Genomic DNA, 65,733 nt, shown 5'->3' on the forward strand with positions numbered 1-65,733 from the left:
TTTCGCTGGTTTTGTTGGTGTATGATGCTGATAAATATGATTGAATTATACTTAAATGCTCATGGTTACTACAAAATGATCATAAGTTAACGCCTTCTTAAAAATGGCGTAAGCTCATGAACGGGTATCCGGTGTTCCAGTTTAACTGATGGTCATGTTATCTGGTGATATTTGTTTACATATTCCACTTCCTGTGCTCCAAATGTCTCATTTTCACCACAGGCCTACCTGTGGGTCTGTGAAGTGCGGCAAGATATTGGAGACCTCGCTGAAATAAAACTAAACATCACCCAATTAATGTATATGCTGGTCAATATCAGTCTACAGACAATAATATCAAAGTTGCTCGCCAAAAATAAATACATAAATTAAGCCCTGCGACAGGATTCAAAGTACTGTGTTGCAGCGATTTATAAAGTGGCCATCTTCCTCAATACACCAGATTTTCTCAAGTACAATCTGTTTTACTCAGATACATGTTGTTTACTCTGTCAGATGTTAAACACCTGTTTATGGTTCAGCTGAAATGTCCATGTTAATGGTGATAGTCATAACAGACAAATGCTGCCAAAGCAAGCCTCAAAATAACAAAACCCAGGTGTTACGAAGAATACAAGGATGACCAACTCAAAGGAAATTGCTTTTGTTTGTTTTTTAAAAATCTTTCACATAAAGCGAAATGCCTAAACTGAACAGATTATCTGAGAATCCTCGACTGGAAACATGATTGTGTGGGTGTTTAGTAAGATCAGAGCTCAGCTTAAGGATACACAGACCTACTGTGTAACTGAGCTGTGGACCCAAATTGTCAATTGTTATCCAGCAAGTGTCATGTGAAAAAAATAAAAAGACTTGTGTTTATCTGTTCCAGATTATGGTGACATCCAGTACATGGATGTATCAGACTCACTCCCACGTTAGCTTGATCCTGTCTCCGTTTTATTTTGACAGTCATCATACCAAGGAAGATTCATATATAGTGTACCTTTTCATTTTTAAAGCCATTCTCGGTAAACTCCCTATCTGCTTCTGTAAAATGCCTTCTCCGGTTTCAGACAGTTACCAGATCCTCTAGGTAGATCATTTTCAGAACACCCAGAGTCTGCTGTGAATTTAGCAAAACTGTGTTTTTATACTACACACCCTGGACTTGTAATAATAATTCATTTGGAAGCATTACCTTTATGTCAGGCATTCAATCTCAACATTTAAAACATGTTTTATGAAGAATTTATCTGTTGTAAATTGTCCCACTCCCTCCTTCTTCCTATATTAGTGCTATACTGTATGTGAATGCTGTAAATTATTTATGTAACTCGTATAATCTACTCCAGGCTGCCATTTTGGCCAGGTCTCTCTTGTAAAAGAGATTATGTATCTCAAGAGACTTTCTGGTTAAATAAAGATTTAACTGCTGCTAAGGTCCTCCCTTTGACATGACAAACAAGACAGTGAGAAAAAACCTTGATGTTTCTGAAAGCATCAATAATGAGTGGGTTTTATAGTGTCATGATAGAACACAATATAAGGAGATTGTGTTAGCTTAGAAACTAAAGTTTCTGTTTGAGGAAAAGAGAAAATTGTTTGGAAATGATTGATAAGAGTCTTGAAACAGCAAAATGTGGTAAACAATCATATTTACTCAGGGTATTTCAAATTTGGTTGATGAGAATTAAAGCATAGATAATTACTGAGTAAATGCAAAAACATTTAGAACAAAAAAAGGAACATTTAAAAAACACAGCATGATTCCTGCAAGAATGTTCAACATGTTACCTCTTTGTTTACTCTGAGTTGGGTTCTTTTTTTCCCCTTTTTTTTGCTATATGCCATGACACCAGGGGGTAAGCTGTAAATTTGAATAGTCAGTGGAAGTAAATGGAAAGGTGTGAAGGAAAGCAGAAGACACGACGTCGTTAAAATCAAGAGTAGCTCTGTGGTTATGGTAGACAACTGAAATCAAATCTGCACCCTGTTATTATACCGCATCTTTTCACCAGAGATGGATGTGAGGAGAAGTGAACACAAACTTTTCTACTCAAAGAAACACAAAATGATCTTAGACAAAATATTTCTCTGAATTATTCAACTGTTTGGATTACAATGAGAAGTACTTGGAAAGTTGAACTTAACTGTTGCTATAAAAAAATAAAAAACAGAGACTGTCCTCCTGTGAAAAACAAGCAGACAGGTCGTTTGTGCAGCAGCTTATGACACATGGTTACGTTTTGTTGTTAGGCGACATCTAGAGGCCATAGTAATTATGACAGGAACGAAGGGAAAAATGTGGTGACGTAGTATAAAGAGCGACAAAGTTCGCGTTAGGAGGAGGTTAGGGTGGATGGGTCAACAAAACACAGGAATATGACACAGGAGGTCGGTGTTTGATTACCATGTGAAAGTAGTAGTTTATATTGTGTCTATTATCCATGACTGCTCGTTATTGTAACCATGACAACAAAGACTGTCTGATGTTGAGGAAGTACTTATTTTAACCCAAATCATGATCTTTTCCTAAACCTAACAAAGTAGTTTTTGTGCCTAAACCTAACCAAGCCATTACCGTTATTATAGTAACTGTGGCAACATTCTGTACGCTGCTCTCGGTACAGTTGTGTCTTTATTATAGTAGCCATGACAACTGAGGTCCGGTATGCATGCCGCCTTAGGCGTAATATTTATATGGGTCGTATTTGAGGGTAGGAACAGATGGCCACCATACTCGTGTGGATCTGAAGATGTATATGGTTGTTTAGGTTGGTGGTGCCAGTATATGAAGAAAAATCTAATCTTTTTATGATTAAAAACTTTATTTTAACACCCATGCAGATAATTTTTTTATTATTTAATCATTATATTAAAAAGACAGCATTGGGCTGAGACTGGGGTCTCCTCCTTAGAGGTAAAATGTAACTGTTAAGTATTTGGCAGAGAATAATCAAGTCAGATAACTAACTCACTAATGTGTTTTATACAGCAATGCTTATTACCAGCCATGACAGCAAGGCTGGTATTGTTTTCACCTTGTAAGTCTGTCTGTGTGTTTGTGTCATCATGGCAAAAGGTGGTCCAGACATCTATTGTAGTGGGAACTACCAAAGAGGTGGTTTCAAGTTCTTTGGCGGGTGTGTGGTTGAGATCAAAATGAAGATGGGTGTGGTGTACTCATGTAATAATGATTGTAGCGGAGTACAAAGTACAATATTTTCCCCTGAAATGCAGTGGAGTAGCATAAAATGAAACTAATGTACACAAGTAAATGTACTTATATACATTTCACCACAGCAACAGACACAGTCTTGTCTCAGCTCAGATAATCTCAGTGTTGTCTGATAGCATTTTAACTTTACTTTGAGTTTTGAGCGAGGTGGTTTTTCTACTTCTATGGCTGTCATTCGGTTGATCCACATTTAGTGAGGGCTGTGTTGTGTACCGTCTCTCCCTCCAGCAGCACCAGCTCAGCAGTATAGTTACCTGGGATGCAGGGCCTTGTGAGTGAGTAATGTTGCTGAAACAAAAGCCCTGACAGCAGAAGTGTGGAGAGAGTGATGAGACCCCCTGCTGGTGTGTTAGCTAGCCTGGCCTCGGGGGCTCTTCTCTGGCTTTCGCTTTTAGACTCCTGCCCCTGAGACCGCGGAGCCCTGGAGACACCAGGACCCTGCGGAGGCCCGGGGTCCTGGTTCACCACTTCTCGTGCAAATGTTTTAGCCAACTTAAGCTCAAATCATTTTCCAATTCAGTATTCAGTATTTTTAAACAGTATTCAGTATGCAGGCAGTTTGAAGGCTGCTGTGGAGCTTCAACATTAAGAGCTTGCCCTTGTTTTCAGGGGGTGAAGCAAAGTACATTTACACAAGTACTATACTGTATACTTTTACTCCACTACATTTCAAAGTCCACTACAATAATCATATTTGACCGCTATAGTTACTAGTTGCTCTTTACAGATTGAGATTTTACATGCAAAACAATAATGATCATCTTGTTATAAACTACCCAGAAGTAAATAAAATACTTAGAATTAGCTCCACCTCATCCAGCAACAGCATCATCCTGCTCTTTACATGTTAATGTATCAATAAGAATATTAATAACCCATTTACAGAAAATATATAATGATATAACACTCTCAAAGGGACCATTCCACATAACAAGCACTTTGATATTCCAAGTATATTTTGCTGCTGATGTGATAGTGATAAATACTGTGTTGCCAGTGTGTGGACTCTTTCATTTTATGCTCTTTGCCTGCGCATAGATTACTTTGATGAGAAAACATGTTTTTAGACTCACAAAGAAACAAAGAAACACTTATTAACCTCCCTCAAAAACAGAACCTTAGTGACAATGTGTCCAAAAATAACTTTGGTTAGTGTTTGGATGCTTCATACAGGAGACCCGGCCTTCAACCCTGTTTCTGTTAAAACACTATGGCTACGACATGATGTGACCCAACACCACCAACTTCTCCTGCTTCCCCCGTCTTTGCAAGCCTTGTGTGGTTGCCAAGGTAAGAAACGTCATGGCGACCATGGGATCGGCTGCAGGCTCGGAGGGATGCCCAGCTGTGATGGGGCGCGTGACATGATACTCAACGCTGAGACACCATGACAACCTGGCAACAATGCTGTTGATTCAGCAACCCGACCAAACTGTATGAGGAGTTGGAGAGCGGGACAATAAACATGTTGCTGCTGAGTGGAGGCAACACAGTGAGGTGTTAGGATCAAAGGCTTGTGCTGGATGAGGCTGTATTTCAATACCTGCAGAAGAGAAACAGGTGAAAAATAACATCCCAAAGTAAGTTCAGGTCTTCCTGTCTTTTTCTATTTTGGCATCTGACAAGTTACAGTTTATAAGTTCTGAGCACTTCCGCAATGACCTGTACTCTAAACTTCTCAGATGGTTTCATTTAACCTATCCAAAATTTCACAACAAAAGCAAAGCCTAGAGAAAAGTCCAAAATCAATTTAAGTTTGTGTGTAGAACTTAGTTTTTTGTCTTCCTTTCCGCCCTATTAATTATCTCACAAATCCTCAGATTCATCTTGTGACCCTTTGGAAAGGTTGACCCCGACATTACCCAACTACATTACCTATAATTATAAATAAAAAAGAAGTACTCCCAAGCACATGTAACAGTAAAATGCTTCTTACACTTTGTTGTATACACTCTCCTCTCACACACACAATCATACACACGCTTAGTTCTGCTCTGTTAATGTGAAGAACACAAGGTATGAGGTACATAATATTAGATCACTGATTTCCAAGATAACTGAAAATAACATAGCAGGTCTTTTAAATAGAAGAGAGGTCATGGTTTATCACTTACTGTTTGTGAATATCAGTCAATATAAATGAGATATTACAGTAATAATGCTGATATTTAGCAAACTTTACATCAAAAATTTAATTCAAGATATATTTTCTAATTGATAGCTGAAATCTTTTTAAAAAGGTGTGTATTGGGATGGAAACTCAAATGTTAATATTTATCTATCAGAATACATCCATTGTGTAAAAGTAGGCCTACTATTACTATTTCAGTTGATTCCCGTTTTTGTAAGGCAAGACGATGTTATTTGTGCAGCATCTTTCAAACATTAAGGCTTTTCAAAGTGCTTTACACACGATAAGGCAAAGAAAAAAATAATTAAAAAGGAAAATAAAACTAATTAAAATGCAATAAAATCAGGTTTTAAAAGAAAAATACAAAGACAAAATGATAATAGACCAGAAATACAATTAGTTTTTTGTGTGCAGTAATAAGTTGCCCCAAAAGAAAATAAAAGTCCAGTTTCAGTGTCAAAATAAATGATTTGATCATAGACGCAGGAGGAGAGCAAAGCTTTTAACTTAAATTTGAAAGTTGGAGCACATTAAAAATCACCACGAGGTTCAATCTGTGTGCAGCATTGTAGCTAAAAGCACCTTCACCATGTTTGGTTCTGACTTGAAGCACCTCAAACTGACTGCGTCCTAAAGATATAAATGAACCTATTGGGTGTATATATGTCCCAGCAAACCAGCATCACCACTAAAATGTATCATATAGGTGGAAGCCAGTGTAAAAGTTCAAGAACAGCAGTCATGTGTGTCTTGTTAAAACTCTGGTAGCAGCGTTGTGAATGAGGTGTTGTGGTCTAATGGTCTTCTTGAGGAGATCAGACAAGAGACAGTATCAATAGTCCACTTTGCAGGAGATGAAGGAATGAATGATTTTCTCTAAATCTTGTCTGGACATAAGATCTCTAATTCCTTCCATGTGTGTGAGATAATAAAATGCTGATTTAGTTATTGAACTGATGTTGCTGCTGAGGCTCAAACCTGAGTCTAAATGTCTGTTCAAAAGAAAAGACACAAAACTTTCTCACAAGATACACCTTTTTAGGCCCAGATGAAGTGAAATTTCAAAAAACACACACACACACACACACACACACACACACACACACACACACACAAGTATAAATGTGCCAGATTCATCAAATAGTCACACACTTGAAGAATGATAATTGTCTATACCCTCTACTGGCTGTGAACTCTGTCTACTGGGTGTTTAATCCTTCTCTTAATTCAAACTGAATGGCTGCAAAAATTCAACCAGGCCTACACTGCCACCATGTGGAAGCAACGGCAACGTTTTAAATGGCTTTAGATTTCTGCCCTCTGCAATCTCCTCGACATGTTGCATCCAATAAAAGAAGATGGATATTGTCTTACGTATATAATATTGAGATGTTCCATTTGTGTTATTGTATTACATCAATGGAAAAAGTAAGCTTGTTTGGCTGCTGAGTTTGGTCTATTTTGGTCCAAAAATAAAATCTAATTTCAAGGGAATTCTGGCCATCACAAATTTAATATTGATGTGAAAAAAAAGTGACAGTTACTTTTCCTGCCAACACTCCCCACTAAAACATTAGCAAAGTAAAATCTGAAAAATTACAGCATAATGAATGTAAAATGAGTGCAATGTGAACAAATGTCAGTAACCTTAGCTGCTAAATTGGCCATTATAAAACCTGGATAAAATATATTTTCAATAACATTAGCTGCTAACTTTGGCCACAACAAACCTAAATATTATATAAAATTAAATATGTCACTAACATCAGCTGGTAATTTAGTCATCAAGAAGATCAAGCAGACCAGAAGATCAGATGAAACACACTATGTTACATTAGCTGCAAAGTTTGGCCATTAGACATAAATGTTCTAAGAAAATTGAAACTTTTCAATTACTTTAGCTGCTACGTTTGGTCTCAGAAAGTTCAATTTACAGGGTAAAGAAAAAGGTGACAGTAATATTAGCTATTAATTCTGACAATCACAAATTTAATATTGATGTGAAATGAAACAGTCAAACAAAACAAATAAAAAAAATCCAATGACTTAAACTGTTAACTTTGAGTGTCTCAAAGTTAAAGTCAAGGTAAAGCAAAAGTAGTGATGTTACATGAGACGTCGAGGCTTCGAGGTGTGTGTCGAGTACTGCTCTTTTGAAGCGTGTACCGATGCGTGTATCATTTTAAAAGTATGACATAACTGATGACATGAGAAGCCTTACTTCTCATCTGTACCACGTGACTGCGTTTGGTTCGAATAATGGAGCAACTGCGCCATAAGACCCCAGAGCAATGATATTTAATAGTTTTAGGTTTATAACATTGACTGGTTGTATTTGACTTCTCCAGTTTGACAAACTTTGATCTTATTTCTTCCGAGAAAGCACAAGCATAATAGTGTAAATTTATTATAGATGCTTTATGTTTATTGAAATATATTTTTTCAAGCACATATGTTGATTTGCTTTTACAATAATTAGCGTACTACAAAGGTATGCTTCGAAGAAAGCTACAATCCCATATACTGATGCTTTGTAATATACAAACATTTGTATTTGCCTATTTCACATTCTGGCCAGTAGATGTCAGTGTGTTAACATGAAGCATCGAGAAATTAACCTTTTTTCTAACCACTTTGCTGGAATGGTTCAGAGCTTTATGAGGCTTCATCTCACCGTCACTAGACATTATATAAACACCATAAAGCTCTCACCTGAACAGACGTCCTTCTTGATGAGCTTCTTCGTCATCATCTTTATTGGCGGTTGGCAAACCAGCTTGTAGGTGCATTACTACCACCAATTGGACTGGAGTGTGCATCAGGCAGGGGTGGATCTAGAGAAAAAATCATGGGGTGGCATGGAGATTTTAAACAAATCACATATATCAGTATTTGATTGAAAAAGCCCCCAAATTAAGATATTCTAAGATTTTTAAGTCATACATATTTTTGTACTTGCCACAAAATCTATGCAAAAAACGCAATAATTAAGCTAAACCAAAAGCAAGTCTCATTTGTACTGTCATGCAATTGCAGAAATAATACGAGTCATTTCCATTCAGCTCTCAATTATGAGCCCAACAAGTGCAATAACCATGTGATGAAGTGTGGCCGTGCTAAACACTGCAAATGGTGCTCTGATGAAGAATCTTCTGCCTCATCTTTATCCAACGTCGCTAAACATGACTGACAGTGGAGGTGTTGGCTGTGATTGCTTTTTCTCCTGTCATGAACAGAGTGTATGCTATCACATTTTCAAAATAAAAGAAAACTAATTCCTCTGACTAAAAGCTCTGCTTCAAAGTAAGAGTACTTCATAGAAATGTAGTGGAGTCAAAAGTACAATATTTGACTTTTAAATGTAGTGAGGTAAAAGTCATAAGTTTAGTAAGTAAGTTATAAATACAAATAGCCTACTTAAGTACAGTACTCAAGTAAATTTACTTGTGAGTGAGTGATTATGACGGTAAAAGGCTTTTGTATGTTGCACTTTTATGACTGATCTGAAATTTGGACACGTTTGTTTGCCCAATGAGCAGCCTCGGTCTCTATGGGTGTAGGTGGGACACTGCGACAGGTTTGTTGAGTTTACCGTCAGATCTCCTGGCCCGTTTATTTTAGTTTTTTATACAAAAAACAAATTGCAAGTTATGTTACCCAATTATGTTGTTTTGTATCCTTGGTCATTTTTAAATGATTATACGGACATTGTGGAGCTTTCTTAGTGGGTATACCTGCACTTAGATTACACCACTGCCCACATATCCCGCCTAATTTCTCACATAGTGGTCTAGGCTATGTTAATTGGCTTGCTTGTTACCTACCCAAAGTGAACATATTCGAGCATGAATCAAGCAAACACGGTATACGGATTCGACTGACTTGCACTTTACAAATGTTCTAATGTATTTTAAATGAACTGAAATTCTCACCTCCTTCCTTGGATGTACGGCCTAGTAACTGGTAGTCGCGGCTCCTGTTGGGGGGTTGCAACCCGTAGAACCTAGGGGTCTATGGGGACCGTCTTCTCATGCTGCATTCCATTGCACTCGGACATCGGAGTTTCACTCTTGTAAACCTCCGACCGGCCACAACCTTTTATTTTGAGATTTTTGAATTAAAACTGGTACATCCGCCCCTGGCATCAGGAGATTATGAAGTAAAATATCTTTTTTTGGCTAAACCAGTTTCGTTTATAAATTTAATAATAACACCATATAACTTTCTTACAGAATTCCCCAAGAGCTCTGACAACAACAACAAAAAAGCATTGTGTCTCTCTCAGCTGAGAAGGATAAACTGATTAAATAGTCCCTTTCTCTACTGAACAATTAACCTGGGCTGAACCAAACTTCATTCAGGGGTCTAAGTCTATCTCATTTAAATTGATTAATAGACAATAAGTTACTTTTATCAGCAAACATCAACAATACAAAGCAGACATACATTATCATTTTGTTATCAAACTGTGTAAATCCCCCAAACCCACAAATACTTATTATCACAATTTATTAAATTAACGATCTCCCCACAGTCATGGTATAACCCATGACATCATTGATGACATCAGCAACAGCATAAAAGAAGGAAGTGTTTGGCTGCCTCCCCCTTGGAACTCCTGGAATACATGGTGAGTATTGAGGGTTAAGGTGCTCACATTAAATCAGTGAAGTATAGTAGAACTGTATCTATATAACCAAAAATTACTGCTGCATCGTCACTGTAAGAAAAAAACAATGCTAACAAACACACACTTCTATACATACATGTATGTATAGAAGTGCAAGTGACATTAGCTACTAACTTTTGGACATTACAATTTTAACTCTTCCTAAGCTATGAATGTAACATGGCTAGCATGAAGCTACAGTGTTAACAGTGTCAGTAACATCAGATGCTAACGTTTGTCTTCAGAAATGTAAGGGTAAGATAAAAATGAACATGTCAGTAGCATTAACTGCTAACATAGAAAACAAGGCTAGCAAGCTAAACAGTGCAGGGTCACTAACATGAATCAGACATTATAAGGTTAGCATTAACTAGCATTAGCTGCTACTTGCTAGCTAGCTAACCTTTGAACTTTAGGTTGGTATAAGATGCTATCATGTTGACCTTTACAATTACAAAGCTAGCTTTAGCTCCTCCTAACCTGAATATTACAAGGCTATCTTTAGCCTGTAAATCTTGGACAATGGCTAGCATTAAGCTGTATTACACAGTGGGTAAGGGTAGCATTAGCTGCTAACCTATGAACATTAGAAGGCTAGCATGAGCTGTTTACATTTGGGCATTTCAAGGTGTGCTAATATACTTATCCACTTTGTTATCTTGTGATTTGATTTTAATGTGGTATGGAAAATTCAGGCCACAACTAAAAAAAAAAAGACAGAATATTGAATAACATTAATTTAACATATGATGTTCATTTAATCAGAAGTAAATGCATACATAAAAATGAAAAAACATGCAGGCTAACATGTATGATATCTAACTTTATTTCACGTTTTTGGCCATTTGGTGTATTTCACTATTTTCTTGGAGCTTTTCTTTATTTTTAAAGCTGAAACCCAAAAAGAGTTTAAAAAGAGAATGGATTATTTGATTCACATTATAAAAATTTCTTTACAAAATATGTACATGATTTCACAGGCAGGTGAACAAACAGAAACTCTTCAGTACACCCTACACACCTTTGTCACAGCTGTAACAACTACAACACCCAGCAGTGTCTGGCTCTGCACAGACTCAGGTACAGCCTGGAGATGATGTCCGTCAGAAAGCAGAAGTATGTTGAAAGTTTTACTTATAATTTTTTTTCTGTTTCATCTCCTCTTGTATTTTCGCATTATAAACGCAGAGGAAAAACGTTTCAGAGGAATCCCAGATGAGACGGTGAATCTTCAGTGGGTAAACATAACACAACGGTTTGCCTTAGTACTGAGAAATTTGTAGCTGGAATTGGACTGTAGTTGAACCTTTTTTGGACACCAGTATCCTCACGGCTTTCTCCTCTGCTTCCCCCTGCCTCTCCTTGCTCTGTTTACCTCCATCTCTCATCTCATTCAGCATCAAAGATGTTACTGAAGTTATTGATGGCTAAATTGGTCTGTTTTATCTACAGTCTTTCTAATGAGCACAAGTGATGTTCATCATGTCCTGTGTTCGAATAGTAGCTTCCAAACAATGTCATGTATTCACTAAACACTATGCCTGTAAGATCTGGTGTGTGAACAATAGTTGTGCGGGTTTAAGTGTTTTTAATGTTAGCGACAATACCAACATTAAAGTAATATTAACACTAATAAAATTGTTTATCCAAAGTATTTCAAAATATTTTTTTCACAAAGACTGAGTTTAAATATAAATTTAATTTTGCAATCAGTGGATTTTGGTGATCCTACTTGTTTCTTGCATTTTGATAATTTGACAAAATAAACTTGATTGTGTTTGCGCTTCTTTTTCTCTCTTCAGGAAATGCATTTTATGTTGTAGGCACTAGAGGGAGCATTCCACTCAGTCTCCACAATTTCCTGAGCTCAGGTGCATGTACAGTATATGTAAAGTCCATCTAAACTGACTGCCACACCAAGGCCAAGGGACTGGTGTGAAATATGACATGACTTTTGATGGGAGGGAAAAAAGCACAAAACAGGAGAAAGGGGAATAATTCCTCAACAAAGGCTCTGGGAGAAAAAAAATAAACTCCTGGACAGCTCCTCCATACCATCCAGACACACACATACTGTACATACATACAGTCCACACATCTGGAGTCCAGTACTGGTCTGGGCGGTTCTGTCACTGTGTTCTGACCCTCTCTCTAAATTTATCTGGCCTTGTCATCACGTGTGTCTCTCATATTTCTGCCGGCCGGCGGGACCGGCTAAGAATAGAAGAGCACTGACACAGATTAACACGCTGGTCTCTCTCTCCGTCACTCTCTTGAAAAACCAATTATATTCCATCTGTCAATCTAACAACCGTGAACCACCTCCTTCTCTGTGTGTCTCTTGACCTTTTCCTATGTTTGACTATGTTGACCTCATCCATTATAGTGTATGGACGAAGGGGGAGAGCAGAGAGGAGCTCACTGAGGAACCTGCAGTCCAAGTACATCGTTAGGACCACGATAATGAATGTAGGCTTTGATCTTTATTTGAAATATATTTGCTAAGCATTAAAGTGGTTGTGGTGGCAGCAAAATAACCGTTTTCTCTGTGTTTTTTTTTTTTTTAAGCAGTCAAAAGGGGTCGACACTGGGTTGCTGTATCCTCTTTACCCTCTCAATCTGGACCCCTGGACCCAGATTCTGTTGTCTTAGTTTCCCAGCAAGGCTTTCAAATACAGTTTACAACAACCTGCAAAAGACCCAAGTTTACAACCCGGAAATGTCCTTGCTATGAAACTTTATCTAAATCTATGAATGTGTACCAGTACAGATAAGAGTCCTTCAGTGACTCCTAAATGTCACATCTAAGTCCGGGAATCTCCTGGATATGTGGGGTTGTCCCTGAGAGAGAGTGTTGATCCAGCACTCTACAGCCGCCCAATCACAGATAGCTGACTGAAACTTGATTGGCTCATCTGCAGGGTTATTTAGGACAAGCATTGAAAGCATCCATTTACTTTTCCTCCATCTCTGTCTTCTTAGCTGTATGTAAATGTAAACTGACCGTGCTGATGTGTGCATGTTTTTGTCTTCAGGTCATATCAGTAAAAGTTTAGGTTTGGAAAAGTATGAGTATATCCTTGATTGCTGTCTTTAAAAAGCAACTTAGGTAACACAACTTGGATGAGTATTTAGATTAGCTAAATGCCAATGTAAACACACCTCACTGCTGCAGCTAACGCAAACAGACAAAACCAAGGCTACAGGCTAAAACACACCTGCTGAAGTTGAATAATTTAATCAGCTACTTGGCAAAAGCATCTGTATCACATGATCATCCTCAGCAGATGGAGTTTGCTCAGCTGTCAATGAAGATATTCAAGCTTAAAATTTTCTGAGCACGTTCAAGACTACAGAGATACCAAGTGGGGTTGTTTACTTTCTTCATTATTGCACTTATTGCATTGTTTGGAAAAAGGGTTACATGAGGGTACAGGGTTGGACATGAAAAACAGAAATAAACCAAAGCGACCACATCCTTCATTGTCACATTTGATATTGTAAAGCATATTCATTGGTTTTAGACCCACATCCTCCAAACCACTAAACCAAAGGCCTGGCCTCCCCAGCCAGGTGGAATTTCACATAGGATTACATGGCCTGAAGAAAAGCTGCCTCCCTATTTATGCATCTGTGTCAGCAGACAGTCTCTCCGTAATGTCAGTACATAATGCTGGATGTGAACAGCTGGGTAAACACAGGACGCTAGTGTGTCCACTGAAGTCAAGAGGTTTCATGACTTTTTGTTTAGCAGTCATTACCAAGAGCAGTTAAACACCATAAAGGTAGTAAGTGGAGAACAACATATCTCTACTGCATCATAGATATCTGGCTAAACACAGGAGATAGGTGTTATCTTTATTGTGGGCAGTCAGCCTGTCAAAGCAAAATTAACCTTCATCAAGGTGGTAAGTACACAGAGGGAGGGAGTGTGGTTCAGTGTGCACACATTATACTATGGCTGCTAGTGGAGTTGGATTCGTTAACAGTGAGTGGATACATGAATTTCTGTCTTTAGTCATGCCAGCAGCACTGTGAGCAGTGTTTTGAGCTAAAGGCTAATATCAGCATGCTTGATGATTAGCAGATATAATGTTTACCTTGTTAACCATGTAGTTTAGTATTAGCTGAGGGTGTTGAGAATGTCATAGTCCATGCAATAGTTGGACCAAGTCACAATGCTAGCATGGCTAAAAAATAACAATACATGTTTTGTTTTTTAAACACTTTAAATTTGATCTAAAATGCAAAACACCATTAAGTATTTATTACTCCTTATTTAAAGATATTTAAGTTATTTAGTTTAGTTTAGTTATTTATCTATTTATTGCTTGTTTTCTAAGATTATTATGCACACTACGACTTTATACTGCATGTTGTTATCAGCCTCTCTCGCCCCTCTTTTGCAGCCTCTTGCTATTAGTGAGATTTCTGTATTTTTGTGTTTTCTTTATGTTTGTCTCACATCAGTTGTTTGAAGTGGATGGGCTCTGGTGGAAAAATATAATTTATTTTCACACACCAAACAGAATTAAAAAAATAAATAATCAATAAAAAGATAATCATGAGATGAGAAGACATGACATGAGAATGTGATGATAGTCACACTGTTTGCTTTTGTTGTTTGTGTTGCCAAGGGAGATGCAAGTATCACTGAAATCAGAATGAAACACACCCAGACTGTCATGACGGTGACACAGGTTAAGAGTTTTTCAATGTCTGTGACTAATTTATGACTAAAGAGTTTTTTTTCTAACTATATCTTATAAAAGATTGATGTTAATGTAAAAATTGAAGTTTTCACACACTATTAAACAAAAAAATACTTTCATATTCTCTTTGTTCTGCACTTCATTGAGGGTTGAGTTTATGTTGAAAAGCAACCATGGTTTACACGGTGGAAAATCAAGTATGCCAAATTACCTATTAACAGTACCTTTTGATGATGTACCATTAAATCTACTGACAACTATCACTGAATTACTGTGATATTGTTGAAATCTTAAAGACCTAATGGTTCTCAGTTAAGTTCTGCAGCACTCAAATCCCTAGCCCAAGTGATCTACATTATCCTGTGTAGTTCTTGTGTACAGTAAAGAAATATATATTTGCTAAAATTTCCACATTTCTAAAAAACAATAGCCTGTTGAGGACATGACCTTGGTTCCTTGCCCAGGGCAATATTCTTGCTGGGGTGCAGAATTCTTTGTTACGCTCCTGTGTTCAGGCTACAGAAAGTAATTGTAAACTTATGTAACGGTAGTATACTTAAAAGAATATGTGCATTTGAAAACATGAAAATAAATGTTGTGAAATTAAAAAATAGTTTGCATGCTTGTGCAGTTGACCCAGCTGCGGCAGCCTCGGGCAGTATGAACTCCAGCGTGAGAAGAAAGAAGCTTCTTTGACGTCAGCCACGTTAGATTTCAGTAGTCCAAGATGGCGGAGGTGAGCGGGTTGAGGAGCAGAAATCACTTCGAGTCCAGCCGCAAAAGCCGAGTCGTTGACGAAGGTAAACCGCTGTTGATTTTGTCAAGTAGTGTGTATGAGAGTGAGTCGAAAAGGAGTACGAAGGTGAGGGGAGGGGAGTTAAAATGTAAAGTGTTTTTGTTTCTGTCGTCTTTGTCTTCGGCAAACTCTCGCTTTTCCGTTAGCCAGTGTTGTGTTGTCAGTTGGAGACCCGTGGTGTCCTGCCAAATGTGGTACCCCCGCTGGAACATGCCTCCTCTAATTCGTAATAATAGCGTAAACACAGCCCAAACTGTTTTAAGAATTAGCTAAATGGAGATACGTTTTTTTCAGTCTGCGCTTTCCCCGTGTGGAAACATGTTTTCTCTTCGGTACTCGGGCTGTAAACTGATTCTGACCCGGATATAAAATTCAAACGCGACACCTGTCGGCTCAGTTGTCCCGGCCGTCACTTTCACCTGGCCCACAGAGGACCAGCAGCTTGTCCGTAGTTTCTTGTTTCTGGATCCGTATTGCCTGTAGTTGGACAGTCACCCTGAATTGCCTTCAACTGCACAGTTTCTGAACTTTGAAACAGCTTACACCAGTTTCCTCTAACGGGTTTTCACATACGTTAATCTTCTCATCCCACTAATGACTCGGATATTTTTAAATGCCCTATTATTAGTCTGCTCAGTTTGCCAGAAGACTTATCCACGTAATTGCAAGGCTAATTATGTCCTCAACTACATACAAGTAGATATATTACTGTGTAGTATTTTAATATCAAATGACAAGTACTTATTCAAGGATAAGGTCACAATTTTACAAGTCTGTCTTTAAACACTAGTCAGGTGCCCATACTCTCACTGAAACAGGTTTTATTTGCTCTGGTCGTTGCTCCTGTTCCTACTGGCCATTAAAAGATCCCTTCCTATTTCACTTTCAATCTAAGTGATGGGGATAAAATCCACCACCTATCTGAAGCCAGTGTAAGGATTCAGCAGTCTGGGTGCGTAGGGTGTGTATGTAGGGCAGGGTATGCTAAAGAGGTGCAACAATAGTCAATTAATAGATTAGTCAATCAACACAAGATTTATTGGATTGTTATTTTAATCTTTTTTTAAGCAACAAATGTCAATAATATCCTCAAATATGAGGAAATATACTTTTCCTTGTCACACATGATAGTGAAACTAAAATGTGTGTTGTTTTTTTTTTGCTTTTGGTCAGACAAAAATGACATTTGAAGATGCCATCTCAATCTGGAACAAATTATTACAGGCACTTCACCATTTACTGTAATTTTATTGCTCAGCTTGACTATCTCAGACTGCTGAAGCCTTAAAATAATCATTGGCATACGTTTGTGCTCAGATTGAGGACTGTGAACCACTTGTATTGAAATGGGAACCTGACTACTGTTTTAAGACAGACTTGAATAATTGTGAACCTGTCATTTAATCACAACAAATGAACACATCACTCCTGATGCTGGCTTTTCTTGCATATGCACTTTGCAGTGTTGGTATGGTGTCTAACTAAACTTAATATTGAATATCACATGATAGATCTAGGTTTGTTAAAAATGTGGATATGATTAATTTCTGTTTTCCCAAGCTTTTCAAAGTAAATGTGATAACTAGTTCTTTGACTGGGCTTCTTAAATTTCAGTTTTAAGGTTGCTTTTAAGTATAAGGGTCAAAGTTTTCATTCAGAAACCACCAAATAAACAGTATATGTTGAGATCCATCTCCCCATCACAGTGCTGTCCTTGAACAGGATTTAAAGCATAGCAAAGCACATTGTAGAACCAAATAATTGGATTAATCAATTAGTCAACTGACAAAATTAATTGGCAACTACTTTGGTAATTCATTACTTGTTTAAGTTATTTTTCAAGCAAATATGCCTTAAAATTAGCTTGTTTTCCTGCTTCTAAATTGTGTGGCTTATCTTTTATCTTATGTGATAAACTGTTTACTCTTGAGTTTGGGACCTTGGGTAATACAAATTTGAAGATGTCAGCTTGTCCTGTTTCTTTTCTTTTTTCCTTTTTTTTAATCAACAGAACAATCTGCAGATTAAGCAATAAAGAGAATAATTGTCAGTTGCAGCTCCAGTGTGTTGTGATAACTCCTTTGGCAAATGGAGGAATGAAGGCCACTGCCAGTAACTATGTTTTACTATGGTATAAGAGAAAAACCATCCCTCTCCCCTGCCTTTATGTCAGGAAAGGGGAATAGAAATGGTGAAAAGAAATGTACTCTTGCACACTCTCTGCTTTAGTCTGTTCTTGTTACAGTTCTCTGAACCTTGTCAAGTCTGGTAAGCAAAGAGTGAATAATCATTCTCCAAGGCTCATCACTGATGTATGGAGTCCCTTATCATGATAACCCTTATGCCTACTTTCATACCAGTCAGCTGACTCTGTGGCAACAGCATTTACTAACCTCGTCTGCTCTTAATCTTGACTTTGTCCTCACAGACTCCCGATTGGCCTGCTTGCTGCAACTGAACATTTGCCCTCTTTGACTCGTGTCCAAAGAGGCCAAGTCAGGTTGTCTTTTGGTGTTGGTGTGCAGGGAAGTCAGTGTACCTGCATCTTAATAAGCTACAGTCGATCGCTCGCTCTCTTTCATAAACTCAGTCTCTGCAGTCTTGTTTTCTTCACATTGAATGAACAAATAAAGCCTGATCACAGGAAATTATTTTTTTCCAAATTATTTAAAATGCATAGCCTGGATGTCACAAGGCTAGAGGAGTATGTTGAAACCCTGCTTGAGAAGTTCTGGCATTAATGATCAGTGTTGCAACAGTAGAGAGGAGATTTTTGCATAAATTGTGCCTGCTTTCTAAACACTTAAAGTGCCAGTGCCAGCTCTCCCTTAAGAGCCAAATACTAACAGGGAATCAGCAAATATTTTACATAATCTTGCTTCCAGAGTATTTCTTTGTATGATGCAACTTTATTCCTAAAGGGTTGTTAATTTCGTAATTCCTACACTAAATCTCTTGAAAAAGCCAGGGAAATTGCCTCTAGAAGTGTGAAACCTCCCATATTTATACAGCTGCTCAAGTGAACCAAGGCCGTATCAAAGTCTACGTCAGGTGTAGTGCAGGAGTCCAGGGAAGGGAGATCTGATTTGGGACGCAGAGCTGAGATATAGGGTAGCTTGCATAGACGTACACTATTCTTGCCATGCATAGTTAAAGATAGACGGCCATCTGAAATAAGAGGGGATTTGTGCGCGTTGTACTCCACAGACTCATCTCATCCCTTGGTAACATTAAGTGTGGAGTGTATGGGCAGGAAAACATGTAGGCCAGTTAACATCTACTCAGTCCCTCCATAAGATTGAAAAATAAGGTGGCTAATTTTAGTTCCGCCCTCATTTTCTACAAGCTGAGTAGGACAGTGCATCATCCACTTTATGATGAAGTGTGAGTGTATTAGTGAGTGCACATATCAGCAAAGCTAATGGTTTTTCACAGGCTGTTATGCTTCCTAGCATGCTTATTGTGTTTTTTTTTTCTCTCACACATTCTGCTGCAACACAGACTCCTTGCAGTCCAGGCAGAATAGTGTCTTTGTGTGGGTCTCTTCTATGGCTGCAGTCTGTGCCACTTCATCCTGCTGAGTGCTGCTCTGGGTTTGATGGGAACCTGCACTGCCACAGATTGAGGGAACGTGCAGGGCTAATTTGTGTGCTGAGCAGATTACTGTAACTGCCCAGTTCTTACAGCAGCATAGCACTGCTGCTGCCCTTTGGGAGTTTGCAGCACCTCCAGGTTGATTTGTGAATGTCCACTTTTAAAGTTGTCCCTTTGAGAATGAATATCAATTATTTTTTACTATTAATCATTTAGTCTATAAAATGTTTAAAATTTTGAAGTAAAGAAAAAAAAGCAATTTGATGGCTTTAATCTGGAACCACAAGAACTTGTTAGTCATTTTAAAATCCAAACGACTAAATGAGAAAATAACCTTCAGATTAGATGATAACCAAACATTCTTTAGTCCCACCTGTATGGATGGTGTGTGGATACACATGACCTTTTTAGTATTGTCTGAAAGTGTGTTCGTGGCAGGTGGTGCTTAATGTATGTTGTCTTGATGTGCTATCCAAATTTGTTTGTTCACAAGTGTTTTTATGTCCTTGCCAAATTTTATTTCTTACTACTGTTGGATACAGGTGGTGTATCCAAGGTGTTTTTAAGTAACAATAACAGCTCATAGCAATCTGTTGCACTGGTTTCTTTAGCTTTGTAAATTTGCCAAATGTTTGGATTTTCTATTGACATTAGTGACTTAAGGTACAGGCCCTGTGCTTATCAAAGATGGCAACCAAATTGGAAGGCATCATTCCTGCTGCTTTGCCGAAACCTAATTTGTATGTGGTGGTGCCACAACCTAGTACAGCTGAATGACTAATCATTTAAGTATTTGAATGAGCAATGTGTAATACTTGTTGTCCTACCTGTTCAGTAGACTCTGTCAGGTATGTGGCCACTTCAGTCATTTTCATCTGCACCAGTGGTTTCTTTAGCTGTAAAGGATGTGAACAAATGTTTTCCTTCAGTACAGAAAGCAGGGAACTTGGGTAAACAGTGATAATCTTTCAGGCAAAACAGCATTTTTTTCAAGCGGCTTTGTGTTAATAATGTAGAATGATGTAGAACTGCATCGCTTAATCGAGCAACAGAAATTAATCTGCAAGTATTTTTGATAATCAATTAGTCATACTTCAAGCAAAAAACCAAAAATGTATTTTATTTTTTGTTCCAGGTTCTCAATTGTGAGCTGCTTCTTTTTATCTCATGTGATATTAAACTGAGTACCTTTTGGGTCTTGGACTGTTGGCTGGACAAAACAAGACATTTGAAGATGCCATGCTGGGCTTTAGGGAAAGAAATTTTATAAACCAAACAATTAATTGCTTGATCAAGAAAATAATCATCAGATTCATTAATTATTAAAATAGTTAGATTAATGAATGAATTGTGATTGACAGTTTCACCGTTTTATGGACCAAACAATTACTCGATTAAATGATCTGCAATCTGATAGAAAAATAATCATTAGTTGAAGCCCTAAAACTAATGCCACCAAGACGAGCTCCTCATCTGCATCCATTACAGTTTGTGGTTCAGCGTACTCACTTATACTGCTGCTGTGGCACTGTGACAGGGACGGAGGATGACACTTAATGTGCCGTAGATTTAAGGGAAAGACCTTCACAAACACAGCAGAAAAACAGGGAACAAAAATGTGAAAATGCTGTCCTTGTAGCTTCCTTTTCTTGTGTCCTTTTTCAGTACAAGGCTATTTTCAAGCTTGACCTAGATGGGTAGACCAGAGTGGATAAAAGTATTTAGCCCAGCACAGTATGCTGGAAAGATTCCTGTCCACAATTTGACCCATGTAGGGCATTACACTTTCTCTTTAACTCAAAACAATAGTCTGTCTCTCACATAACCAAACTTATTACAATGAAACGCATTCCTTAGAAAAGCAATTTTTGGTCTTGCCACATAAACCTGGCTCTACATTCTTCTCCTCCTTCTCACTTTACATCCATCATGCAGCATGTAGTTGTCTAACCAGTGTAATTTTATCTTTCTCTACTTTGTGTTTTTATCCTAAGGCTTGAGTGGTGTGGAAGATGTTCCCATTTTTCGGCATAAACAGAAGCCTCCTTTAGCCAAGTCCGAAGACCTGGATGATGAATTTTTTCCCAGGAGCATGGCCTCAAACTCGGGCAAAAATACCAGCCTCACTCCCTCACCAGATGAAGGGATTCACGAAGACGAGGTGAAGTGTTAATGTGTTTCCTGCCGCATTCTTGTCTGCTGACAAGCATGTATATCATATTTAAGTAAGATCTGATTTAGCTGTAGCTTAAAGTCTCTGCTTAAAATGTATGGTTTGTAATCACAAATGAAAATATGAAGTACAGAGAGAAAAAAGAAAAAAAGACAGTCCAATTAAATGTTCTCCATTTACCATCTGTTAAAGGCAATTGGTGGTGCAACTAATGGTTAATTTTAATATTACTTATTACTTATTAAAAACCTGATATTTATGGAAGATAATTTCTCAGTCAATGATTTTTTTTTTTTTTTTTAGACCCACAGTCCAAAACTCTAAGATACTTGCTTCACTATAATATAAGCATCAGAGGTTTGAAGAATTGGAGAAGCTGAAAACTATCAAACATTGACATTTTTGCTTCAAAAGCTAAGCGATTAAGCTCTAAAATAAATCCTGTAAACGGATTGGAAAAGGAAATGAGAACAAAGAAGGTGAAATCTGTATGAACAAAAATCTGTGGGAAGTATTACATATATGCAGTTATTTTGCCAAAGCAAGTCAATGATCACACTGCAACCTTCTAGTGATAATAGCTTAAAGACTAGTCAGAGGTGTTACCAGCAGAAAAAAAGAAAGTTCCTGTGTTTTTAAAAGGTGTGTATATTTTCAGGGAAAAATAAAATATTCTGCCATTCCATCTGTGAAAATCCTAGCTGTGTCTTTGCTTTATGTCAGACTCCTGTGTTTTCTTTGCCTTGCTTTCTTCCTGTTGCTTTGTTGGCTGATCTCAGTGCTGTAATTTTGAGTTCATGAAATTTGCCTTGTCAGCACAGTGTTATCACATTAACCACTCTCTATGCCTTGGAGAGCTCTGACTGATTGCAAACTAATGTCTTCAGGCTGTAATAGAGGACGAAAAGGCCAGGCCCATCCAGATTGTCTTGGCCAATGAGGATGAGCACAGCTTTGAGTTGGATGCTGCAGCACTGGAGAAAATCCTGCTGCAAGATCACGTGAAGGACCTAAATGTGGTGGTCGTGTCTGTGGCAGGGGCCTTCCGCAAGGGCAAGTCCTTCCTGCTGGACTTCATGCTGCGATACATGCACAATCAGGTGAGATAAGGTGTGGTTTTCATACTGTTGCTGGACACACATGTAGCTACTTTCTCGGGGAAGGGGAGACTAGGGCGGTTGCAACACTTTTCTGATTTCTCTGTTACTCAGAGACTAGATCAACCAAACTAAGGTTTAAAAACTTAATTAAGCTTATACCTGTCTGCTAATCACCCATACCCATATTTAAAGATGATTACATATGACAGATTATTCACAATATTTCTTTGAATGGAAGAATTCAGACATCGCAACCATCCCCAGTTTCCCCTTCACCTGTAAAATCTAATGCAAGCCAATATAACAGCCCTGCCATAAAATCTATATCTATCTTCACAAAGCACACAATGTCAGTTTTTGTTGACATGGTTGTAAAAATGTGTAAATTTAATTCTAAATTTGTAACTGAAGTCATAGTAAATTTTGGTGTTGTTCTGGCCTATGTTATATTTAGAGCTGTTTCCATTTTTTTGTCCTCCCTATTTACAAATATGGGGGGCAGAAGATTAGAAGGACATCTCAGTATATTGCAGCTCAGTATGACACCACCATTTACTATGACATCAATGCTAAAAGATAATGTTACCAACTGAATATATTATAAGCATCATAAAAGTAGACTTTATGTCAAAACAGTTGTATCATATTGCATTACAGTGTCAGTGAGATCAGTCAAAGCAATTATTCCTATTTGTACCAGTTGTAGAAGTCCCCTGCCGGAGGTATGTTTATGTGCTAAGTAAATCTACAACAGCTCGTCCCTCCTGTGGGGCTTAATATTTTGTAACACTGGCAGTCAGTTGAGATTGTGAAAACAGGTGGGCTAGATGTGCAGTAGATGAGATGACAGATAGTACTAGCATGTGTAGCAGATTGTGACAAGCAAAGACAAGTGCCTTCTGTTGGGTCTCATACTGAGACACTTACTCAGCCAGGTGAGTAAGACATGCAGCAAGGTGCATGAATAAAACAGGGCAGTTTAACAGGTCTCCACCTGTTGGGTTGGTTAGTCTTGTACTATTCTTTATAATTAAATTGTCAAATGACTTGATGAGTTTCAGTTTAATACAAGCAAGTTTGTGTTGTTACTGGCCTTTTAAAGTGACATCTGATTTACACAAAGTGGTACATACCGACACAGGTCATACGCACACACACAGGCGCACTATTTTGCAGGTCTATCTGACAACTTTGTGCGACACAACATCAACAACTAGTCCTTCAGCCCTTGTAGCAGCGGCTCGACACACAGAAGCAGCCAGGATCACCTTACACTCACTTGCATACACACACAGGAAAGACGGAGGAATGTTATGACCCTTTCTCACAGCTGTTGGGCAGCATGAACATGGGCATTCATGCAAGTCTGACCAGATCTGCATGTGTTCACATTTTTCTCAAACACTGAGGCTATTTATCCAGCCTGTGCTTCTTTATATTGAATTATATACAGCAGTAAGTGTTATAAATTGTATTTACAGACGTGTGTTTACGTGGAGTCATAAGATTGTTGGTTAGTTTTGTAAGAGAGGAAACAGGAATCAGTGTTGTTTATTTTGCCTTGCAAATCAGGTATTTGCTTTTGAGGCTTGTTTATACATTTGCTGTTTGTGGTCAGTGGCTCTCCCAGTATGTCAGCCAGAAATACAGACAAGGTCACAAAGTATTCCTTTTAGTTGAAACTTTTTTTTTTGTCTGGATTTTAGGAGGAGTGACAAAGTGGTCACCAAGATGACAATTTTAGACAAAAAAATATTAAATCCTTTTCTGAATCGGTCCCCTGTTACTGTGTAGACAACAGGGTAGTTATATAAGACTTGTAAAATATGGTCTGATGATGCTGTTAGATTCCACCAAAATCAATATATTTTTTTTTCTCTGTTGTGTGCATTTGCAGATAAAATTTCACAGACTTTGGAAACATTGTGGTCACAGACAAACAAACGCACTTTTCTCTGATATAGGTGATTAAAATACAGCACAACACTACAATACATTATTTCACCACAAGTACCTGAAAAGTTACATTTTCCCTAATCTAAGCCAAATGCTGGTGAACATCAGGCCATTGACCTTTGGCCTTTTTTTCACTCCTCTCATACCATTATCCCTCCTCCTCCTCTCCATAATCTCTGTCTCTTCTTTCTGCCACACCTCATCTGTTTTCTCAATCCCTGTGGATTTTCCTCCTTTTGCTGCCTCAACCAATCCTCATTTCATCCTCTATTTCTCTTTCTTCTCATATTACCCCCTCCCCCTTCCCTCTGCCACAGAGTGAGAAGTGGATTGGGGGTGATGATGAGCCCCTGACAGGGTTCACCTGGAGAGGGGGCTGCGAGAGGGAGACCACAGGAATTCAGATCTGGAGCGAAGTGTTTGTGGTCGACAAGCCAGACGGCAGCAAGGTAGACAGTTAACAAACAACATGGTCCTGAAATGAACTTCATGTGAAAATGCTCTAAATGTTGCTAGAGATGGTTAAAAAGTATCTTTGGGAAATATTAGATTTGTATTCTCATTGTAATGTTGACATGTATAAGAATTGGAAAGCAAATACATATAAAACACACCCTGCTTGATGTACAAGATGAAGTTAGCAGTATAATACATTTGTTGTATCTTGTCCCAACAGGTAGCCGTACTCCTTGTTGATACTCAGGGAGCGTTTGACAGTCAGTCCACCATAAAGGACTGTGCTACTGTATTTGCCCTCAGCACAATGACCAGCTCTGTACAGGTGGGAATCAAAGCATGTTTTGTTTGGAAAATATGCTGTAAATTTTTTTTCTCTTAAAATTACAACATTTATGTTTCATGTTTTCTGTATTTCTTTGTTTTTCAGGTGTACAATCTCTCCCAGAACATACAGGAGGATGACCTGCAACATCTGCAGGTTAGTGTAATTTTTTCTCCCTCCAGGAAAAAGCAGCAGCAAAGTCTGTTACACTGTCGTCTGTTTTCTGATTATAATTTGTTTTTCTCTCATATGTAGCTCTTCACAGAATATGGTCGGCTGGCAATGGAAGAGATCTACCTGAAACCTTTCCAGGTACTGACTGCTTCTGTTGACTGTGTACATGCAGGTAGTGGGGACATTTGTATAGTCCTATGAATGAATGAATGAATGCATAGACCACTGAACGTGCACCCAGTCAAGAAATTTAGCTGTACAGTTAAATGAGGCTGCACAGCAAATATTTTTTGTAATGAATAATATAAGGGGATTAATAAATGTCAGTAGAGGTGAGAAATTTAATTTCTATTTGGATGGACCCTGTAACTGAAAAGACCAAAGGTATAGACAACAAGTACATTTTTTTTTTTTTTTTTTTTTTTTTTTTAAATTTTTAAAAAAAAAAATACTTTTATAATTTTTTAAATATTTAAGAAATCAGATCACTTGATCAATTCTTAACTGTAATTTTTCCCCAAAATCAAATAATGTTGCTTGTGTTTCAGTCCTTGATGTTCCTGATTCGGGACTGGAGTTATCCTTATGAACATTACTATGGCCTGGAAGGAGGCAACACCTTCCTGGAGAAGAGACTACAGGTGAGAATATAATCCCTCTACACATTGTTGAAGATATTTATGCAGCAGGTCACATGCTCACTGTTCCTGCCAGACACACCGCACCTCTTTTTGAAAAGCACAGACATACTTAATGACATTGTCTGTTTTGGTGTGCACACATTTGCTTAGTGCAACATGTGTGTAAACAGTCAAATCAGTCAATGACACAGACAAGCATACACTTTCCCTGTGAAGAGTATATTGTTTTCCACTGACACAGGTAAAACAGAATCAACATGAAGAGTTGCAAAATGTCAGGAAGCACATCCACTCCTGCTTCTCTAACATCGGCTGCTTCCTGCTGCCACATCCTGGCCTCAAGGTGGCCACCAACCCGTACTTTGACGGGAGGCTGAAAGGTGAGAAAACAGGCACATACACATGTACTAATGAATAAATAATCAAAAGTGGTGGCTAAAGACTGCCTGACTGAAATGCCATGCTGCGATGGGACAATCAGGGTGCATGTTTGTGTGTTTCAGACATTGATGGTGATTTTAAGAGGGAGTTGGCTGAGCTGGTGCCTCTCCTCCTCGCCCCAGAACGACTGGTAGAGAAAGAGATCGGAGGCAATAAAGTCACCTGCAGAGATCTCCTGGAGTACTTTAAGGTCCTGCTGAGTTTTACTAGTCCACTACCAGTGGTTTTCACAGTGATAGGTCACAGGTTGATAAATGTAAAGCCTCAAATTATACACTCTGCTGCCTAGTCTGCTAACACAGAATTAGTCATTTACAGAAGAAATAAGCATAAGCTTTAGGGTTAATAAATGACACAAAACTGGTTGTGATCTTTAGCCACAGTGGACTCTGAAATCCTGTAAACTGTGGCATTCTGCAGAGAAAAGGACCATCAGATAATGGTTTCAAAAGCCTGGTTTAGTTTGAGACAGACACACAATAAGTGCAAGTAACATAGGTGTGTTTATTCCGACTTGCAGTGAATAACGTTTCAGTGTTTGTCAGTATTACACCAGTTTTTGCTTTAAGTATTGTTAGGTTTTTACTGTGTTATCTGCCAGAATATTAACGTTGTACATGAAACACTGTAGTGATAATCTATTATTTTACATTCCTACAGGCTTACATAAAGATCTACCAAGGTGAGGAGCTGCCTCACCCAAAGTCCATGCTGCAGGTTAGTTTTGGTCTCAAAACTGAGGGGTCTTATTAAGTATGGGTCACATTTTTTAGGTTTTAATTCTCATCTTGAAACTCATTGTCTCTTCCTGTTTCTCAGGCAACAGCAGAAGCCAACAACCTGACCGCTGTTGCAGGAGCCAAAGACATGTACGGCAAGAACATGGAGCTGGTAGGGACATGTCTTTCTCACACAATCCTCATGAATCACAAACAGTTAAATAACCCAAAGATAGCTGTAGTCCAGGGACCACAAGATGTCATTTGAAAGACAGCAGGGTGTAGTCGTGGTCTACTTTAACTATTGTTTACGGGAAGCTTGCAGCACACTGGCAGAGTAGCTCAACTCATGTAATACAGTACAAAAAATCCTGCAAAATACAGCCTAGTGAATTTCCTAGTTGCATGCTTCTGCAAAGTTTGAAACCATCTTTGTTTTGTCTTTTGTCTTCTTCTCTTCTGTCAGTCACTCTTCTCTTCACTCTCGTCACTTTTACTGACATGTGCTGATGTTCCTTCCCAGATCTGTGGCGGGGACAAGCCATACATCGCCCCAGCTGACCTGGAGCGTTGCCACGAGGAATTTCGCGAGCACTCGGTGCGTTACTTTCGGTCCGTGAAGAAAATGGGTGGCGATGAGTTCTGCCAGCGCTACCAGAACCAACTGGAGTCTGAGCTGGACGAGGCCTTCACCAACTTCTCCAAACACAACGACGGCAAAAACATCTTCTATGCAGCACGCACACCAGCCACGCTGTTTGCAGTCATGTTTGTCACCTATGTGGTATCTGGGGTGACGGGCTTCATCGGTCTGAGCACCTTAGCGGTGCTGGCTAATCTGGTCATGGGCGTGGCGCTGCTGTCGCTCTGCGCCTGGGCGTATGTGAAGTATTCTGGAGAGTTCCGGGAGGTGGGAACGATGATAGATCTGGTGGCCGAGACACTCTGGGAACAGGTGGGTAGTCGATGTGAGAGTGTGTGCGGGTTTGTGGGTTATTTTCAAAGATTAGAGTTAGCTTATGTTATGTGTTCATGTTGTTTTCAATAAAATAAAAACCTTATTCCACTGTGTAATGTAAGGATAGAGATTTAACCAAAAATGTGTTGTAGTGTGCATTTCTCTAATGTGATCATAAACTGTGGACGTTTTGTTTTTCTTAATTTCTTTTGTGTTTTTATCGTTTGTGAAATGCTGTTGTGTTGAAGGACCATCACTGCATTCATAAACTTAATCCAACCTGAGGAAAAAGGAGATTAATTTTGGTTTGGGTTGAAGTCAAAGCTTAAGATACATTACTAAGATATTGTAAGTTTTTAATGAGCGACATGGTTTTAAATTGAATTTGCTTTCTCAGAGGATATAACGATATATTTTGCATGTGTGTAGATGTCATTGTTTTCTACTGTAGTTTTATATTAGTTTGATTTTATTTGAAGTTCCCTTTGTTGCCTTTTTATTTGTAGGTGTTGAAAAAGTCTGAGAAACAAGAATCCTATCAGTTTTCCTTCTGCTGCATCTCATCATGCATCTTACCAAATCTAAAGAGCCATTGTTTCATTTCACCTCTCACTGCTCCCTCCTGAATCTCTGTCAGCACCCTTATTTTTCTCTCATTCTGTCGTCTTTCCTTGTTCAGTTGTTGACAACAAATTTAGTCAGTGTGTTTGTGTTTCTTATCTTTCTGGAGTTTTATCAGTGTTTGGGATCCACCACAAACTTAGCCCTCATGTCTCCTCTGACTTCTCCCTCCTTCCTCTGCTTTTGTCCCCCCCCCCGCTATACAGAAGACGGTTAGAAAGGTGAGAGGCGCCGGTTCCTGTTTCTCTGCCGTTTTCAACATCTTGCCTGATTTCCTGCATTTCCCTTTTCTTTACTCTCTCTTCCCCTCCACCTCCTTCAGCCAGCAGCCTTTACTTTATTCTTTTTGTTGTTTTGTATGGTTCGAGATCACACCCCCTTTTTTCACTCTTTATCAACATTAAGCATTTCCAGCTCATTTTCTTAACGACCTCTGTCCGCAGAGAAACACCCGAAAAACATGAAAACAGCAAAATCTCTTATTTTCATTCCTTTTTTTTTTTTTTTTTTTATTAAGATTATTTAAGAACAAAACTGCATCACAGCCAACACCTGGTAAAAAGTGGGACTGAGAAAATCATTATTTCATGGCCAAAGCAGCATAAATACAGGATAATGACAACAGCTGCACTGCGTCATACTCAGTCTCTCCTCCTTTCTTTTTTTACGTTTTTATCATTTTTCTTCCCCCGAAACTTCTTTTGTCCTCTCTGCTCCACTGTCTGTCTGTCTGTCTGTCTGTCTGTCCTGTTCCTTGTTTAACTCTCTCCTGTCCTCTCAGGTGCTTTCCAAACTTTTGGAGCCTGTCGCAAGCCGCCTGGCGTGGCCCGCCTCTCTCCTCCCTTCACTCCCTTCAGGATTGACACTGGGACTCAGAGCTCTGACTCCTCTCAACAACAACAACTACAAGAAGACTAACTAGCTGCTGGCCAACTGGCGGATTTATAGACTAAACTTGCTTCTCATATTGAAACACCTGCAGTTTGCTGGCTTCCTTGTTCATTTTCAGCCCATGGTGCTGGATTCTTACACTTTAACCTCTGGGTGTGGACACACATCCTCTGAATACTGACAGGCCAGAATCATCTCAGGAGCTCGAGGACATGGAACCTGCCCAAACGGTTTTTAATAATCTTATTCTGATGAATATGGAAAGGGTTGTGGCTTATCTTTTATTTACTCTTTTCAGTTGAAGAGGGTTTTGTTCAGTTGTGTTGTGACTTGTTTTGTTCAAGAAGCTGCGTGGTCTGTGGTCAGCATGTTGGTCTACAGCCTGTTTTTGTTACATTTATTTTACCATTAACATTTTTCCTCCCTAACCTACTTTCTTTGTCCCCTTTATTGACTTGTTTTAAGTTAAGTTCATTTGTTCTCACAAAATCCTCTTTGTCTCTCTTCTGCTGCAGGTTTTGAAGCCGCTAAGTGAACATTATATGGAAGACAACGTCAGACAGACGGTGGTTAACTCTATCAGAGCCAGCTTGACAGAACAGGGATCGCAGCACACCAAGTTAAAGACTCACTGACACTCTTCCTCATCCTCCTCATCTCCCCCGTCATGTTCATCACCCCTCGCCCACTCGCTCAATGTGTTCAGTCCTAGAACTGTGGAACTAGTTCAACACCAAAGCTGACCCTCTTTTCCTCCCCCTCCACAAACACCCATCATGACATCACTGACCCGTTTTTACATGAGCAGCATGGACCTGTAGGCTCGCTGTCTGTCCTGCTCTTCATCGCCCCCCAGTGCCTCAGAGCAGAAACTGCACGTTCATGAGAGGACCGAGCAGAGAAGCCGGCAGCGCTGCCTCTTGCCAAAACAGGACCTGAAGGAAGGTCATCGTCTCCTGTGTGCCACGCTGTGATAGATGCTGTAATGCACACTGTAGGCTGACTGACACACACACACGCACACACACACACACACACACACACACACGTTTGCTGGTAGCGGACTGCAATCGCTTCAGGATTGTTTGCTGTAATTCAGGGAAAACTGACACCGCTGTGGGCAGCTGTTATCAACAATGGATGCAAACTGAAACTGACCTTTGTGTGCATTTAATCATTTTGTCTTGCAGGCTGGACAGTTCAGAGCTCAGCTTACGTTTTCTTCAGCCTGTTAAATAACATTTCCTACAAGCACAAGTGACTAATCAACTGAGAAAACTAAAAATGAGGTGATGGTTTTCTTTTTTTCCTTTCAGTTAAATCAGGAAACGGATTTAATTTATTCTACTGAAGTAAAGGTAAACAGTTCTTGTCATGGACAAACTGGAGAGGCTATTTTAACAGTCAAATTTCCGGCCTGTCCTGTCCTGGCACGTTGATCTGTCTCCTACAAATCTGAAATGAACAGATGAGTGCAAGAAATCAAATCAAAGTCTATTATTTTTTCTTCTGACATATAAATAGCTCACTTGCCTGCCTCCATTCATTCAGTTACTCGACAGTAAACTTTGCAGGTGTGTTAAGCAGGTAAATTTGTATAATCAAACTGGGCTCAGGTTGCTTCTAGACAGAACATCTGTACACATCTGTCTTTCCCTTTAATACTTTGCGATTGTAATACTGAAGAGAACTGTAGGAAGCCACGGGCCTCTCGGCTGAACTTTTTGGTCTGTTTTTATTTTAGAACTGACGTGTTTTATCTGACCTTTAGTGACTCATAGCAGACCTGCCAGTGTTTGGCCCTCTGCATGGTGTTAAGAGCTACTGTGTTGTAGCATTAAGCTAGGTATGAGCTTTTAGAGCCCAGCTATAGTCAGAGCAGTCAGAGTGTTGTCATTTTGAACCATTTTCTCCTTCACTGCCTTGCATTAAATCGGCACTAGCTCTGGCTGCTTCTCTTTGCATTTTTAGGATCTGCAGGCTGTAAGTTTGATTCTTTCTTTTGGGGGATTAGAAACGTAGATCTTTTTTAGGTGAAACCCCTATTAAAGGAATAGCTTGACACTTTGGAAAATGTTTATTTGCTTTCTTGGTGAGAGTTAAATAAGATCGATACCACTCATATCTGTAGAATGAATACGAAGCTATATCCAGCAGCCACTTAGCTTGGATTACCCTGCGATTACCTTTATGCTAAGCTAATGGCTACAGTTTGTGTTTAATTGACAGAAATGAGAGTGGTATTAGTGGTCTAATCTAATTCGGCATGAAAGCGAATAATCATATTTCCCAAAATATTGAACTATTCCTTTTACTGACAACAGATCACCTGACTCTTACCCTCCTCAGTGAATTATACAGTCGGTTCTCCATCAGAGCTGAAGTTCCCAAAAGCAGCTTGATTTAACAGGAATCTGACTTCATGAAGAACCCTCCCCCTTTTATATTTTAGTGAACACACTAACAGCTGCATCACATCTGTCTGAGCTCTTTTGCATTGATTCCATCCACAGTATTTCTCACCTCAAGCGCCAGTCTCGTACTGTACAGTCTCTCTTTTTCTGTGTTCACATATTACAGACAGGGCATGTATGTTGGATTAAATATTTAAATAAACTTTGTATACATTTTATAGCGAATCAGTTGACAGTGGCTGTTTTTTTTTTTCCTCTCTTGATCGACTAAACAGTCTGTGGTTTGTTAGAGAATGATAAGTTGCTGCTGTAGGGTTTACATTAGTTTTCTCCCTTTCACAAGGATGGACGTAAATAGAAACACGTGTGAATATTTGGATTCTGGTAGGAAAGTGTTTTGATTCTGGCGAGTGGGTTGGAGACGATGTCTGTCTGCCTTTTAAAGATATCTCTGGTAATTTATTTTTGAATAAAATGTTTACCTTAAGAATAAATCATCAATACAATCCTTTTGGCTCCTTTTTGTTTGTTATTTTAGATCATGTCTTTGAAGAGACGCAAAGAGCAGTTAGTCACACTTCAGTTCGTTTGTTTTTTCTCCATTGCTTAAACACTTTAAAAACACAAAAGCACAATCATCAAAGCCATTCCTCTTGTTCTCTAAACCAGTTTCTGCACAAATCTTAGCGTCACATTTTCACTGCAAGAATCAACAGCACTGTTTGTCAAACAAAAAACACAATGCATCACATTTCTAAGCAGTTACTTACATGTTTCCTGTAGGAAAACAATAACTGAACTGCTTATTGTGCTTTCCATAATAATGGGATTATAACAAAGAACAGAAGTGATCTGTACAATTGTTAATTCACTGACTTTATAGTTGTTGCATCTTAACTATTAAGAAACAAAGTTCCTTAATGTCTTGTCTTTGATGTTTAATTACCATTTTTTATGAGAATATATACTGAATAAAATAATTGAAATTAATAATCTAAAACTGATGTTGGCATAATCGTATTTCAGACCTGAGTAATATCTGCAGGTAATCCCCTCAGGCTGCTTAGAGCTGTGTGGAAATGTTTGGGCACCCTTTGGCAAATTTCATATTTCGTACAGTGTATTTAAGTTTTTTTAAGTTCATGAAATTAAACTTAACTGTGTTGGAAAACGGTTCGTTTTTAATGTCTGTACAACGTGGGTCAGACCAGATTTTCTGCAGCCTGGTGGTGCTGTTGACTACACACACCGAGGACACCAGCTACAGGAACCACTGAAGTCCAGTGTTATATAAAGGTGGTGCTGATGGCGAAGGGCCACGAGACCATTAACATGAGCTCACCTGAGCAGAGTCTGAGCTCGGCCCTGCACCAGGTAAACATGATGGCAGCAGATCATTATAAGTGTGTGTTATGTTTGTGCCGTTTTTGGTGTGTTTACAGTATTGCAGTTGGTGGTAGGGTTGTGCCGATGGATGACGATATCAGTGATCGACGATCGCCTATTGCTCATGCCTTTGCAAATGTCAAGACGATATTTGACTTGTTTTCCCATGAATATAGCAACTTATTATTTGTTGTATTAAATTAATACTGCTTTTTCTGGCTGTAAATAGATATTCTGAAATCAATCAGGGAGAGAGGCAGCAAAATGGGAAACTCCAGGGCCACGGGCAGATGTTTTAAGTTGGCGGTGCTGTAGTGGGAGGAACATTTTTGCAAATATATGTTGGAGCTTAACTTAAAAATTAACGTAAAAATTCATATTCGGTGTCTCTCCATACAAATACAACATAGGCCTACAACAATGCCACTATAACACAGACCAAAACAACAACAACAAAAACAACAATAAGGTCTATAAAACACAGAAACGCAATAATGCCATGGCTTCGCAATACGCATCCCATTGCGCACGGCACACAAGACCATATCCAAATATGCACATTTTTTTCAACGACGGTTAGTTGCTAGTGTGATGAAATATATTGTCAATGGACTATTAAACTGCTCGGCGGCAGCTTATAATAAACCAAATATCTTACCTTGAGCTGCAGACAGTGCGCCCCAGTAGTTACAATGATCCAAAGGTGGCCTTGCGCTTGGGCGTTGGGTGTGGATGGGGCATGGATGTCCAATGAGTTCAAAATGTCACTGTGGACATGCATCATGGAGAGGTGAGTTAGTCTCTTCTGGGTCACGGTGTTGATGCAATGTTTTCAAGTGAAGCAAGGTGGAGAAGGTCGGCTGGATGAGGCCACAGAGATGGGCAGGCGCAGACCAGTATTCCACCAGGTGTAGTGAAAAACCTGAAGGCGAACCAAGTTGTGGTGTAAGGAAAATTGAAGTTAGATGGCTGGAAAAGCTCCTCAAATGCCGCCAAGTCGGTCCTAGCCAGACACCTGGTAGTAGCAGGCCCCTCAGTGGCGGCGGCTCATTCTCCGGTCGGTGCTGTCGGCTGCGGTCTCCGTCTCGGACACAAAAGTAAAACCAAACGAAAGCGATGGAGTGCTGGTCGTGCTGCTGTCCTGGGCAGGCTGGACTTCAACTGGACTCCTTTTTAGATGGTGGTTTGCCCAAAAAATCTAAAATGCATTTTGCACCATTATGAATTAATCCTTGGCCCAATCCCAATGTCCCCCCTAAACCCTGAACCCTCACAGACTTAATTGATATCACCTGGTGAGTGATTGAGTGCGACGGGCTGCAAGGGCTCCCCTAATAACCATGGTAACCCCGTGTTTAATGTCACAACTAGCCACCCTTCCCGTATAACACGAGATCGTCCCGTATTTGAAAATAAAGGCTGGGGCATAAAAAGATAATGGATGATAACAAGTAAAACAAAGCTTCAATTATAGAAAACAGTCATTTAAAATATCCTCATGGCTGCTCATAACTACAATAGTCTCTTATAAACAATTGATTACGTGTTTGCAAATAGTTAGTCTTGTTTGGTTTGTTTCCGAGTTAAATGCATCGTGCTGATAATGAGAGGAAGAGAGCTGGCTTCGTTTTATAAAGGTCATTAAGAGGTTACTGAGGAAGAGGAGAGGCTGCGTTTTTCTGTCACAAACACTGAGGCATCTCCATGTGTCCTGGACAGTTAACTTCATTACTCAGTCACATGCAGAGGCAGCACAAGGAAAGAATCAGCTGTTATCAGCCGAGGAACGCTGCTGAATGAAGCAGCGGTGGAATGTAGCACGTGTTGAAGAATAAATCTGAGCAACTTGTACTTTTCTTTTACTCCTCCATCACTCGAATCAAGTGAAGAGCTGTTTGTTTGAATCAGCAGTGACCTGTTCACCTGATGTTGCCGGTGTGTCCAGATTTTTATATCACAGACAAAATTCTTCACCACCAGACAATCTCCATCTTTATCAGCAGTGTGTCTCCAGAAATGACCAACAGGAGGAGCCAGACTCTTAAAAATACACTGTTTTATTTTATCACAGAAGTGTTTCAACTGCAATGTAAGTAACATTTTAATGGTCAGTTCCCTCCCCATATCAACCAGGACACCCAGTATGGAAGAACAGACCAATGTGGTGCTTTTAAAAAAATAAACTGTTAGGATGTATGCAGATGGTCTTATAATATTGTGTAAAGCAGACTTTACAAAAACAAAATGCAAAGAGACAAAAATATCACACTGACAGGTAGATGGCCTTTTATCCCGTCACATTCATTAAAATAAAACCAACTGTGAGTTTGAAAAACAACTAAAAACTACTTCTGGTATAAAACTTATCTTCCATGAGAAAATGTTTGATGGGAAATGGCACAGACTTAAAAAAAAATTATATATATTTTTTTTTAAAAGTCACACTCACAGTGGCGCTTTTCATAGCAGGTTAACTCCCCTGTGTATTTTATCAGGAAAACACAGCAACAGTAGAAACTTCAAATGTGGGCTGAAAATCTAGCTTGACAGACAATTTGACCTCTGTTTCCATTTGGTGAATCAAGTCAAACTGAAGTAACAGAGGATGTTTTCAGATAAAAACAGAGTGTAAAACTTCATCTAAAACTACAGCAAAGACAAATTTTACGAACACTCGCTAAGACGATGAATATTCAGCGGGAAGTTTTCCAGACGGTTAGTGGCCCAGATTATCGATTAAAACCTCGTCTTTAGGATTTAGTCCATCCTTACATTCATTGAGAACTTACTGGTTTGTTATGAGGATGCACACAAACACAACAGACCCGAGTTAATGCTGAAGTAGACAGACCGAGTGAAGCTGTTTACGGGTCATGAGCTCCCTTCAAAGTTCATCATTTTCCCACGTTGTCTTTGTGTATTTGGCTTGATCAGAGTTCAAAGCTGCAACAGTCCAGAGTGATGCACTGCTCATGTTTCACGTCCGATGTGCAAAAAGTCCCATTGAGGATCAGAGTTTACAAAGTGATTAGTTAAATCTAACAGTTAGACGAGCCACAACATCAGGATCTCAGAGCCTCATGTATAAAAAAAAGTGTTAAGACTTTATTTACACACCGTCATAACTTCATGTGAATTCTAAGAACGTGATTGTTTCAACAAAAAGTGTTTAACTTCATTAATGCAATCTAACATTTTATCTTTTTTTTTTTTATAATTTTGTGCAAAAGAACGTTTTATACATGAGGCTCTGGGACGGAACGTGTACAAGCCGTCATTCATTCACTGCCTGAGATCTGCTTGTTTTCTGATATCTGGGAAAATGGAAAACATCTTGAAGAATTTCTGCTCTCTTCTACATGATTAGTCCATTTCAACTGATTTTTTTTTTTTTTTTTTTTACATGTTTGGTTTTGATTTGTTTGTTGAGTTGCAATCTGAACTCTTTAATTTATGTCAGAGAAACCACTTCTTTGATCAGTGGCATCAATTGGAAAATATCCCCTTGAAACAGGAGAAGCTGCTGTGTTTGAAGGAAATAAAAAAAAATAAAAAATTCAGTAACATATTTCAGCTCATGTTGTCGCCACGATGGCTGGATGAGACGAATCTCTGCTGTACACTTCAGAACACCGAGGTTCTCGGTTCTTCTTGTCTTCTGAGATTGTTGTAGAGGAGCGTGGCTAAACCAGTTCAAAGGTGCTCCCACTGAGGGTCATGACAGGGAGAGCCGGTGGAGGGCAGGGTGGTCTACTCTACATCTACTGAAGGTTTTTACTCGAGGTTTTAGATCATGGCCCGGAAAGCAAACGAGACTGCAGCGCCCAGGGCCAAGCCGAGGGACAAGAAGAAGGCCATGATGGCCCCCGCCGTCTCTGCCTCATGCTGCGGCACCTTCCTGTACAGAGACAACGGAGGGACAAAATTCATCAGAATGAGTGGCTCACCATTAAACACAATGGTGTTTATGTTAAAGCACGGATACAGCTCTACATCACTTTAAAGAACAGTTCAACACTTTGGGAAATATGCACACTCTCCCCAAGAGTTAGATGTTGTCATTGATGCACATTGTTTTATTAGAGCTTGTGTGTGCATTACATATTTTGTTGTGCTCAAGTGTGTCTGATCTGAGTTTTACCTGCATGCAAGACTAACTGTATTCTCCCACAGGAGAAGTTTACTCTCACGCCTGTGCGGTAAGTATGGCACTACAGCCAGTTAGCTTAGTTTAAAGACTAGAAGCAGGAGAAAAAACCTGCCCACAAACACCTCTACAGCTCAGCAATTCACACATTTTATCTCTCAACTGTTTTTACATTTCTGTTAGTGTATTTTTGAGCTTTAATGAGAGTCTCGCTAGCCGAGTCCCTCTGTTTCCAATCTTTATGCTATGCTAGGTTAAATTACTCCAGGCTCCAGTCCAGTACTTCAAAGAGTGCTCTCCCAACTCCTTGTCAAAACCTGGCACCTACATTATCCACAATGCCAGCAGTTTGGTTAAAGATTTGGGTGTGTTCCACTAAGTCATCTGCCAAATCCAACAGTCATTGTGTGCACATTTCCAACATACGTGTGTGTGTGTGTGTGTGTGTGTGTGTGTGTGTGTGTGTGTGTGTGTGTTTGTGTAGCCCTTACTTGGGTCCAAAGCACATGCAGAGACTGGCCAGGTATCCGTTGGAGAAGGAGAAGAAAATCATGAAGATGATGTACCAGGCGTCGTGTTCAAACAGCACAGGGAGGTAGTGACGAGGCTGAACATTACACAGCATGAAGAGAGGGATGAAGACGACCCTCAAAACCACCAGGACAGGAAGCCAGATACTATCTTTACCCGGCTGAAGACAGAAACACAGCTATGTCACCACAGGCACAGACAAGAATTAACAGGACTCATTACAACACAGAAACCTACTTTTGGATGTTTTTGTTTGGGGAATGGCAATACATTCAGCATGATGTAATTAGAGCTGCAACGAGGAGCGGATTCATTGATTAGTTTATGATCAGAAAAACAAACCACATCATTTTGAAAATCGATTCATTGTAAGTTATTTACCAAGAGAAATTGCCACACATTCTCTGGTTTCAGCTTCTCACGTGTCAGGATTTGCTGCTTTTCTCTTTTTACATGATAAGAAACTGAATATTTTGTGGTTCTGGATTATTGGCCGGACAAAGCAAGTAATCGCCTTAGTTTCTGGAAACACAAGATGCACATTTTTTTGCAATTTTCCAATCTATTGCAGACTAAAGTAATCATAAAAAATAATTGCTAGATTAATCAATAATGAAAATAATCATTAGCGGCTGCATTTCAAGTTCCTCTGAAGAGAATTATGGGTTTTTCTATCTCAAATTTTGATTATATATTTTGAGGCCTGGAAAGTTAAGTTCAATAACGAACATATTTCTTGACATCCTCTCTGTTAATTTAGGTCAACAATTTCATGTAACTTGGGAGAAAGAAAGCAAAAGACACAACTGACCCGAGGACCTGATTTCACAGAGCACCTCAGCGGAAACTGTCAGGATCCTGATCAGTGTTGTGTGATGATGGTAAATAAACTCACATGGTCCTGGAGCAGCTGACTGCTATCTGCACTAATACCAAGAGGCTGCATTTCAGCACAGGTCAGACCATGTTAACTAACTCTACTCAGTTTGTTCACAATCACTTGATTCAATTTGATTATTTCCTCTGGATCGCAGGAAATTAGACCTGTTTGTTAATTTGTTGATTTATGGACCAAGTTTGAAAAGAGCTGAACTTACGCTGAGCCCAGAAAGACAAGAAGAAAAAACATTAGTGTTAGTGCAAGGAAAAGTGCCTGAGACACTCAGTTCTGTGATTGTATAATAATGTCATGTGACAGTTTAGATAATTAAATCTAGAGAAGATAAATGCAAGTATCTGACAGACGTCTGACTGAGAAGATGCTCAACATCCTCATATTGGAGGCCAAATGGGACATGGGTATATAAATATTCAAAATAAAGCTTTTTTCGGTGGAATATTTTTATTTTTATTTATTTATTTTTTTTTTTAAAGTGGTTAAAACATGTTTTTGCTGCTGGACCTTTCCTTAGCAGCACATCACTCAGCTTCTGTGCCGGTGCCCCTGGCTGCCTCTTCAAAATGGTAGGGCGCTAAACCAAATCTACTGCAGGTAAAACACTGACTAGATACCTCACACACCCCGACATCAAACAACCCCAACTATCCCTTTGAAGCTTGCAGCAGATTACAAATGAGCCAGAAATGCATTTATAACAAAACAGACACACACGCTCAGATGTGTAGCAATAACCTTTGACTTTCCACCGGTCATCCACATGTGCTTGTAAATAAAGTACAAACTTTCAAAATCACCACAGCCACTTATCAAGGACGCCCAAAATCACTTCCTTTACACAGTGCGCACACACACACACACACACACACACACACACATGCACACACACACTTCTCCAAAAAAAAAACCTCTGATCTAAGCAACAAAACTCCACTCCTTTATTTTCAGCCTAAACTCTGAGCGATTCATGTTGTTCCACCGCTCCACTAATGACTCAGTGATCTGTTCATGTATAAACATTTAAGCAGCCAAAACTCTGTCAACAAGTGGGTCTGTTGTCCATGAGACCATACACCAGCCAGACAACAGCAGATCACACTAAATATTTTGATGTGGTCATTTTAAATGGACTCTATAAGGCAAAAGTGTTTATCAACAAGTGCCATCATTGGACTGATTTGTTTATCGGGCCGCAGGAGGAAGTCAGGTTGAAGCCAGGTTGAAGCAATGGTTACTGTCATTACTATAGCTTTATACATTTTGAAAAATGTTCTATTGTTATTGTAGAGTTGCCACCAGTCAAGCTTGTAGCCAGTATCCACAAAGACCTGATACTACCAGGTCACCTGAAACTAAAGCTCACAGAACAGATGAACCTTTGTACACAAGGGAGTTTTTCATGGAGTCTCATCAAAGAGCCAAGCAGCTAACTCTGGGTTCAATCCAGGCTTTTTAGTCATGACGTGACATGAGCTGACCTGTACTGCATAGCTAATCTCCAGAGCAGGTAAGAACGAGCAAGTGTGTTGGTGAAATGTCTTATTTGTGTTTAACTGACCCACATACAGACGGCCGTCAGACTCCTGCCGGCCCAGTCCATCAAGTTGAAGAGGAGGAAACATGACACAGGGATGAAGTAGGTACCTGAAAAAGGAACACAATAAACAAAGTGGCTGTAGCAACAGTAACAACACCAAGAATACAGACGTGTTTGTTTGAAAGAAATACCCAACCTCTGTGGGCATATAAAGTGGAGCTGAGAGTTTGCAGCTTTCTCCTTCACAGAGACTGGCAGCTGTAACCCACAGTCACAGCACTGAAAGTACAAAACATCCTGAGGAACTGCACCAACTTGCTTTGATAATGAGCTGACAACAGCTTCTTTGTAAGCCAACAGGAAGAAGTTGGTTTAATCAGATATGTGTGATCTTAAAGGATTAAAACTAATTCAGTATATTAATGAGCTACCCTCATATTCATTAAAAAAAAGCCTTGTCCAGGCATCTATGTGAGCAGAAGGTAAAAAAAACCAAACAAACGAAGAACAGAAAAGCTAAAAGATCCAATTCAGTCCATAAAACTGTGCAGATAAAGCCTTCCATCCCACTTCACCATTGCACTATTTTTGAGGAACTAAGGTTTATATAAAAAATTTTCCCAGACCTACAGTCTCCTCCTTGGGAAACAAAAACAAGGTTTATTCGCTAATTAGTTTGGTGATAAATGTTTGAAAAAGAGCCAAAAACTTGGCAATCATCCCGCTCAGACGTCAGATTATCAAAGTTACTGGCTCACTAGGGAAGAAATGGAGACTCACCCCAGGCGCCTCCACCTGCTACTGTGGACTTGACCTCGACGGTCACAGCTGGGAATGTTCCAATGGTGACGGTGAAGATGCAGCACACTGACAGAGCCATCCCCCAGATCTGACGAGAGAGCACCGGAGGAACATTATCAACATATACAGGTGGAAGGTGGAAGATGCACATGAAGAGGAGCTTGTTATGGGATGTGAAGTTTTAAATTACTCAGATGTGCTTCTGGAAACAAAGACTGTTGGCTTTGATAGCCATGCACACCGATTTGTGTTCATGTTTCAATGTGAGGAAGTCATCATTGCACCTGTCTGAAGATGTTGAACACAGACACGCTGGGTTTAGCCTCTTCCTCCACCAGGCTCATCACCGGTCGCTTCTCTGCTGAACTTTCTGAAAAACAAACAAACAGCTCTCTATCATTATGTTGGTCAAGTGACAGACCATCAGTCCCAAGCTTCAGTGGCTGTTTGCACAAGATTTTAATTGTTATATGACATAGGTTTCCCATTACACTCCCACACACTGGAAATTAAAACCCAAACCCCTAACTGTCACCAAAACACAAACTGAACCAAAAACACTTTCAGTGGGTTTGGCTTTCACAGGCACTCATTTTTTTTTCCCCCACACACATCCTGTTTATTTTCCTGCAAAGCCAATGTGAGACATTGAGACCTGCAGCTGGAGCATGAAATTATCTTGGTTGAATCACCTGCACAACAGATGACCACCTGTGTTAGAAAACGTCTGGTTGTTTGATAAAGAGTCAAAAATGTACAAGTCTGCTCATAGAAATGTAACACAAACGTAAAGTGCCATAGCCAAGGATCATTTCGATGAAAAAAACAATCACAGAGCTTGAATGCATATTGGGTAATGCAAACTGTAAGTGTAAGCTGGAGATTTCTCTTGACAGAAACCAGGTAATATTCAGCAGGTTAAAAACAGTTCACATTGAGACTCTGGACAAATTTAAATAAAGTGTTTATGCAAGTGCATTAAGAGCCGTTAAACAAATGTACAAATAAAAAAAATCTTTCACACATAAATCTGAAAAAAATATTAAACTGATGGCCATAACATAAACATAAAGTATTATTAAATTATCCAGGAGACTAACTTGTTTTTTGAGGCTCTGTTTCTTTGAGTTTTTGAGGCTCTGTAGAGTTCAAGTCGGACACCTTGATAAAAAAAATAGCTGCAGTACCAGGGCTTCAATGGTTTTACAACTTCTCACAAGTATTATTTAAAAGCACCATGATTTTTTGAACACATTTTGTTTTTTTCATGTCAAAACCAAATATCTTCTGTCTACAGCTTCAACTTCCATAATTATTCATTTTTTTGAAACTAGAACATGAATATCTGAGCAGAGCTGTGAGAATACTGAATGTACCTTTTTTGAGTAAGTCCATCTTGTTCTCCTCATCAGCAGAGGGTCTGGATCCATTACTCTCCATGTGGTACTGGAAAAACTCCTGTTGACAAAGACAACAACTATAACGAGCCAAGCCCACAGAGCCAGTAGAGCAAAGATAAAGACAGCATGTTCTTTGAGATGCTGCTAATTCCTACTATCAGATGTGTTTTCTCTCTCCCTACAGACTGCAGAGGCGCTCAGCACTTATCTCAAGTTTACATAGCGCTGTTCAAAAAAGTTAATGAGAGTAAAATGGGAACACATTTCAAAGTGGCTGTTCAACAAATACTTCCTGATTAAAACACTTTCAACTCTGTAAACATATTCTGTTAAGAGAATAAGTGGTCTCACCATCTTAGGCAGAGCGATGTAGGACATTATGGCCAAGAGAATAGCAACACAGGCTGTGATGAAGTAACCAAAAGCACTGTCCTGCAGGGCCGATCCAGCTGCAGACAAACACAACACACAGATGTTAGCGTTTTCAAGGCTTTCGTAAGTATTGATTTAACTCAGTAGTTTTTCCTGTAGGCCACAGCTTCAGGCAAATATCCTGTCGAGTTTCTTTTGGTCAGTATTCCTCTTTTAAAAATACATTTAAAATTCCAATTGTTGGATTATATAATTTTACAAGGGCTGAAACTAGCAATTACTTTGATTATCCATTAATCTGACAATTATAGTCTTCATTAATTGTGTTTTCCCAACATCACGATGAAGTTCATGATGAAGTGAACAATTAACAAATTACTTTAAAAGTATAAAAACGAACAGCACTTTCACAGCCTCGTCAGCTAATATTAGCACAGTCACATGAACTGAGAAGCTGAGATGTGTCATATTCAGTGCAGCCTGCTGTAACCGCTCACAAAGAAAGCCAAATCTGACAGGAAAAAATCTCAAGTGCCAAACTAATTCTGTTTTCTTCATAATTCTGTGGAGGAGGCCAAATTCAAAGAGCAGCCAGCCAATTTTATTGTTAACCACTTAAGTTAGGCTCGCCTTTCACCAAAAACAAAGTTCATCATTGAAACACATTCACTAAAATATTGCTCCATATTAAATGTGTTCAAACATTAATTTAAAATAGTAACAAACACATTAGCTAAGGGGTTAAACTCCCTGTCACTTTGTATTTTATTAGTAGTTCAAATAGCAATAATTCATATTTCTAGAAATAGCACTATAGTAGACAGGGGAACATGCAATACTAATGTTAGAAAAGGTGTACTAGTGCTTTGTGTGTGAGACGTACAGGCCAGCGCACAGATCATGGAGAAAGCGGCGAAGGTGCCGGCCAGCCCCTGTCCACTCATGATGGGAGTGGTGTAGGAGGCGGGCAGCATCCCTGCCAGGCCGAACAGGCTGCTCTGAAGAATCGCCCCGAACGCTGGGCAGGGAGACAGAAAACAAGACAAGGATGTTTAAGAGTTAGCACATTTTTAACAGTTGCATTATTCCAAAGCATCAGAGAAAGAGGCCCGTAAAAAATGAACTGCCGTCACAAACAGGAGGAGGCGACACCCTTTCTGAAAGAACATGGAGCATAACTGTTATATAACTGGTATTTCCCTTATCTCACTTTACACAAAGCCAACAAGGCGTTTTAATACAAACTTGCATCACACCAGTGGATTACAACGTCTTATACAGCAAGTCTGGAACTTAATTAGATGCAGAAATCTAGTAACGTGTCCACTGAGAGGAATGTGCCAACGGCGATATCAAAGCTTTAAGGTCACGACACCCTCCCCTCTGAATCAAACACGATGGGATGTTCCTCATGAGGATCTTGGGGGTCAGGACTAGCCCAACGGGGATGAGGAGGGGGGTGAGCTTATCCCTGCTGCTGACGGAGTCATTGTAAATAAACAAACACAGTGAGATTACAGACTGTGTTCTGAAGCTCAGTGTGGTACGACCGCATGTGTGTGCATCCATATGAGAGGGATTTCCCCAAACACAGTGGATGCAGATGATTTTGATCAAAGTGGAAGAATACACATGGAAATAATCATTTGCATGAGTTCAATGTGGAAATGAGGTAAAAGCAAACTCCTTAAACTAGTGCACCAATCCTGCAACAGGCAATCCCTTCATGAAGGTTGCGATGTTTAATTTTTGGTTTTTAGAGGTTTTGACTCAACTTTATGGTTGTTTCAAAGGGGAAGTGTACTGCATTACATAGAGAGGCGTTCCTAATATTTAGTCTAGCCTCATTGATGTAAATGGAGTCCACTGCCAGGCTGTCTGAGATCTGCAGTTTCTAAGAAATCCTGAAACACACACACAGAGTTAAAACAAGAGAGAGATTTAATCCTACCACTGTTTACCTGCAATAAACTGACCAATCAGAGCAGCCACTACCACAGCTTCTGTGTCAACTGAAAATGACAACTGCTGAATGGATACATCATTTACTATTGACTGGTCAGGGCAAATCAAAATAAAATAACACCTCTCCCAACAGGAAATCATCTCGCACGAACACAGTGTCACGAAGAAAGAATAAAGTGACTCAGAATGGAAATTCAGTCTGATCATCCAGCTCAATATTTCCTTGCACATGTTTGTGATCATAAACAAACTAGTAGGGGTCGTTATGTCTCTGCTGTTAAATAGCTTGATAAATACGCTAGAGCTTTCTTTTGAGAATGTATTTAGAAACTCACAGTTGATGCAGATAATTTTGATCATAGTGATGGTGAAGAAAGGCAGTGGGTCCATGTCCACCTTGACGAACACAGCTGTCAGCAGGAAAACTATCAGGATGACTGTCAGGCTGCCAGAGATCCGCAGCTTCTGAGGAATCCTGAGAGACACACACAGGGTGAAAACAACAGAGACATAAACCTTAAATATCCACCACTACACAGCTAACCCAAACCACCAGGAAAGAACATTAGCATGCCAATTTTAGGATGCCGAGTTGATTTTAAAAATACATGTTGGGTAAACTCCACTCATTAAAAAATGTAAGATGGAAATTTTAACATAAAATCCAGGTAAACAAATAACCTTATACTTATATTCATCATATAATAGAGATGTGTTCAAAGAAAGAGACATAAGGATAAGGACAAATAAGACAGGGGGATGTGGAAAAATTGGTTATGGGTCATTGTTGAACTGTCGAGGTCAGAGGTTCAGAAACAGGGTTTCTGAGAAGTTTAAGTCATTCTGCCAGAAAGTGCGAGAAAATGAAAATGAAAAATAGAGAAGTTGTGTCAGTTCACAAAGGCAAGTTCTCTGTTCAAAAAAAGGGTAAAAAAAAAAGGAAAAAGTGAGAATATTGAGGAAGGGAGGGATGGAAGGAGAAAAAGAACAGAGAGTAAGTTTGGGAGAGAAGCAGGGAGGGGTAAAGAAGTTGGGGTGTAATAGAGAACATAAATAGCATTCCTGGGTATGTTTGTGCAGGGGAAGAGTCAGCCGTGGTCGGGGTCCACCCCAGATCTCTCCAAATCCAACTCTAATTAAAGCAAACATACTGGAGGCATAGAGACATACATTCACATAACAGGATCATGTTGCCTATAGAGGCGTGGGGTGACCGACAGATAAACAGGACGGTAGGCAGAAAGAGCGGGAAAGATAAAGGTGTAGAACAGAAGCCAGTGATCTTGCAGTGTAGTATATTTTGGCCTTAAGGTTTTAGCTCATTGCTTCCTGTAGGTGGAGAAGTGCAAATGCTACACACAGGACTGCAAGTTATATAAATCTACATGGTCAGTTTTTTGGCGTGAACATGTCAGCATGCAGCAGGGAGGATACCTCTGGTGTAAGAAGGAGTTGAGGCAGGTGAAAATGAGCAGAGGGACCATGGCGCACAGCGTCATCACGTTGTTAAACTTTGACTCCAGCACATTGCGAGTATCCCCCTCCAAAGTCCCATTAGCTGTCTGATTAGAGGAGAGGTCTGTCGGCGCGTCCTTCAGCCTGCTGGTGAAGTACTGAGGAGAAATGACGAAGGAACGTACATATGGTTATCAGCTCTTGCAACCTAACAGCAGCAGTTGCAGTGAATGATAATTTAATGACTGATGTCACGAGTTTGTATCATGTGAATGTAGTGCTGCATTAGTTTCAACTAGGTGTTCCTAATAAACTGCCAACTTAGTGTACTTTTTTTTTTTTTTTTTTTTAAAGTCTGAGGTCACTCAGATGAAACATCTCAAAAGCTTATATAATGCACAAATAAAACAGATTTTTAAGTTACAGAACACAAAAACAGGTGAAATCACAGCCTAGAAATGTCAATGTGACGCATTTCAAACCGGCATCAAAGTCTTCCTGGGAGTCATACAGCCATGGTATAGCTAGCTATATTTATTGAAACGGCTTGCCAACTTTTCTTTTTCAAAACAAATACAAACTTTGAGCTATTTCAGCTTCCACAAAAATCCCCCCTAAGGGTGGGTTCAAATTAACTCCCCCAGGAAAATTAAACAGAAATTCCACATTTTAAGAAGTTAACCCTTTAAGGGTCCAAAAGAATGGCTGGAGATTAGAGAGGCTTTACCACGACCATGGAAATCCACCTGGATGGAGGAGGTCAGCCATCCTGAGTGAAACCAGGTGGTTTTGGAGGGAGAGTAAACAGACAAGTAAGGTGACCTTCCACTATGTGGACCCCAACCTTTAAATTAACTAGTCACTAACCACAAGGCCACCAACAGGGATCTTCCTTTCACCTCTAATCTGTCTGTGATACCAAGGGTTAGCTGCATTTACCTGCAAATATTCTCACTTTCAGAAGATTACAACCATCCTAAAATGTTACTCAACTTACCATTGTTGCTGTCATGAAGAAATTCCATGGTAAGAGGGTTCCCAAACCAAGGATGAAGAAAATTATCCACACTGCATTGTATCTGGAAAAGAGACAAAAGGAAGTTCACATGAAAGTACGTCAGTGAGGTCATTAAAACTTACTATAGACAAACAATTTAGAACAACTTGTTCCATGGCTCTCATCCAAATCTCATTTTGCACATGCTGAAACAGAAAATTACAACATCATACTGACAAAAATAGGTCCTCAGTCCAGAACTTTTAAAAACAGTTTCTCTTACTTGTCCCGAGGTGCGTTGATGGCCGTCATGGTTGTTGTTAGGGAGATGGAGGCACGAGCTCAGTCAGAGTTGTATCAGGGTTACACCACGTCTGAAATATACAGATAACAAACATGTTTTCAGAGCTTAAACTATCTATACTGCGCCAGCCAACATTCATCATCAGCCATCAGTCTCTCTATCGTTTTGATTACATTTTAAAATACTTAATGTATGGACAGACACAGCTATTTAATAATGGGCTGCATAACATACAACAAACCAATTCAGTTAAAACTGTCATCTGCTCCAGATTTAGTGGCTGCCCACCACCATCAGTGGTAAGAAAAAAACTTTACAATACAGACAGACTCAGCTTCATAACTCCTGTGTTGTGTCTTAATCATTGCAGAGTCAGACTAGCCACAACTTGTAACAAACAGGCAACATGATTCAAAGAACTTCACAACAGTTATGAAACTCACAAGACTATATTCACAAAGTATAAATTAAATAATTTCTGTTTCCATTAACTCTAAGTAAAGTCACTTTTTTTGTATACATTTACTTACAACAGAGTTCAATCAATGAAAAAAAGACTCCTCTTTCCTCTGGTCAGATGCACAACCAACGCACAGGCTAAACAAGTTCTGCATGCTTCATTTTATACCATACACCCCACTGACTGCTCACACTGGACCTGCCCTCTTTGCAGTGTTCATCCCTCCTTCTTCCCTTTACCCTGTCCTCCTCCACCCTACCTACATATTTTCACATTTACATTCCAACATCAAACACCCAGATTTCTGTCATATCAAGCCAACAGTAAATAGTGCAGGAGTCAGACTCTTCCTTGAAAAGATTCCTATGAGAATTGAACAATCATGTGAGATAGCATGGCTTGAAAAAGAAGAAGCTCAGAAGACAAAGTGAAGGGTTGTTTTTCAAATTATACTAGTCCACCATGTTCTTGAGTCTCTTGCCTTTACATTCTCATCTGTTCTGCTCTCTGCATGATCTCATTTATCAATATGTCTTCTTAATTTCACCCTCCATATCCCCCTATGTCTCCCACTGTCTTCTAATTTCTCACCTCATTTCATCCACTGTTTCTCCTCAGCACCTTTTTTTTTTTTTTTTTTTTTTTTTTTTTTATTACCGCACGCACGCATGCTCCCCTTGGCCTTTATTGTCCTACTTTCTCATATGATCAGCTATCACCTACCATCCCTAATTTTTTGTATGTTATTCCGCTCTCATCTCCACTCTTAATTCATCCAACACTATTTATTCCATCGCTCCCCTCCCAGCATCTTTTCCTCTGGACATGTGCTCAGACAAGTGTGTAACACCGTCTCTAAACAGAGTAACTTCTCTTCAACACAGACCAATTTCACATCGAACCAAATTAAACAATACAAGGCGGAGTTAACGATCATGAGCACTTAAATGCAAGAGCTGTAAATGATGCTTTTAATCATGTTGTTCATTATGGATTATGCAATCTAAATTGTTACGAGTGGGTTGCCATATTATTTGTTCTCATGCATGAGTACACGTACAGGGGACATGTTACACTTTCCTGCCAATGGCTTCACACAGGGAAGTGATGAAGAAGAAGACTGCTGGTAGGTTAACGTTGAGAAAAATAATGCAGGTGTCAGACGTTTAAGGAAAATCTGCTTTGCAAATATTTTACATGTGAGGAAATGCATTCAATGTGTGTGTGTTAGAGTTCAAGGATACATACAATGCATTTTGGTGAGTTACGTAGAATGTAAACATGATTTATTTGTTTCCAAGAAAACCCTACAGGACCCTTTAAACAAGCAAAAATCAAGACATCTGCAAAGCCGTTTTTTCTAATAGCCAATAGCACTGTTTAGCGATGGATACTGACAACAGAAAGCCTGATCCATTCATTAATTAATTCATCTAAACACAAGACTGGCATCAATGATTTGATTTGGATTTATTCTCAACTCAATAGATAGAGGTTGGCAGCACTTCCAAAGCATGTTGTCTAGTTTCTTTTTGCTGATAGACGTGATGAATCCAGTGGTTGATCTGGTCGTAAGTATACCCTCAGATAGGAGGACAGAGACTGCTCTATATGAAGGGACACACATATACACACACACACGCACGCACGCACGCACACACGCACACACGCACACACGCACGCTAGCCCATTATGTATCATGCATATAAACTACACCGGACTGACCGAGCAGAGTCTAACTCTGAGAAACCACTGTCTATGAGAAAGGTCTGCATGGCATGTGGGATGGGACAAAAGTCCAACAGACAGGAGACCGTAAGTTAAACAACACATTCGTATGTGCTTGCTTACACAGAAATTTACCACAAGACCAGGCATACGCTGTGTGAATGAAAACTAGAACCCGACAGAGGGAGTGCATAGTTTGTCAATCAGAGAGCACTGATAAGTTCAATTCTCAACTGTACAGTGTCCCGCTCTTCTTTAAAATTACATTTTACACACACACACACACACACACACACACACTATTAATGTTAACAAAAGTATCTTGGCCAATATATATCTTTATCAGATTATTTCAAACGTCAATATGAATACTGGTCTCAAATATAGGTATATAGGTAAAACCCTCAAATGATGGATAGTTGTTTGTTACACAACTGTTTCTGAACTTTTTGTGTGCAACGGGGTGTAACCCATTAACACCATATCTAACAATTACTGTGCCCCCCCCCCCCCCCCCCCCCCCCCCCCCACCCCCCCCCCCCCCCCCCACAAGACAGCTGGCTTTTCACTCTCTCTTTTACACTTCAAATGAGGCTGTTCAGAAAAGCTGTAAACACTTTCCACAGTAGTCAGACAACACATTGTATGAACTAGTTCTTTCTGAATTTAACCAAGTCCTAAACAGCAAAGTAGCTGCCAGTATTCAACTAGCCATGTGTGCCTCCTATATACTTTTGTCTTGACAATGCCTCTGCCAGTTTTGAATGGCCTTGTGAGAAACCCATAGCCTGATTAGTATTTTCCCTCCCTTCCGCTGGTTGTCATAACATAGTCAAATCCCACAGGACCAGTGAGGCAAAACTTTTGGTATTACAGACACTGCTACCACTCACAGTTTAAAACACACTGTGTTAGTCATGTCCCAGATTCCTGTATAGTATCCCCCTCTCAACCTAACATGTCACCAAACGAGCCAGCTGGCACCAGTTACCTGGCGCTGACATGGTGCCCACCACACACACACTCACACGGGCACTTTGCAGTCTGTAGAGTGGTACAAAACTCCAGTTTGGCATCAATCTGACACTTTAACTGACTGACCTCTTAGCGACATCCAACTCCAACAATCAGCACTCCACAGTAATTTATTGTTTCCTCCTATAATGTCAAGGTTGAAAATACAGGGCGAATCTTGCCAAAGGGGGGCAGATCAGACTGGTCTGCTTGCCATCTCATCAGGAAAGTGGTCACAATTGTGCCCAAAATTTTAACTCTGTGACTTGAAAAACCTGGTCTAGTCACAGCACACTGATTTCTTTTATTCTATTTTTCTGAATTTCATACAGTTTTATAATTAGCTAGATTTAAATTTCCAACTTGAGGCTTCTTACAATACAGTACACTGGGTTTTCCACAAGCTCAAATGATTACTGAACTGTAATCCACCATGTGTTACATAAAACATCTGCTCAACAGCATTTTGGTATATTTTATTATAATCAGGTTGGCTTGTCATTCTGTGTTAATAATACGTTACTTCTGTTTCTATTTTCTAAGTATATCCGAAACAGACAGATACAACTGCAAGGATTTTAGTATAAAAGTAAAAGAAGGAATTGGGGCTCATCTGTTTTCAATGTTGCAGGACCAATGCCATTACTACCAAAATCAAAATTGCAGAGGTTTATTGGTGCAGGTTCTAACTCACCAATCTTTTTTTGTATTTATTATTTTAAATCTGCATGCTGAGGAGGAGTTTAGGTGTTTGTATATTTAAAAAGAAAAGTGTATTCTGGACGCAAGGAGTGGCACTAAGCTAAAACTGGCTGGTTAGAGTGCCTGTACAATGTGGGGTAGATCTGGGGGGAGATAGTGTGGTGTGAAGCTCATTGCTGGCAGGTGAAAAAAGGTGGCTGGAAACCATGTGTCATGTCCGTCTGCCGGCCTGCCCAGGCCAACAGGCGGGACAGCAGTGCCGGTGGAAAGCAGCGCATAGGGAAGTGTGACCTATATCCTGAAGACAGGGCAAAATCTTAATAGAAAAGGACAGGAGTACATTTTGTCTGAGCAGCATACCTCTCTAACAGGGTTTCCTTTATTCCCAGGCTGACACACACAATAGTTTGATGCCGGTCATATGATGAAGGTAAGGCAACTAACCCCTTTCCTCGAGGTCATTTCCCAGTGCTTATTGAAAGCGAACACTCTTATCAAAGTCATAACATTTTCAGTGCTAGACTGAAATGCCATTCTAAGAATTAACCAGAGTAAATGAATAACAGGGCGGTATTTCTTTTTACACCATCAGTGGTGACATATTTGATATTAATCTGAAAATTTGCTACAGGCATGCCAAGATCATGCCAGGAGTTTTTATGTAATCTGGTGAACAATGCAAATTTAGACAAATATTCACAACTTCAAAATGTACAACCATCACCAAAGCCTGAGTTTCTTTACCCTGGTGCTAAGGATACAAAGACCTGCTGCTTTTCATTCTAGCAATTTAATTATTTCACAAATGGGAAACAACCTAAACACAATTAACTAGCTTTCACCTCAGAAAAACCAGCTGTTAACTGGGGGCAAGGAACACTAAATTTAAGTGCTCAGTAGTTAGCACGTACTGCAGTTCAGTAGGTTTCATAGTTACATAGAAATATACTTAGCCATCTCTAAAAAGTGTCTGTGTTGCAATAGAAGCAGCACTAACAGGATTATGTCAGTAGGGTTGGGAATCGAAACTTGGTTCTAAATTAGAACCAAATAAAAAAAAAAAAAAGAATTTCAGTTCTGCTTGTCCTGAACACGATAAATCTTTATTGATGCAAACAAAGGCTACATGTGTGCAGGGATGTATGCAGCTATCTGCCAGTAATTTCATCCCTGCCTTACAATGCCCTTACCCTTGCTAATTGATTAAATCTTTGAGCCTTCCCTGCTCCCTGCTAACATTATAATATCTGTGATATGCAATTAAAAAAAATACCATTTTCTTACTTTCTTTTAATCCCAACTGTAATTGTGCCCTGCCCGATCAGTCACAATGCCTGTATCCACTGATCACAACTGTATTTACATACAGGTGACGACCGCCCTTTTGTTCAACTGTATAACTTATGTGTCAGTGGGCTCAGCATTAGGGTTGTCACAATACCCAGGAAAATACTCGATACCACGGGGAGAAAAAATGACCCTAACCCTAATCCTTTTTTAAATAAAGATTAGAACAATACAAACAATAACATACATGACAACACTTTTTAGGTTGTCTGAGGTAGTGCAAAAACCTTACTGTAAGGTGTATATATATATATATATATATATATATGACATGCAAATGTATTCACCTACAGCCCTGTGCTTCTGGTGACTTGGCACCAACACTGTCTATTAACGTTACAGACGGGCAGGACTGATAACGTTTGCTGCCTAGCTCCCACATTAACGTTGGTCGTTTTATTATTAGCCATAGCCGCTAGCCACTAGCTTAATGATAACTTAACAGATGGCTAATGTGGCTATCGGCTAATTGCTAATTGTTAAACGGCTAACCTTAACGACCAGGTAAAATAATAATGCAAAATAATTCCAGACGTCACTTTTGCTTTTTTCAATTTCAACTGAAACAGCAGCAGCACCTGCCATGTCAATTTAGTTTTATGCTGTCAACACCAGCTCAGTGTTGAGAACGTCAACTAGCGTTCATGTGTTCAGCTGCTGAGGGGAGGGGCTGTGTGCCTGTCTGTCTGCAGTGGTGCTGTATGAAGTTGAGTGTCAACAGGAGGAAGTGAAGACGATGGCACTGTTGGTATCGATACTGTTGCAAATGAGTATCTAATCCATTCATTTTTAGTATTGATTAGTATCTGAGTATCTTAAACTTTGAACTGAGGACTTGAGTGATCTCTATCTATCTATCTAAATTCCGCACTGTGTGTGCCCTTTTCAATGTTCACATGCCACACACTCCTGTTTTCTCTGCAGTACTAATATCATCAGAGACAGGAAGCGCTGCTACAGTGTAAACAACAACAGACAAAAGACTATTATTTCCTCATATGGGAAGTAATCAGTCTGGATTCGAATCACAAAACAAGCTGGATCAGAATTAACCCGATTCCACTCTATCGTCTAATTGCGATCACTGTCCAATATGCAAAAGCATAATGGGGACATCCCACCATTTAAAAAAAGCTTCTTATGCACAACTCGTAAAACTGTACAGTGATGATTCATATGCTGTTCACATCTGTGCCTGACAATCAAGTTTCCAATTTCACATCGTTCCTAGAATGACCAACACACACACACACACACACACACACACACATGAAAGCTTGCTCAACAGCCCTGTCCGAGGACACCCAGTACATTGCAGTTACGTTGCAGTACATTGACTTTTACAGCCTTGATTCCAATTTCACACTGTGCTTCATCCTGGTCTTTTTCAAGGACAGTATTATTGATGTTGTCCTCAGCCTGCCTGGAGAAGCAGATTAAAAATTTCAGAACAGAGAGGGAAAATGCAGGAACATGTGGATGACTGTTGCTTCATCTTAAAAAAAAAAAAAAAAGATGTCTGGTCCGTTTTTGAATAATGAAAATGCTTGAAAACATCACTGCCACGTTTCCACCAGTGTATTCCAAGCATGGTGGCCCGCCATGCTTACGTTGACCTCCCGCTAAGCCTAAGAATCAGGGAATTTGGGTATTATCGGTTGGAAACTTAGATATAATGGTTGGAAAGCTCATCAGCCACACCTGTTCGTTAAAACTCGTTTAGAACAAGAACATCCACAGTCGGAACGGCCATCGGGCGCAACAGGACAAATCCCGGTGAGCCAATGTATTGATACGAATTGAATCCATAAAGATTTTACCCCTGGTGTCCTGTGGATGGGAGCATTGTCATCCTGTATGTCCACCCATTTTTCCTTTAATTTGTGACCTGTCTGTAAGAAGGCCATGAATTGTTGATCTGAGTTTTGTTAGTATCTGCAGCCAGTCACCCTGACAGCACAAATGCAACACTGCCTAAACATTTCACAACTTTCCATCACATGCACACACCATGGTTTCATGTGAAGCTGATCTCAAATCAGTTCGTCCTTTCCAACAGCTTGTCCGAACAGGCCTTTCATGTCAGCCACTGTCTTTATACTAGTTGCCATTTGAAATCCTACTGACAGAAAAAATGAGTAAATAAAACTCAACCGATTAAACAACAATTCAATTTGAACCAAAGCTCTTTTCAGGGAAAGTAGGCTATGAACAGAAAGGACCTGACAGGTGGCCAAATACATATTCTCCTCACCACTTCCACACAGAGGCATGTGGGTATTCACTGTCAAACCAAGTAGACGCAGCAGGCCTAGGTAAAACTGTGGGGGTCCTAATGATCCAACAGACAAAGAGGCCTAGAAACTGCTAAAATGAACTCAAACAAACCTCTAAAAACACTGACTGATCCTGATGTGTCAGAAATCCAATCCAAACACAAAATTTAGCCTGGCTAACACAAAGGGATGACGCTGCATTGATATTTCACCAGTTTCCAACCCCTAATTTAATTGTTTTCGTTTCAAATAATTAAAACACTACAGCTTTTTTTCTTGGTGGAAAGGTGGAAATGAAACGAGCTGCGTACGTCAAGATGGCGAGCTGGAGTAGGTTTACTTGGCATCTCATCAGACAATGAGAAATGAATAATTATCTTCTTTGTCGTCCACACAATATTTCCCTAACAGAGAGAAATCAAATGAACTCTGTGGCTAAAGTTTGTGCTTTCTGTGTGTTACTCAGTTCTATAAGTTACATGTATTATACAGGATTTCCGCAGGGTTCAACAACCTCAACTTCTAAAACCTAAAGACCTAAAAAAAAAAAACCCACAGACCTTCTAAAAAACAAGTCCAATTTAATACTTGTTTCACAATCTTACTTTTCAAAGTATAAAGAAAAAACAGTAAGGAGAATATGGCCAAGAATGATTTCTTATTACTGTTTATGGCATTTTGCAGTATAAATCCTGATGATATAGTTAATTAAAATCAATGCAACCTGGAACTAGATAAGCAACAATAATGGATGGATGGACTAAACAACTGAAAATGATGAATTCCTGTTCATTTAAGTTTTTTGGTTTGCTACGGCTCAGATGGTGCTGACTAAAACTCACACGGCACAAAAAAGGACTGAACAGCCTCCTGCAGCACAATCCACTGTCACAACATTCCCACTATTAGTTTAGAGATGTAAAAAATCTCCTGACAGCATACATTCGATTACACAAACATTTTGTTACTAACATTACTCACTATGGCAGGCAAGAGAAAATATTTACTTAAATTTCAGCAAATTGAACTTCAGGCTTTTTGATACTCCTTTGAGGACAATACATTTGAAAGACTTTTCAAGACATGCAGATTTATGTCTGTGATTTGTGCAACTTCCATCCAGACAGGTCTGTACCACAGAGATTGTTATGCTTTGTAAAACAAGGATGTAATCAGGGTAATAAAAATAAGAGTCAGAAAGAGTGGCAAAGAAACAGGAAAAGAGACTTTCATGATACTAATGAGAGCAGCCAGGTAAATCCTGGGGGAAACAAAAAAATGTCAAAAGAGGGAGGGAGGGTCTTAAATCCATTGTCTTCACCATGACCTGCCCCCTTTATGCCCCAAATAATTTCCCGCCACTGAGAGTCAACAGGAACAAAGCCTGTCTCCAGCTGCATGTCTTTTCAGTTGGTTCAAGTGGTCTGGAGAAATAGCTGACTGATGAACTGGCGGGAGCAACTCCACTTATCACCATGGCTACACTACACTCACAGCACTGATGGGTTTAAATGAGTAAGACTGGGGGGCAGACATGGTTTGCATATTCCCTTTGATGAGTCAGTTTAGCCTGATCTTCACACGAGGAGTTGCCACCAGCCGAAAATGAAAAATTATTCATTCCACCAGAATGGACACTAATCAGTGACATCTGTTTCTTGCGTTGAGTATAGCACTGGTCAATTCAGCAACTCCACAGGTGGGAAAACTTAACTCCCACTCCTATAAAACAGATGTTCATGTGCACCCAGTGGTGGGCCGAGGCTGCTGTCCCATCAGCTGTTTGGTGGAAAACAAAGGCATCATTCTGGTGAGCTCTTCTCCGTCAAGAGAGTCACAAATAGCACCAACACGTGGGACATGGAGGAAAGCCAGGAAACACTCACTCACTCACAGCACAAGACATCCCATTTCATTTAGAGGAGTTATAGTAATCCTGTAATACATTTTACAAGAATACTACAAAACACTCTGTACTATTCATAGAAAACTGTGCCACAACAAATCCTACAGTGATACATACAAGTAGGTATCATAGTGCATCTAAATTCCCTTTATAGGCACATTTAGAGTAACGAGAAGAATATTTGTGACTTACATTAGTGGTCTACATGAGAGAAGACCTCACCCACAATGCAGCAGGAATGGCGGTGCTTGTTATTATAACCACACATCTTCTTTAAGTCGTCAACTGACTCTTAACTCTTCTTTCTACTGTTAGGTCCTGTGATACAGGAACTAACCATGTGCTACCACTGAAATTCATTAAAGCTGCCAGTCACGCACATGCTTCCCCTGCAGGCACCAAAAGTCATGTGCCCCATGATTGATAACCAGTCTGAAGAGACTGACGAACTTTGTATAAAATTCAAGATCATCTCCATTAAATTCTTAACAGCAACCATTGATGAAGAGCTTAATTTGACAGACAGATTCCGATCCCCAGAATTAAGCAGAAAGGGCAACATTTGAGACTCCACTTCTCACAGATTTATTGTTATTGAACCACAATTTGAACTGTTGCTGACAATTACAGAGAGCAACAACTGAAACACTCGGTCAGCTATTTTTGGTAATCAAATAATCATTTAGGCAGTTTTTCAAGCAAAGGCAACAAACACTACCTAGTTTTTATCTTTTCCATGTGAGGATTTGTTGTTTTTTCTCCATTTGTTTCCAATGTAAAGTGGGCTGTTTTCTAGCTTGGGACTATTACTTGTTATTACTTGTTTCACAGGCTATTTGAACACCTCACATGTGACTTTTAGAAACTTTGATGTGAACCTTTCCCTACTTTCTGACAATTCATAAACCAAATGATTGATCATTAGTCTTTAAAATAATCAGCAGAGAGCAATCCTTAGGTGCAATCCTACAGATAATAATTCGATATTTTCTGCGGATAGAAAAACCTTAAAATTAAACATATAAAGCAAACATTGAGGAATAAATGGAATACATCTTCTTGCCAGTAGGAATAACGCTTACAAACAGTCTTTTTAGTCTCCAAATGTTTTATTGAGGGGGCTTCCTCGCCTACGGGCTAACATGAGGCAACACTTCCCTGCTGGACTGAGCAGCTTGTTGGCGCTAAATTTAATTCCCCCGGCAGCAGTCAACAAAAGGACCCACGCTGCAGTCCGACATCAAAACACCAGTAGACTTGTCTTCATTTTTGTCTCTCAGGGACAGATAAAGACACGAGAACAGAATCGTAAAATGAACAAAAACGCCTCATAACAGTCGAGAGAAAGGAGTCTGCCATCTGAAACAAACAAATAACCGTTAACGTTGTTTTAGATGCAAATTCGCCAAATTGCGGGTCGGTTTTTAATTGAAGACAAGTTCGAACAAAGATACCGGTCACCACCGACGGACGATCACCTTCGGTTCGATAAGTGTTTTTAATTAACACACACTGAGGATGTCCTACCTTATCATCACAGTAAGCGCAGTCTGGTCGCGTCCGATCAAATGTGGGTCTGAGCTCAGTGGAATCCTTTGCTTCAACCACGAGTCGAGTGAAACCTTCAAGTACACCTCGAAAATACGGCTTGCTACAGTCATTTGAACACAATTTCTTGTGAAAAGTAATTAATTCCATTTATAGTGGAAATGATTGAGACTAAATCAATTTATATGCAGTAGTGGAAAGTAACTAAGTACACACAACGTACAAATACTTAAGCACAATTTTGGCAAAACTAGTTTATATTTCTCCTCCACAGTTAAACACTTGAATATGCCACTACATATGTTTAATAACATTAGTTGCTTTGCAGATTCAGATTGATAATACAAAATATAATAAACACATAAATTATTATCAATTAGATAAAATAAGACTTCATCAGAGGGGAATTATTGGTCGTATTAGGCTATACAAAGACATCAAATTTAAAGTAATGTACACATTAGTTTAGCAATAATTATAATTCAAATCTATAATATTATAATACAATATTATTCTGAGATTCTGATCTGTGTTCATTTTGTTTGTATGTTTTCATGCTAATACTTCTGTACTTTTTAAAAATGGAATGCAGAAGTATTAGCATGAAAACATACAAACAAAATGAACACAGATTGGCTCAGAATAATATTAGGTTAGAAATAAAAGTCCTGCATTCCATTTTAAAAAAGTACAGGACTAACCTAACAGAGTACTTCCACACTACAAAGTAGTAGTAGTGTACTCAGTTGGCAGTTTATTAGGTGCACGGAGCAAAAACTAATGCAGTCTAATACACCTGTCCTGCGATAAATACTACCTTCATTAAGGTAATAATGTTGGGTTTTGGTGAAATTGTTTTAGAATGCGTTGATTCAGTTGCATGATAATTGTAGAAGCTGAAGTTTGTGGTGCTGTTGAATTGTACTGCATTATACAAAAAGGTGTTTGTTATTTAGCCTATCCTCATGGATATAAATGCAGTGGAAAAATAACACAAATACAACAACAACAACATACAACACAAACTGAACGTTATCCACCATGAAGGTAGGACCTTTAGCAGGACGGTGGCATTAGTTATAGCTACATGTACCTAATAAACTGCCAATTGAGTATATATGAAATAACTGTTCGAGTTTTATTACACTTGAATTTTTTCCGATTGTCTCTGAAGGCATCACCTAAATTTGAGAAGGCGCTTTAATTTCTTAGTATTTTGATGTGGGACGACATTAAAATGTCATCTGTTACCCATTACTTTTTGAATGTGTAGCAGTCTGCCAACTCTTACGCAGTTTCTGAACCAGTTTTGTTAATGAATAATCTCTGTGTTGACAAATAAAGTGAAATTCCCACTCATGATGCGACAACATCAAAGGCACATCTTACTGGACTTGATGTAGCCTGCTGATACTCACATTGATGGAAAAATAATATGAAAATCCAATATTTATTGTATATAACATATTGTCTAATCCACTGAAAGCAATGATTACAATCAGTCTGTCATGGTTTTGAATTATTAATAATTCATCCTTCCATTAAAAATTACATTCAGCCTGACCCTTTGTGCTTGACCCCCCCCCCCCCCCCCCCCTCATTCCCTGCTCCCTAGTATGCTGTATACACCGGCTCACTAGCAGATTTGATTTTGACTTTGTGCCAAGTACCTTTGCTTTCCTGTGTTTTGTTTTGTTTGTTTTTTTGCCTGAGCCTGGCTGCTCTGAGTTGACATCAAATTGACCAAAATAACTATAAAAATAACTATTAAACTATTCTATTTGTTCATATTTTCCCCAAAACACAATTAAAGTATGTTCCAAAGTTGCATGATACGATAAGTGATGAAAAGATCATTGACAGAAATGAAGAAATGGTGTGCAAACATGCAGCCATGGAGGAAGCTGTTTTCAAACTGCACCATGAATCATATAATTTCTGCATTATTCACATTTAATCACAATACTTTTGCAAATGCAGTACTTGAATTCATGCTAAAGGTCAATGCTGACTGTGTTTAACAGTGGCAGGCATTTAGTCAAGGACAAAACAACAGCAGTAAAGGAGAAGAAAGACGGAGTTTGCCTGAGGGGGGATTGTGCTGCATGTAACTGTAGTAACACTGATGAGAGAGCAGGGGGTTTTCCATGTGTAAAAAGCTATTACAAATATCAAATTCTTGAGCTGTAAATGAGACGGAACGAATGTTTTCCTTCAAGAAAATGTCAATCAATTCATGCCATGTTGCAACACGACGTTCTGCTGTAAATCTGGCTGAAAAAAAGTCAAAGAAAACACGTTACAATCCTCTGCTTTTAGAGGACAGGCTGTTTTCTCAAGTGTCTGCGAGAACTGACACCAATGTATAATACCGTGGGCCTGTCTGAACCGCCGTGCCGAGGCGCTGTTTATGGCGAGTTTCGAGTCTCGGCACTCTGAGTGTTGGTCTCCAATGTTTGCTCATATAGTCGTGGGTAGGTACACAGTCATCCACACCCTGTCTCCCCTGTCTAAAAAAAGCTTGCTGTGGTTTGGGATACACATCAGCTTTGAAGGAGCACTAGTCTGTCTGCTTCCTCGCTAACCCAAACCCAACGAGGAGCCACAGAGGACTGCTGTGTTTCTCTGTTGGTGTGAAGACATAAAACTACACTTTATTTCCAGCAGTGTCTTTATTTCCTGAGGCTAAATATGTCCCTTCGCTACTTCTCTCCCTCTACCCTCCGCGTTTCTCTGAGCCACAGGCTTGTTTACCAGCCTGTGCAGAAAGAGTCAGTCAGCAGCTTCTCAGTGGAGAAGAGCACCGCCTGGACTGGGTTTTTCCGTGGAGAGGACAGAGAGGGGGGAACGGAAACAAGATTAAAAAAAAACAAGGAAACAGCAAAGCAGAAACAAGAAAAAAGCGAAAGGATGGCTTTTACGAGACACCTCGTTCTTCAGATATAACACTGAACATCTGATCAGCAATGGAGTGGAAACATGTGAAAGCTGACTGCAGATGATACAGAGCAAAGGAAAAGTGAACCACCAACACTGAAAACAGTCTCAACTGTAGCTCAACAGGTGCTTGTGTCATTGAGGTCTTTGCCAACTGATCTGACACCTGTGTGACAGTGAATCTACGGTTTCAGTGAGGCACTTTGTTTAGTCTGCAAAAGCTGAACCAACCTGCTAGCAAACCCATATTCCCACCATAGTAGTTGCCTGCTTCTTGTTGTACGGTTATATAGACATTTCTATTGTCAGAAAAAAAATCTTATGTCATCAAGTCCTTCACTTCCCGCTGACCCCGGACAGTTCCTTCTGCATGCCATTTTTAGAACATAGGTTTTTATGAGCAAATAAACATCATACATTTCTAATTCAAGAATATCCTGTGAAGTCTGTGGCATAAGAGGGGATCTCAGGGAGAGGTGGAGGGCATGACATGAATGGGCTGGAAGTGGCTTTCTGACCACATACTGAGATTTAAGAGGACAGCGGGAGAAAAAGGAATTCCTATGGATGGCCTCTTCAACCCCTAAATGGCTCAGGAGACGCAGAATGAGTGAAGTTGAATCCCATTTAGGATTTGGAATATCGAGACCTGGCTCTGTTTTGGAGGATTAAGGCTCGGGCTTGAAGCGAAGAAGACAGGCAAACAAAGAAAAAACTCCTCGGGGGAGGCACTGCGAGAGGGAAATGCCTCTTCATCTTTACCTTTGGAGCCTCTTTAAATTCCCAACAGAGTGTGAGTGGTCTGCAGGGGTCACGCACTCGTGAAATCCCTGTCACGATGGTTGATCCACAAATCTGCTGCTGCACAGACAACAAATTCCTCTCAATCCATTTAAAGACAAGAGCTACATATGAGACATTATGGGATTCACCTCTTTAGTCCAGCAAATTTGCAACTGGCATTAGTCCTGAATTTCCGCACTTGTAGTGGATTGTTTGCTCATATTCTTCTCCGTGACCATGGAAATTGACCAAAATCCTCAAAAACATCAGACTTTTATTTGTTGAATTCATTCTGTTCACCACTTTTTTTTTTTAATCTCTAGTCCTCATTTATCAGTCATTTGGTATGTGGGTATGTTGACATAGACTTATGCTTTGGATGCAAACTTATCTAAAAATGAAACAACCTTGCCAAATATATCTTAGATTTAGTGTGTAGCTGAAAGATTTACGCCTCCATGAATTTCAGATGCATTCCTCACTATATTTCATGCTCTTTCTTGGTAAAAACGAAAAAGAAAAGAAAAAGAAGCTCGATAACATCTATTATCTTACATTTATCAGTGACCTCAAGGAAAAACAAGTGTGATCATTCATATGACGTAAATGAGAGAAGCTGAAACACGCCAAGAGAAGCCAAGTGGGCGTTCAAGCAAATCAGTTTGGCCCGATAGTGAGTTCCTCATCGTCTTCCAGTGAATTCTCATAAAATTTAGGAATTATACCACACTGACAGGCCAAAATCTGTTCCGCATTGGAGGAGGAGGATTGTGTCAGCGTGCATTCCTCTCATTTCTACATTCCCCTCACTGTTAAGCTTGGATTTAACATGTAGCAACAGTGTTGTTCTGATGACAGGGTCAAATCCGAAGAGTGAAGTGTGCTGAATCCACATTTAACCTTCATAAGCACGAAACTGCTGCAGTTTTAAGAGGCTAAAACAAACTAAATTTGTTGGACTCATGAGGAGGAAGGTCGGGATCAGCAGCTTACATTAGTGCTGAGGCAGTTATATTGTTGGATGGTGTGTTTCATATGTTTACTGTGAATTTCATACATCTTCAAGATGAAAGTTTACTTAGATTCAGGCTTTTTCTTACAGACTTAAATTGCAAAGGAAGAGCTTTTTAGACAGAGGAAAACATATTTGATACATTGATTAAATATGGGATTGGAGAGTGCACTATTACTTTAAATTGAACCCGAACAGAGCTAAACTAAACTAAAAAGGAAAGCAGCTGCATCTAGTTACTGAATGGTTTTGTCCACAGTTTTTGCAATACATTGTTACACAAACAGGTCATAAATTGCATGTCAGTTTTCCTGATAGGCTGCAGCAAAATAATATTTTAATACAGACTGTGAAACGCAATCTTTGTCCCTTTTCAAAAGCTTGTACTGTTCATATACTTGCTGTGTCTGTTTGAGTGCCAGTCTTTTAAGTGTGAACTTTTAAGTACATTGGCAGCAGCCTTAACTTGTGAGTAAACTGCTATAGAAGAATCTTTTTATTTCTTTAGTGGTTAAACATTCAATTGCAAATTCTGTTTAATTTTACTGGTTGCTATGTTGTTGTTTATCATGCTACAGTCTGCACCACCATGTACACATGTGAGGTGTTCGAGGGTTTCACGTGTGTAAGCTCATTCCTTTGCTTGGACACATGATGTGCGCATGACATGTCACGATTTATCATACAGCTGAAATGTGCGTGTGTGCACGAGTGTGAGGGCACACTTGTGATAATGTGTTTACTTGAATGTATCTAGTGTTTGCATGCAATCAGATATGTTTTCTTTGTGCATGCAAGTCCCCGCTGACAGTCTCAGCTGTTAAAATACTTTTGCTCCTGTGTAAATTTTGCTGTCACCTCCTGACCATCTATAGATCTACTCTTCTTCTCAGTGATTTTCATCATTTTCAATTGCCGTTCTTTTTAAAAGATCATCTTTATCAGTCCTCATCCTGGCCCATCTCTTTATCTTATCAAAGGCTCTCAGCCATCCTGTTGTTCTGTCCTCACATGGAAAATAATTAAACAGAAGAGCATGAGGGCAAGGTCTTTGGTAGTGCTGCCATCACCATATGTTCCTTGGCATGGTCATGTTCATTTAACATCATGTTTGCTCATTTGAAACCCATTACTCAATTGTTCTCATTATTGATGCGTGATACGGCACCAGCTGTATTTTCCAGTCTGACACTAGCCCATTCAACCTTGACTGTCTGCAACACGCTCCACTTGTTTGTTTGATTCTCTGGAAGCTGGAGGCCATCTGCTGAGGCCATTAATGTTATTGTTGTTATTGACATAGTTACAAACTCCCAGAGTTGACAGTTGAGTAATTTTCAACTTTAAAATACGATATTAAGTCCACAGTAAGTCTCCAGAAAAGGAGTTTTTTTTTTTGCCATGAACTCTCTACAGCCTTTTTTGGGGTCAACAGGTCTGTGGGAGGGGGCCTTGATGAATAACTGATGACTATCAGCACCTTTTATTTGGACTATACTTAAGTGCGCCAATGAAAACTGTAGACAGTGTGTTCTGTGGATTATCCAGAGTGAGGCCGACACTGTGGAAAAAACCTTTCGCTGATGATTTTTTAACCAAATTTTTTTTCAATGACGTGAGGACCACAAATAAATTCCATTCATCTCCATTGTATTGGGGTGGAGGTAGACATCTCAAGACACATTTCAAGACCTAGGCAAAATACCTGCATGACTACCACTACCACTAGAGGTAAGACAGAATATATACATATATATATATATATATATCATATTATATATATATTAGTTTGGGTGAACCGACCCGTTAAAGTATCTTCACAGCAATGCAGCAAGGTGAGAAGTTAAGCAACTCGAGGTCAGCAAAAACAAGACTCTCAGTTGTTACATTGGTCATTGTGGATTGTTATCTTATACAATGTTAAATAACAAAGACCAACAATGCGAAACTGTGAGAGAGGTGGCTAGCAATGATTAAACAACAGAAAATTATCACCTGAATCTGCAGGTTTCTTCAGCTTTACAGAGCTCTAAAGTCAGATCTCATCTCATCGTTTGGCTGTCCGGTCTGTAACTTCACTGTTTTGGTTGACTCTCACTACTCAACCACTCAACACTATCTGCCCAGCACCAAATGGCAGACACACACAATTAGCCACTAGCTGATGAACATAGTGGAGAATTTAGTAGCTAAAAAGCCAGAGATTTCCCTCAGGCATTAGTTGAGAGCAACAACA

General features: G+C 39.5%; 2 protein-coding genes and 1 long non-coding RNA gene across 6 annotated transcripts; 2 read left to right on the forward strand and 1 right to left on the reverse strand.

Moving 5' to 3' along the window:
• The first annotated feature begins 11,002 nt into the window (after positions 1 to 11,002).
• On the forward strand, positions 11,003 to 13,496 carry LOC111235316. Of its 2 annotated transcripts, none has more exons than XR_002665675.1 (3): positions 11,003 to 11,136; positions 12,407 to 12,489; positions 12,589 to 13,496. It is a non-coding gene; the product is annotated as an uncharacterized LOC111235316 (long non-coding RNA). The 2 variants fall into 2 exon arrangements; XR_002665674.1 differs by having other exon boundaries at positions 12,592 to 13,496.
• Positions 13,497 to 15,459: 1,963 nt separating this feature from the next.
• On the forward strand, positions 15,460 to 32,499 carry LOC111235224 (atlastin-2-like). The gene is made up of 14 exons (XM_022763613.1): positions 15,460 to 15,532; positions 21,117 to 21,283; positions 22,183 to 22,395; positions 24,669 to 24,800; positions 25,028 to 25,132; positions 25,238 to 25,288; positions 25,388 to 25,444; positions 25,855 to 25,947; positions 26,189 to 26,327; positions 26,451 to 26,578; positions 27,049 to 27,105; positions 27,208 to 27,279; positions 27,631 to 28,062; positions 30,093 to 32,499. The coding sequence occupies exons 1-14, from the start codon at positions 15,460 to 15,462 to the stop codon at positions 30,210 to 30,212; spliced, it is 1,839 nt and encodes a 612-aa protein (XP_022619334.1). The 3' UTR covers positions 30,213 to 32,499.
• A 2,917-nt stretch (positions 32,500 to 35,416) lies between these two features.
• Positions 35,417 to 58,828, reverse strand: LOC111235216 (equilibrative nucleoside transporter 1-like). Of its 3 annotated transcripts, none has more exons than XM_022763586.1 (13): positions 58,745 to 58,828; positions 47,764 to 47,854; positions 47,481 to 47,562; positions 46,463 to 46,641; positions 45,364 to 45,503; positions 43,947 to 44,081; positions 43,043 to 43,140; positions 42,668 to 42,749; positions 41,576 to 41,661; positions 41,271 to 41,379; positions 40,512 to 40,597; positions 38,016 to 38,215; positions 35,417 to 37,275 (listed from the first exon to the last, which is right to left on the reverse strand). In XM_022763586.1, exons 2-13 carry the CDS (start codon positions 47,790 to 47,792, stop codon positions 37,164 to 37,166), a joined length of 1,338 nt encoding a protein of 445 aa, XP_022619307.1. In that variant the 5' UTR covers positions 47,793 to 47,854; positions 58,745 to 58,828; the 3' UTR covers positions 35,417 to 37,163. The 3 variants fall into 3 exon arrangements, with proteins under 3 accessions (XP_022619307.1, XP_022619309.1, XP_022619308.1); XM_022763588.1 differs by lacking the exon at positions 58,745 to 58,828 and adding an exon at positions 57,410 to 57,509; XM_022763587.1 differs by lacking the exon at positions 58,745 to 58,828 and adding an exon at positions 48,315 to 48,395.
• Positions 58,829 to 65,733: the final 6,905 nt, after the last annotated feature.

The sequence above is a fragment of the Seriola dumerili genome, unplaced genomic scaffold (genome assembly GCF_002260705.1).
Source record: "Seriola dumerili isolate Sdu_G_001 unplaced genomic scaffold, Sdu_1.0 BDQW01000478.1, whole genome shotgun sequence".
NCBI classification, from domain to species: domain Eukaryota; kingdom Metazoa; phylum Chordata; class Actinopteri; order Carangiformes; family Carangidae; genus Seriola; species Seriola dumerili.

What these genes read in the sequence shown, in the direction of transcription:
- LOC111235224 (XM_022763613.1), top strand. Translation starts at nt 15,460, where the DNA reads ATGGCGGAGGTGAGCGGGTTGAGGAGCAGAAATCACTTCGAGTCCAGC. An exon ending in AAGGGATTCACGAAGACGAG is followed by an intron (nt 21,284 to 22,182) that starts GTGAAGTGTTAA and finishes TAATGTCTTCAG; the next exon opens with GCTGTAATAGAGGACGAAAA. An exon ending in ACGGCAAGAACATGGAGCTG is followed by an intron (nt 27,280 to 27,630) that starts GTAGGGACATGT and finishes GTTCCTTCCCAG; the next exon opens with ATCTGTGGCGGGGACAAGCC.
- LOC111235216 (XM_022763586.1), bottom strand. Translation starts at nt 47,792, where the DNA reads ATGACGGCCATCAACGCACCTCGGGACAA. An exon ending in ATCAACGCACCTCGGGACAA is followed by an intron (nt 47,563 to 47,763) that starts GTAAGAGAAACT and finishes TCTCTTTTCCAG; the next exon opens with ATACAATGCAGTGTGGATAA. An exon ending in ACATCGCTCTGCCTAAGATG is followed by an intron (nt 42,750 to 43,042) that starts GTGAGACCACTT and finishes CTTTGTCAACAG; the next exon opens with GAGTTTTTCCAGTACCACAT.